This window comes from Salmo salar, chromosome ssa01, assembly GCF_905237065.1.
Source record: "Salmo salar chromosome ssa01, Ssal_v3.1, whole genome shotgun sequence".
NCBI lineage: Eukaryota > Metazoa > Chordata > Actinopteri > Salmoniformes > Salmonidae > Salmo > Salmo salar.
In genome coordinates this window covers 27,720,638-27,791,117 of record NC_059442.1, presented here as the reverse complement: position 1 = coordinate 27,791,117, position 70,480 = coordinate 27,720,638, and the positions used below count along the sequence as shown (strand labels likewise).

The following is a 70,480-nucleotide window of genomic DNA, read 5'->3' as shown; positions in this document are numbered from 1 at the left end:
GCCAGATTTCTGGATTGGGCTGCGCTCAGAGTTTCTTGCCTTGGCAAATCGCGCTGTTAAGACACTGATGCCCTTTGCAACCACGTACCTATCTGAGAGTGGATTCTCGGCCCTCACTAGCATGAGAACTAAATACAGGCACAGACTGTGTGTGGAAACTGATGTAAGACTGAGACTCACTCCAATACAACCCAACACTGCAGAGTTATGTGCATCCTTTCAAGCACACCCTCCTCATTAACCTGTGGTTAGTTATTCACCATTTTTGATGACCAACTAAGGTTTTATATGTAAGATGGCTAAATAAAAAGCAAAATGATTGATTATTATATTATTTGTGCCCTGGTCCTATAAGAGCTCTTTGTCACTTCCCACGAGCCTGCTGGTTACAAAAACTAACACTCATTCTTATGTTTAATAAATGTATTGTATAGTGTCTATGTGGCAGGCTTACAATGATGGCAAAACATTTTGTTTGAAAGTGCGCTGACCCTGGTGCTAGAGGGGGAACGCAGCTGGAGGTTGAATGTTTGAAGGGGTATGGGACTATAAAAAGTTTGAGAACCACTGCGTTAGAGGATAGATAACACTTACACTGGAGTGGATAGACAAGACGGTACCACAAAGTACTATGCTGGGTGCGACTCAGTGAGAGTGAACAGGGTCACAGTCAGTCCAATGAAATGGCCTGTCATTCATGTTTCAAAACATTAGCTAGCTCTCCTCAGTCAGTCAGTCAGACTGGGAAACCGGCAGACAGAGGACGCCACAAGGCAAGATAACATCAGGAGGGTGAGCAATTAATTCATCCAGCACACAAAACACTAACAAATCTAAACATACAGTAGTTACAACACAAACAAACAGAAGAACTGAATCAAGTCTGAATCTGTCTCAATTAAACACAGACTGACTTCAAGTAATGAAAGTTAGACTCCCTTCACTGTAGAGAGACCTGTCTCTCTTGTGGCTGTTTCTTCTGTAGAAAATGAAAACACAGCACAGTGAGGAAGGAGATGACTCCCAATGCTATTTGAGTAGTCTGCATCTTTACCACATGGCTTCGTGCAATGTTAGAGAGAGCCGCCCGCCAACAGCTGCAGTTCTGTCTTCTGTGTCTGCTCAACATTGCTTCCCCTGAGCCCTCACCTCTGAGGCAACCAAAACACAGTCATCTGCACACCCCACGACTGTATTAGCTCATCAAGCTAAAGTCTAAATATTAGCATGGCGAGCCAACACAAGTCTTCAGGTCTCAGACAAGGCCACTCATGGCATGAGCTTATTTCACTGAATTACCTCCAATACACATATGCTTCTGATATGTGATATGAGATGGCTCAACTCCTCTGTAGCTCAGTTGGTAGGGTATGGTGCTTGCAATTTCAGGATAGTGGGTCCAATTCCCGGGACCATCCATATGTAAAATGTATGCATGCATGACTGTAAGTAGCTTTGGATAAAAGTGTGTGCTAAATGGCTTATATTATATTATTATATTACTCCTCGCGGCATTTGAACTGAAGCACTTCACACAGAAGGCAAGGCAATGCAAGGTCTGACCAATGAATAATGGAGCAGCAGAACAGCTGACTAACGACACTACAGTATATAATCCTAGTCATCTCCAGGCCAACCCACACAATGACAACACAGCCACTGGAGCAGTGGACACAGGTCATTCAGTATACGGTCATTCATTGTATGGAGCAAGATGCTGCAGTTTTTCCCCTAGAAGTGAAAGAGGGTCATTCTAAAATTATAATAAAGAATCTTTCCTCAAGAGGTTGGCTGAGTTCCTCCTCGTTGACGTGACTGATTGGAACGATCATAGGGATGTGGGTCTCTGTGTCCATTCAAGTTAACCTGACTCACCATCAAAAATATCTATTTGCGAATCGCAGACTACAGACAACATTCCCTGAAAGACCTTCAAGTCCATCCATTCCCATTCATCCTGAGAGTTATGATGGGTCGCTGAGCAGTAATCATGGGTTTTAAGGGTGGAATAGTGAATGCAGAGTGGAGTTACTGTATTTCACGTTCCACTGTGACTAGCAAGAAATGCACTATATAAACAAAAGTATGTGGACACCCATTCAAATTAGTGGATTCAGCTATTTCAACCACACCCATTGCTGACAGGTGTATAACATCGAGCACACAGCCATGCAATCTCCATAGACAAACATTGATAGTAGAATGGCCTTACTGAAAAGCTCAGTGGCTTTCAACGTGGCACCGTCATAGGATGCAACCTTTCCCACTTGTCAGTTGGTCAAATTTCTGCCCTGCTAGAGCTGCCATGGTCAACTGTGTGCTGTTATTGTGAAGTGGAAACATCTAGGAGCAACAGCGGCTCGGCCGCAATGTGGTAGACCACACAAGCTTACAGAACAGGATCTCCGAGTGCATAAAAATTGTCTGTCCTTGGTCATAACACTCGCTACCAAGTTCCAAACTGCCTCTGGAAGCAACATCAGTACAACAACTGTTCGTAGGGAGCTTCATGAAATAGGTTTCCATGACCAAGCAGCCCAGACACAAGCCTAAGATCACCATGCGCAATGCCAAGCGCCGGCTGGAGTGGTGTAAAGCTCGTCACTATTGGACTCTTAAGCAGTGGAAACGCGTTCTCTGGAGTGATAAATCACGCTTCACCATCTGGCAGTCTGATGGACGAATCCGGGTTTGGCGAATGCCAGGAGAATGCTACCTGCCGGAATGCATAGTGCCAACTGTAAAGTTTGATGGAGGAGGAATAATGGTCTGGGGCTGTTTTTCATGGTTCAGACTAGGCCCCTTAGTTCCAGTGAAGGGAAATCTTAACGCTACAGCATTCAATGACATTCTAGACGATTCTGTGCTTCCGACTTTGTGGCAACAGTTTGGGGAAGACCCTTTCCTATTTTAGCACGACAATGCCGCCATGTAAGAATTTGTTCTTAACTGACTTGCCTAGTTAAATAAAGGTTTAAAAAAACAAAATGCAGAGGTCCATACAGAAATGGTTTGTCGAGATTGGTGTGGAAGAACTTGACTGGCCTGCTCTGAGCCCTGACCTCAACCCCATCGAACACCTTTGGGATGAAATGGAACGCCGCCTGCGAGCCAGGCCTAATCGTCCAACATCAGTGCCCGACCTCGCTAATGCTCTTGTGGCTGAATGGAAGCAAGTCCCCGCAGCAATGTTCCAACATCTAGTCGAAAGCCTTCCCAGAAGAGTGGAGGATGTTATAGCAGCAAAGGAGGAACCAACTCCATATTAATGCCCCTGATTTTTGAATGAGATGTTCGATGAACAGGTGTCCACATACAGCAAATAACTTACCTCAAATGCCATAAGTTATGTAAAATAAATCCAGTTTAGAATCATGAGATAAAATGTCTCACCTCCCCATAGGAGGACCCTTTGAAGAACCCATTTTGGTTCTACAGAGGGTTCTACATGGAACCCAAAAGAGTTCTACCTGGAACCAAAAAGGGTTCTCCTATGGGGACTGCCGCAGAACCCTTTTGGAACCCTTTTTTCTAAGAGTGTATTGTATCAGATATGATACAGTAACTGCATCTTTTCAAAACAAAATTATTACATCATTACTCCCACCCAAGCCTCTACTTTTAATGAAGTTGCTGTCCATCCAGTAGGTGCTGAAAGGCAGTTAGCTCACAAGTTGAGCTCAGTGTGATGTTTTCACAAACTATATCATTTTGACTCGTTGAAACTGTATAGTTATATATTACAACTCATAACCTCGATTCAATATAGACTTGTAGGCAAAGTATCTCCTCGCCAGAAATAGAAACTTGATCAGTTTGGTGTTTTTATTGGTGCCACCTCCTCGTGTTTTATTTTTGTATCTCGGCATATCTGAATGAATGAGTTTATGCAAGTGCGAGTACCTGATTATGTCATCGTTGTGGCCCAAGTAAAATTTTTGCTTGTGTTCCCGTGTGTTATACACTACTCCCACACCGGCGACAAAGTAGACAATTTCCTTGGCAGCTGTGTAGTACAGGTTGTTGCGGCACTGATGTCCCCGATACCCGTAAACCCATTCTAGTCGCAGGTGACAATTCGGAGCGGTCCTGTCAGCCATGTCCGTACTTCTTCTCTGTCTCGAGTATTTGATATTTCTTCATTCACCGAGAATGATTTCATTCAATCCCATATCTCTTAGTTCCACTGGAAATGCATTGTATCCGGTACAAGCGGTTATAGCCGGCATTTGTGTTCCATGTGCATAATAGTCTTACTAAATCTAGTTTTACTTTGAGATAATATGCTTATCTTTAATTCAAAATAGTTAACTATGCAGTTCTGTTCATAGTAAAAAGCAAATATCTACCTCTACTTCAGCCTTTGGCTAGTTGCCCCGCTCGACACAGGTCGAAGCTCTAGTCAAATCCATATAAGATGGAGTTTTCGCGTTTATTTACAAGCACCGCCCCAAAATGTGATCTACATTTGTGATAGATCAACTATCTGTCCAATCACATCCCGAAATATCTATTTATCGTTTGAAGGGATGTTCACGGACCAATGGCAATCATTAGAAAGGGACAAACGTCAGCCCCTAAAGAATGCACTTTAACCAATGGCTCTAACTCTGGCTAACCAATGGTGTGTTGACAATACCAGGATGCTTTTGACAGCTGTCAATCCAAGTAGGCGCCGTTTAATATTTTACCCTTTTGCACATTTCTTTAATATTCTAATAGTAGTTCCTCTATCCATACATAGGCTTTAACCAATAGAAAGAAGGTCTACATACGTGTTTAGGAGACTATAAATGATGTTGTTGTCATAAAAATTGAGATTTAAAAAATGAACTGTATTACATATTCACCAACTGCATGTTTTTGTTCCAGATAACACATGCGTTCAGGTATGTTACTTTTGCTTGCAATCCTCTCAGCTTCTACTTTTTATAAAGTCGCTGTCCACTCTGTGGGTGCTGAAGTGAAGGTCACAGAATGTAGTGCTCTCAGAGCATTTTGTATTATTCTGTGTAAATTCTGCCAAACAAATGTAATATATGTTACGTTTCGTATGGTGTGGATTAATATATGTTACGCTTCGTATGTTATGGATTCATTTCTAGGTGTCCATCGCCCATTTTGTATGATATGTTATGAATTACAATTCGTATTATATGTTGTGAATTTTCAAAACGTACCATATATTACGAATTCGCAAATGAATGATATGTTACGAATTCTAGCTTGGTGGCTGCAAGTTCCCGGACATTTCTGTGGGGAATGGCCCTAGCCCTCCGATCCAACAGGTCCCAGACGTGCTCAATGGGATTGAGATCCAAGCTCTTCACTGGCCATGGCAGAACACTGACATTCCTGTCTTGCAGGAAATCATGCACAGAACGAGCAGTATGGCTGGTGGCATTGTCATGCTGGAGGGTCATGTCAGGATGAGCCTGCAGGAAGGGTACCACATGAGGGAGGAGAATGTCTTCCCTGTAACGCACAGCGTTGAGATTGCCTGCGAATCCGACCATCACCCCGGTGAGACAAACCCGTGACTCGTCAGTGAAGAGCACTTTTTGCCAGTCCTGTCTGGTCCAGCGACGGTGGGTTTGTGGCCATAGGTGACGTTGTTGCCAGTAATGTCTGGTGAGGACCTGCCTTACAACAGGCCTACAAGCCCTCAGTCCAGCCTCTCTCAGCCTATTGCGCACAGTCTGAGCACTGATGGAGGGATTGTGCATTCCTGGTGTAACTCGGGCAGTTATTGTTGCCATCCTGTACCTGTCCCGCATGTGTGATGTTCGGATGTACCGATCCTGTGCAGGTGTTGTTACACGTGGTCTACCACTGCGAGGACGATCAGCTGTCCGTCCTGTCTCCCTGTAGCGCTGTCTTAGGCGTCTCACAGTAAGGACATCGCAATTTATTGCCCTGGCCACATCTGCAGTCCTCATGCCTCCTTGCAGCATGCCTAAGGCACGTTCACGCAGATGAGCAGGGACCCTGGGTATCTTTCTTTTGGTGTTTATCAGAGTCAGTGGAAAGGTCTCTTTAGTGTCCTAAGTTTTCACAACTGTGACCTTCATTGCCTACTGTCTATAAGCTGTTAGGCCTCTGGCCTGCTGGCCCCCCCACCTCTGCGGAAGCACAGTTCCCGCTCAGCCCAGTCAAAACTGTTCGCTGCTCTGGCACCCCAATGGTGGAACAAGCTCCCTCACGACGCCAGGACAGCGGAGTCAATCACCACCTTCCGGAGACACCTGAAACCCCACCTCTTTAAGGAATACCTGGGATAGGATAAAGTAATCCTTCTAACCCCCCCCCAAAAAAAAAATATATAGATGTACTATTGTAAAGTGGTTGTTCCACTGGATATCATAAGGTGAATGTACCAATTTGTAAGTCGCTCTGGATAAGAGCGTCTGCTAAATGACGTAAATGTAAATGTAAATGTTAACGACCGTTCCAGAGGTGCATGTTCATTAATTGTTTATGGTTCATTGAACAAGCATGGGAAACAGTGTTTAAACCCTTTACAATGAAGATCTGTGAAGTTATTTTGATTTTTACGAATTATCTTTGAAAGACAGGGTCGTGAAAAAGGGACGTTTCTTTTTTTGCTGAGTTTAGTTGCAAAGTAGCTAAAAAGTAGTAAATAGTTGAAAAGTTGCTAATTAGCTAAAATGCTAAAGTTGTCCATGATGAGATTTGAACTCACAACCTTCTGTTGTTATACGTCCAACCACCCATCCACCCGACCAACCACCCTGCCTTAAGTAACCATCTGTTTTATATAGCGATACCAACCGTAACATATCATAGTAGTTAAAGCATCCCAGATATACGTTTACTATGTTACATCTAGTCTATGAGACCAAGCTGAGTGCATACCCCTTGAAAACAAAGACAGGCAGTACACAAAAGTTATTGAGTAAACGCACTGATCTTGCTTCACTTCAAATAATAATATTGTTCTCACGGTAAATACCAAATAAATCAATGCAGCATTGGGTGAATGCGACGGGTGGGCAGAGTTCGCATTGTAGAATGGATGGAATGGTAATACAAATTGCAAACGCCCGCCCGGCGTGCCGAGGGGGCTCAATCAAGTGCACCTACAAGAGGACCTTCACTGTCCTACGTTGCGGTGAGTGACAGGACGCTTGCTGCTTAAGCAACAAGCTTAGCGCTGATAGCTAAACGTACCTACCTCTTAAATTATTTTAGCACCACTGACAAAGAAGACGAAATGGAGGTGCCGATGGATCCCTTGTTTCTTGCATGGAGCTACTTTAGAAGACGGAAGTTCCAACCATGTTCAGATATTTGTTCGAAGATATTAGAGGACAGTCCATACGACCAGGTTAGAAATAGCTAAACTAGTATTTTAGCTCTGCTAGCCAACTCCAGGCATGAATCCAATTTAGCTAATGGTAATAGCTATCAGTAGCATGCTTGCAAAGTATTCTTAGACATTTTCTGAATCATTGCCTATTCCTCATTACTGTATTGCCAGAGATACTCTGCCATTGCTTGCTAGCACATTGTTAGCTAGCTAGCTGTTGGTGGCATAAAAAACAATAACTTATTAGCTAGAGGGCTATCGTCATATCTGGCAAGTTTTTTAATGTGACCCACTTTCGATTTGCGCTATCACTATTTAATCTCACCTTTAGTTAATCTAGCTACTCTTAACTCCAATTGTCTTGAAATGTGCTTGCTATAGCCTAGCATAATTTTTGCATCAAATCTGTCTTCACCTCTTTTCTCATAATTTCACTCACTGCTGTCTTAAAAGGAACCTGACTCCTCATCACATATTTCTGAGGTAACCTCTTCCTGCTGTGCTCCTTTTATTCTGTGTCTCTTGACATGCTCCTTCTAAACCTGGCATGTTTCGAACATGTTGAAGTACAAATACAACGGGTAGAGAAATGTATTAAATATCACAGTAGCACATCGGTGTTGGAGTTCCCTACCTTGTAACATCAATATAAACATAATTTTCACATTGTAAAATCAAATCTACTACCTTTGATCTTGGGCAGGCTGCATGGAGTCTGAAGACCCGTGCTCTGACAGAGATGGTGTACATTGATGAGGTGGAGGTGGACCAGGAGGGGATCGCTGAGATGATGCTGGATGAAAGCTCCATTGCCCAGGTTGCTCGTAAGTCTGAACTCTAAACATTCCCAGAGGGACACGAGTTCTTCCTGGGCAGGAAAAACTCCTGAGCATGACTATAGTCATCTGCAGAACAGCCTACTGAGCCTACCAGCTCAGAAAATCAATATCAATAATATATTACTATTCTGAATCTGTTCTGGTAAAATCTCTCCAAAATGTTCTCAGCTCTTTGAGTGTCCTGTAATGAAGCTGTCTTTCAGGCCCTGGTACATCACTGAGGCGTCCTGAAACAAGTCATGGAGGTGGACCTACTCCAGCTATCAGGTATGTGACCTTTTATATTTACAACTATCTTGTATAAGTTAGGTAAGTATTCCAAGCATTTCCCCTACTGGAATTGTGTTATTACTGTAACAATATTTCTGACAATGAGTCGTGAGGAGCATTATGTACCCTGGAAAAGCATCAGGTTAGTTCTGAACTGAGCTTTTTTGTCCTGAATCTAGGCCCATGACCCAATCGGGACGTCCAATTACAGGGTTTGTGAGGCCCAGTACCCAGTCTGGCAGACCAGGGACAATGGAACAGGCCATTAAGACCCCACGCACGGCACACACTGCCCGCCCTGTCACTGGTGCATCTGGGAGATTTGTCCGGCTGGGAACAGCCTCCATGTTAACCAATCCTGAGGGGCCATTTATAAATTTGTCAAGACTCAACTTGGCTAAATATGCCCAGAAGCCCAATTTATCCAAGGTAAGACTGATGTAACTAATGTACTATAAGGAAATGAACAATGTCTCTTAAAACATACGTGTCGTAAATGTATTTATTGTGGTTATTCGCCTTCAATACGTGTTATGACTGCTCTGTTGTTTTTTTCTGCCCCCAGACCTTGTTTGAGTACATCTTCCATCATGAAAATGATGTAAAAAATGTGAGTTATAAATACAGATATACAGTATGGCTTTGGCTTTTCTTGCAGTTTTTGTTTGTAAGTTTCAGTCTAAAGCGATTTATACCTCCCCTGTCATGTTTTGTGAACAGGCTTTAGACCTGGCTGCTCTGGCCACTGAGAATGCTCAGTTCAAAGACTGGTGGTGGAAAGTCCAGCTGGGGAAGTGCTACTACAGGTCAATTTTTAGCTGATTACTTAGATCTCAAACAACTGTTAGTATACAATGCATACTATACTACCACTACAGTTCTACTACATTGTAACTGTTTGTATTAACAGACTTGGTTTACACCGGGAATCAGAAAAACAGTTCCGATCTGCTCTCAATCATCAGGAGGTGGTGGACACATACCTCTATCTGGCCAAGGTAACGACATACAACTTACAATGTCCCTAATACTCTTTTAACACTGTAAATACTGTGTAACTACACTGTATACAGTATAGATTAATCATCACACAAGGCTTCTCTGTAGCAGATAAATCCTGGTGGTGTGTCACTCAATGACGAATTGTTTCTATAAGTTCAACTAGGTTTATGTTTTTTTATATCAACCAAGTGACCTATTTGTCTTCATTACTACACAAATGGCAAAAATACTTATTGTTCTGTTATACCACTAAAACAGGTGTATCAGCGGCTTGATCAACCTATAACTGCACTGAACCTCTTCAAGCAAGGTCTGGACCACTTCCCTGGGGAGGTCACTCTCTTAACGGGAATTGCTCGCATTCATGAGGCACGTAACATAATTCCTTTGTTGTTTGTTTGTAAAGCGTTCTCTTGCTTAAAGAAACCACAGGTTGAAATCATCATGTCAAATGTGTAACCTGAAATGAGCAGCTGATTGCCTAGGAATTTAGAGCCTAATTGTTTTGCAGCTCTAGTAGCTATTGAATTACTCTACTGTAAAATGAGAGAACAGATGCAGGTTGATCAGGAGGTCCAAAATCAGTCTTTATAGTTATCTGTGTCTCTCTCACAGGAGATGAATAACATCACCTCAGCCACAGAGTACTACAAAGACGTGCTGAAGCAGGACAACACTCACGTTGAGGCTATCGCCTGCATAGGCAGCAATCACTTTTACACGGACCAGCCTGAGATCGCCTTGCGCTTTTACCGGTTAGTCACGCGCGCGCGCACACACACACACCACCCCCTTCAAATCCCTCATCTAACTTTGATTAGTATGTGTGTGCCTTAATGTGTGTGATTTAGTATGTGTGTGATTTAATAATTCTGACAATTTCAGTGGATACACATGCCTTGCATGGTTGCATTATTTCAGAGTTGTCTTTTCCCTCTAACCCTCCTTCCCTGTAGACGGCTGCTGCAGATGGGGGTATATAATTGCCAGCTGTACAACAACCTGGGATTGTGCTGCTTTTATGCCCAGCAGTATGATATGACCCTCTCCTCCTTCGAGAGGGCTCTGGCCCTGGTGGCCAATGATGAGGAGCAGGCTGACGTCTGGTACAACATTGGACACGTGGCCGTGGTGGGTTAGTGTTAACTTAGCACACACAGATGTTAGTTACTGCATCAAGTTACTCTACAGCACCCTCTTCTGTATGCCAACTGGTTTCTCTTGGACAGGATCCACATCTGGCTGAATACTTGAACAAATAGCATGCTATCACTTATTCTTTGCATTTCTGTTTATGCTACGTGCATCTTATGTTTCTCTCCACAGGGAATAGGAGACCTGACTCTGGCATACCAGTGTTTTAAACTGGCCTTGGCCTTCAACAACGACCATGCTGAGGCCTATAATAACCTGGCTGTGCTGGAGCTACGCAAGGGACACATTGAGCAGGTGAATGAACTGGGGTTTTTAGATCTTCAAATATATCATTTTGATCAAATGATAGTTCTGATAAGAGTATTGAGTATGAATCTGTTTTAAATGATATGCTTTCTTTCCAACTGGAAGAAACTTCTTCTAAATCAAATCAAAGTTTATTTGTCACGTGCGCCGAATACAACAGGTGTAGACCTTAGAGTGAAATGCTTACTTACAGGCTCTAACCAATAGTGCAAAAAAAGGTGTTAGGTGAACAATGGGTAAGTAAAGAAATAAAACAACAGTAAAAAGACAGGCTATATACAGTAGCGAGGCTATAAAAGTAGCGAGGCTTCATACAGACACCGGTTAGTCAGACTGATTGAGGTAGTATGTACATGTAGATATGGTTAAAGTGACTATGCTTATATGATGAACAGAGAGTAGCAGTAGCGTAAAAGAGGGGTTGGCGGGTGGTGGGTGGCGGGTGGCGGACACAATGCAGATAGCCCGGTTAGCCAATGTGCGGGAGCATTGGTTGGTCAGCCCAATTGAGGTAGTATGTACATGAATGTATAGTTAAAGTGACTATGCATATATGATAAACGGAGAGTAGCAGCAGTGTAAAAAGAGGGTTTGGGGGGGGCACACAATGCAAATAGTCCGGGTAGCCATTTGATTACATGTTCAGGAGTCTTATGTCTTGGGGGTAAAAACTGTTGAGAAGCCTTTTTGTCCTAGACTTGGCACTCCGGTACCGCTTGCCATGCGGTAGTAGAGAGAACAGTCTATGACTGGGGTGGCTGGGGTCTTCGACAATTTTTAGGGCCTTCCTCTGACACCGCCTGGTGTAGAGGTCCTGGATGGCAGGCAGCTTAGCCCCAGTGATGTACTGGGCCGTACGCACTACCCTCTGTAGTGCCTTGCGGTCAGAGGCCGAGCAATTCCCGTACCAGGCCGTGATGCAACCAGTCAGGATGCTCTCGATGTTGCAGCTGTAGAACCTTTTGAGGATCTTAGGACCCATGCCAAATCTTTTTAGTTTCCTGAGGGGGAATAGGCTTTGTCGTGCCCTCTTCACAACTGTCTTGGTGTGTTTGGACCATTCTAGTTTGTTGTTGATGTGGACACCGAGGATCTTGAAGCTCTCAACCTGCTCCACTGCAGCCCTGTCGATGAGAATGGGGGCGTGCTCGGTCCTCCTTTTCCTATAGTCCACAATCATCTCCTTAGTCTTGGATAGGTTGTTATTCTGGCACCACACGGCCAGGTCTCTGACCTCCTCCCTATAGGCTGTCTCGTCGTTGTCTGTGATCAGGCCTACCACTGTTGTGTCGTCTGCAAACTTTATGATGGTGTTGGAGTCGTCCCTGGCCATGCAGTCATGGGTGAACAAGGAGTACAGGAGGGGACTGAGCACGCACCCCTGTGGAGCTCCAGTGTTGAGGATCAGCGTGGCAATGTGTTGCAACCTACCCTCACCACCTGGGGGCGGTCCATCAGGAAGTCCAGGATCCAGTTGCAGAGGGAGGTATTTAGTCCCAGGGTCCTTAGCTTAGTGATGAGCTTTGAGGGTACTATGGTGTTGAACACTGAGCTGTAGTCAATGAATAGCATTCTCACATAAGTGTTCCTTTTGTCCAGGTGGGAAAGGACAGTGTGGAGTGCAATAGAGATTGCATCATCCGTGGATCTGTTTGGGTGGTATACAAATTGGAGTGGGTCTAGGGTTTCTGGGATAATGGTGTTGATGTGAGCCATGACCAACCTTTCAAAGCACTTCACGGCTACGGACGTGAGTGCTACGGGTCTGTAGTCATTTAGGCAGGTTTCCTTTGTGTTCTTGGGCACAGGGACTATGGTGGTCTGCTTGAAACATGTTGGTATTACAGACTAAATCAGGGTCATGTTGAAAATGTCAGTGAAGACGCCTGCCAGTTGGTCAGCACCTTGAAAGCGGCAGCTCTACCCTTTAGCTCAGTGCGAATGTTGCCTGTAATCCATGGCTTCTGGTTGGGGTATGTACGTACAGTCACTGTGGGGACAACGTCCTCGATGCACATATTGATAAAGCCAGTGACTGATGTGGTGTACTCCTCAATGCCATCGGAAGAATCCCGGAACATGTTCCAGTCTGTGATAGCAAAACAGTCCTGTAGTTTAGCATCTGCTTTAATTTTTGCTTGTAAGCAGGAATCAGGAGGATAGAATTGTGGTCGGATTTACAAAATGGAGGGCGAGGGAGAGCTTTGTACGCGTCTCTGTGTGTGGGGTACAGGTGATCTAGATTTTTTTCCCTCTGGTTGCACATTTAACATGTTGATAGAAATTTGGTAGAACTGATTTAAGTTTCCCTGCATTAAAGTCTCCGGCCACTAGGAATGCCGCCTCTGGGTGAGTGGTTTCCTGTTTGCTTATTTCCTTATACAGCTGGCTGAGTGCGGTCTTAGTGCCAGCATCTGTCTGTGGTGGTAAATAAACAGCCACGAAAAGTATAGCTGAAAACTCTCTAGGCAATTAGTGTGGCCTGCAATTTATCACAATATACTCTACTTCAGGCGAGCAAAATCTAGAGTTCCTTAAATTTTGTGCACCAGCTGTTGTTTACAAATATGCACAGACCGCCCCCCCTCGTCTTACCGGAGTGTGCTGTTCTATCTTGCCGGTGCACCGTATATCCCGCTAGCTGAATATCCATGTCGTCATTCAGCCACGATTCCGTGAAACATAGGATATTACAGTTTTTGATGTCCCGTTGGTAGGATATTCGTGATCGTACCTCGTCTAATTTATTGTCCAATGATTGCACGTTGGCGAGTAGTATTGACGGTAACGGCAGCTTTCCCAGTCGCCTTCGCCGGGTCCTGACCAGGCATCCGGCTCTTTGTCCTCTGTACCTGTGTCGCTTCCTCTTGCAAATAATGGGGATGTCGGTCCTGTGGGGTGTTTGGAGAATGTCTTGTGCGTCGTCTTTGTTGTGGAAAAAATCTTTGTCTAATTCGAGGTGAGTGATCGCTGTCCTGATATCCAGAAGCAATTTTTTGCCGTAAGATACGGTGGCAGAAACATTATGTACAAAATAAGTTACAAATAACGTGAAAAAAACACATAGTAGCACAATTGGTTGGGCGCCCGTAAAACTGCTGCCATTTCTTCCGGCTTGCTCTTCTGAAGTATTTTCCACGGTGGTTCTTTTCCATATGATACAACACATTATTTAAAGTCTTTAGTGTACTGCTTATGATGTTTTTGGTATTGAGTCTAATTCAGGTTGTTTTTGTTTTGATGTCCTTTCTTTTTTTTCACAGTCCAAAGCTTTCCTCCAGACCGCTGCATCAATTGCCCCTCACATGTATGAGCCACACTTTAACTACTCCACTCTGTCAGACAAGGTAACCAGGCACTTCATCTGCACTTTTATTTCAATTTCAATAAAAACACATTGCCTGGTATAAAACACTGTTTTTAGTCATGAGTGATTATATGAATTGATATGCTGTTGTCTTTTGCTGTGTCCAGATTGGAGATCTGCAGAGTAGCTACACGGCAGCCCAGAGGTCAGAGGATGCCTTCCCTGAGCATGTAGATACCCAACAGATCCTGAAACACCTGCGCCAGCACTTTGCTGTGCTGTGACCTACTGACCGACACACCTGACTTGACAGTCCAAACTTCCTGTGTGATAATTGACTTAGTTGTCGTAGAGTGCTGCTATTGAACAACAGTGACTGGCCTCCTCATGTTCTGGTTAGACATCATCACAATCTACAGAAAAACATTCTTCTGTTAGATGATGGTATCCAGGCTAAATGATACAAAGGGCAATTTGGCTTGGGCAACTCACTGCACAGCAATTATTATTAAACAGTCATTTACAACTGCCTGGCCTAATGCAGGTCTTATTAGTTGTAATTGAAGTGTTTTATTTGCAGCCAAGATTGTTTCAACTGTTGGTTCACATACATGTGTAATAGTATTTAAGGTACTTTTAAGCACCGATAGTGAATGTACATAATAATGTATGAACATGGAAGAAACACATATTTACTATAGTACATATATTTATACTGCTATATTTTTTATAGTGTATTCAGATGTAAACCTGGGATGTATTTTGGTATTAACATTACTCTTGTCATCATTTGTAGTCTGTCTTGTTTGCAAGGAGTAAACTATAGAAAACATTTTTTTTTAAGATGCAGAACTAATTAAGTTGTGTTTAACTTTACAGTATGACAATTTCTTTTATCAGATAAAATGTTATGTAAAACGTAGTTACATTTGATTCCAATGCTTATTATTTTGAATGTATGTATTTACTTATTCAAATTATCGAAATTTTACTGTAATTTCTAAGCTTTCCTTTGATTTTATTTCACATATCCATTTCAATGGATGTGTACACAGCATCATTCCAGGACTTTATGGGATTTAATTTGGGATGGATGGCCGCACAGTCCTCCATTCCATAGTGGTCATTGGGCTGTTTCATGCCAGTACCTTTTAAACCAAATGAAATGTTACTTCCTCGACATTCTGGTCTTATCCGGAATGATAATGGTACAGTGGAAACATTAACCAAGTACCGCTTGACATGTTGGTCTACACAAATACATAGAAGATCATGCATGATTATACCTGTATCCAGTCCATTGACTTGTGCAGCTCTTACCCCTGAGTCAGCTCACTCCCTTTAACCCATGTCCAGGTGCCCTCTGTATCCTCTTCCTCCTTCAGTCCTATCCATAACCCTTTCATGTGCATGGGTTCGGCGTTAAACTGCACTTTGTGTATCATCTTACTTATGAATGCCTGAGCAAACAAACACAACAAGCCAGGAAAGAAGCTGAATGAATCATTGATAACTACGGCTTTAGGACAATCTTTCTCTTGTACGGTGCTCTCAAACCATTACAATGTAGAGGGGCCTACTCCATGGAGTGGGGTCCTTTACAGCGTTCTACAAAGACACATTGCATAAAACTTATGAAAATGATAGTTCTTCTTGTATGCTGACCTGGTATGTACAGTTGAAGTCGGAAGTTTACATACACCTTAGCCAACTACATTTAAACTCAGTTTTTCACAATTCCTGACACTTAATCCCAGAAAAATTCCCGTTCTAAGGTCAGTTAGAATCACAACTTTATTTTAAGAATATGAAATGTCAGAATAATAGTATAGAGAATTATTTATTTCTGCTTTTATTTCTTTCATCACATTCCCAGTGGGTCAGAAGTTTACATACACTCAATTAGTATTTGGTGCATTGCCTTTAAATTGTTTAACTTGGGTCAAATGTTTCGGGTAGCCTTCCACATGCTTCCCACAATAAATTGGGTGAATTTTGACCCATTCCTCCTGACAGAGCTGGTGTAACTGAGTCAGGTTTGCACGCACAAGTTTTATCGGTTCAGCCCACAAATTTTCTATAGGATTGAGGTCAGGTCTTTGTGATGGCCACTCCAATACCTTGACTTTGTTGTCCTTAAGCCATTTTGCCACAACTTCGGAACTATGCTTGGGGTCATTGCCTATTTGGAAGACCCATTTGCGACCAAGCTTTAACTTCCTGACTGATGTCTTGAGATGTTGCTTCAATATATCCACATAATTTTCCATCCACATGATTTTCCATCCTCATGATGCCATCTATTTTGTGATGTGCACCAGTCCCTCCTAGAGCAAAGCACCCCTACAACATGATGCTGCCACCCCCGTGCTTCACGGTTGGGATGGTGTTTTTCGGCTTGCAAGCGTCCTTTTTTCCTCCAAACATAACGATGGTCATTATGGCCAAACAGTTCTATTTTTGTTTCATCAGACCAGAGGACATTTCTCCAAAATGTATGATCTGAGGTGCTAAATAGAATAAGTACATTCAAGTTACCAGTCTCAGAAATCGGCAATTAACTGCAACCCAGATTGCACCTCACAGAGTTCAAGTAACAGACATATCTCAACATCAACTGTTCAGAGGAGACTGCGTGAATCATGCCTTCATGGTCGAATTGCTGCAAAGAAACTACTACTAAAGGACACAAATAATAAGAAGAGACTTGCTTGGGCCAAGAAACATGAGCAATGAACATTAGACCGGTGGAAATCTGTCCTTTGATCTGATTTTTGGTTCCAACCGCACTTAGTGGGACTATCATTTGTTTTTCAACAGGACAATGACCCAAAACACACCTCCAGGCTGTGTAAGGGCTATTTGACAAAGAAGGAGAGTGATGGAGTGCTGCATCAGATGACCTGGCCTCCACAATCACTTGACCTCAAACCAATTGAGGCAAAGGGTGGCTATGAAGAATCTAAAATATATTTTGATTTGTTTAACACTTTTTTGTTTACTACATGGTTCCATTTGTCAAGAAAATCCCTTGAATAAGTAGGTGTATCCAAACTGTTGACTGGTACTGTACTTAGAGAGAGAGATGCAGAAACAAGCTGTTGAACAAGGTTGGTTAAATTATGAATAATGCCAGTTTGGAACTGTACTCACTTCTACAATGCACAAAATATGACAATAAACGTCACGCTTCCAGATACAGCAACACTTCAACCCCCCACCCCTCAACCTCTCTCTCACGCTCACCTGGTCTTTCACCTCAGTTTTAAATGATGGCCCATGTCTTACCTTCTTCTCCCAGCTAGCTACCAGAACCAGGTGAGCTCCATGACTTAAACAGTCTTTTCTCGCCTCTCCCCAGCTTCTAGGCTCAATGGTGACAGAAATTGCAAAGTAGTAACACATTGAGTTTAGCAGATCCCATCTTGGCAAACATAGGCCAGAGCTTTCCTCTGTGAAGACAATGTTTGTTTACTAGTCAATAGATCAAATCCTAAGTAGGGTGTCTCACACAAAGTTATCTCACCAGGTGAAGATATTTGGGACTGCAGTTGTGTCTTCTCCTTGCGAAGGCTCTTAATCTGCTTCTGAAAGTTATCGTTGCTGGTTGTCTGTTGCTTGAATTCTATCTCTTGTTGGTGAAGGCTATTGAGCACTCTGTGTAACTTTCTCTGGGCCTACTCTTTAGAATGAATCACATTTTGTGCACTGGCAGCACCATTGAGGCCATCTCCATTTTGAAGTAGTCCATTTTCTTCTACTACTACTTTGGTGAGTTGGCAAATAAACTGAAAGGGTGCACACTGCCACCTAGATGATAGACATATTTCCCATTATAGTAATGTGTTGGAGGGGCTTTCAAGTGGATTTTTCCAGTCATATTTGGTAGATACTACCTTCCTACTTGGTTATGAACGCAGCATACATTTTGTGTAATGATGCATTCATAACTGAGTGGAAAGGTGGTATTTATCACATTCAGGGGTTAAAGTAGATTGAATTTCTTACCGGTACTGGACACCCAAGTGCCCGCACGCATTTTTTTTATACTACCAAAAATACAGGGTAGCCTACTCTGTTGACAACAAACAGATCAATAAAAACGATGTTGTCTGATCCATGTATAATTGGCCTACGAAAAGTGGAGACACAAATACAATATGAAGTCCATCACCTGGAAGAGGAAATTATTATTGTGGCATTGACCCAATGACAAAGTGAATATGCACATTCACCGGGGATATGGCCGACGTTCTCCGCTGGTGCCCATACTGTTCCCTCAATTAAATTAATAATTTTGAAAACTAAAAGACAGATTGGAATCTTTTCATTGTCATCTCTTAGTCTTTTTTTGTAAAATTTTAGCCATTTGCTTTCCAAACAGTTTTCCCGCGATTGTGTTTTTAATATTTTGCAATATGCCTTGCTGGGTCTCTTTGCTTTTCACTGACAGTCGCAACTAAACAATCATCTATTATTTGGTATTTGCAGCTATGCGATTTGTAAAAAATCCCGTTTTTTTTTGTTTATGAAGCTAATGATCCTCTGTGGCCAAATCATACTTTCTGGTGCAGTAGCCTATTTTTAAGGATTGTATTTATTTATCTATAGACAGGAGTAAGCCAGTTAGGCTATTATACTTTTGGCAATTTAATTACATTTACTTTAGGGAAAGCTTCCCTTAGCCTTATGGACACGCCGCCTATGCCTTTTAATGTGGCATAAACACAACCAGTCATTATGTTTATATCTGATTGTCAAACAATCACTTAACAAATGCGCTCCTATAGGCCCCCCGCGCAAATTCGTCCACTCACAAAGTAATATCAGCATCCAAACCCCAACAGTGCACTGATGAATGGAAAGACACATCTGTTACAAAAGACCTACGTGTATTGTAATAACATTCTATGATTGTCATTAGGCCTACTCTTGTAGCCTGAATTGATGCATCCTCTGTTGTCCACGCACTCATCTCCGCCTTGTCCGCGAGCGTCTCAGCCAAATATCTCTGCCTTGTCAAAATATAAGTGTGCTCCTCAAACCACAACACAATTTGTTGCGTATACCACCACCTGGTTTCGAGTCAATTCGCACATTTTTAATGGGCCTGAAATGTCGTAATGTGAAATAATGGTGTAGCCTATAGATTTTTGGGCATGTTGTGATAGGCTCGATTTACCGTAACCGCGTACCCCCACTATTTATTTTGCTGGGACGCCATACAGGACCGTCCCGCCTTACTTTCACCCATTACCATATTATGAACGCAGCATAACTAACTTGAGTGTTTCCGGGTACTAGCCTATGTCAAAGAGAACATATCATATTGTCAAGAGAGTCAACTAACCGCTCTGACAATACAAATACATGTTCGCAAAGGCGGACGGCAGGCGGAAGGGGGTTAGCTCAAGCGTGAACATTCTAGCCAATGAGAGGGGAGATACGCACGTGAACGACAGAGACAACACCGATATAAAATATATTTTTATCAAAGTTACTGGATGGCACGTGCGTCCACTTATATCAGTACATTTGTAACAACCTAAACATTACGAAACGTATATTCGATCAAATAAGACTCTCGTAGTAAATTAGCAATTACATTTTTTTTAAATATAAATTCGACACTCTCATAGACTTCCATTCAAAAAATCCCGACTTGGTCTGCTTATCGCTGTATTCTTGTGCGGACAGATTTTGTGCGGAGTTGAGCCTCTCGATTCGCCTCTCCATCTTTGCCTATGCATGGACATGGAAAAGATGGACTCCTTATTGCGCTGTGGCACAGTCTAGTGTGCGGTACTGTCAGCTTCCTAAATGTAAAGTTAGTAAAGTGGGTAAACTGCAGATAGTAGACAACTTAGTAACGAGTATCAGATCAGGAGAGATGGTTATTGAAATACTGCGCATTAACGTTAACGTCCAAAGGTTTCGAAGGAGACTAGGCCAAAAGATTTCCTGGTAACTTGGTAACTGTAGCTAGCAAATCAACAACACTATTGCAACTCTGTTGCACGCTATATTGCTGCAGTTTAATATTCTGTGCAACAGCCTAGCCTATTCCTAGCTGGAATTCTACTCCCCCAAATTTGATTTTAAGGAAATATATTTTACGAGTTTGTTTACGAAATTAATTTGTAGATAGTTGACGAGCTTTACATATACTCAAAATGTCACTTGAAGACTACGAAAGGCATTACGCCTCGCTATATTCAGATTCTGGGAGTGAATCTGTCGCCAGTGGGCGATCAACGTCAGTATACAGCGGCGAGGAAGAAAAGTTACATTACATTCCGATCCGTATCCTTGGAAGAGGGGCATTTGGCGAAGCAACCTTATACAGACGAACAGAGGTAAGCAGGTCAAGATCTATTTCTACAATTCTTGGAGAGATCACAGGAATATGCTAGTGTATGTCACTGCCACACACACACAGTTTTGTTAAGACCAAGAAGGCCTGTTTATTAGTGATCTACAATAGCTTCCCCTGCATGCTGTGTGAATCTCTCACCAAACATGGCCAGTAGCCTCTGAGACAGTCTACTTTAGTTTTCATACCCCAGTGGGAAATGCTTGCATGAGAGCAAGATTTATTACATTTTCAAGCCATTTGACAAAACTCCTATTATCCCCATAACTTTGCACAACTAGAGCAATGTTTAAGTACAAAGCATGGTTTGTATTTATATGAAAACAGCAGGAAATCGACAACCTTTTGTAAAGGTTAAACCTTTTAGTTTACTTGCTGAAATAATAGTTTGTTTGATTAGAGCCTACATCATGTATAGTACATTATTAGGGATATACCCTGTTTTAGCATCTGTTATTATTATCTTATTATTATCCTATTACATTTTCTATTAGCAGTAGCACAATAGAAAAATAAAAGGAATACAGTTCATTTTGTTTAACTTTGAGGAGGCCATTGCAGTAAAGTTGTGCTGCCTGAGGTCTCTCAGAGCGCTGTTTGTTTTAGCCTTCACAGTGAAAGTCTTTCTGATCTCGTACTGACCGTTCTCTGTCTGTTCCCTGTCTATCGATCTACAGGATAACTCTCTGGTGGTGTGGAAGGAGGTGGACTTGAACTGCCTCTCAGATAAAGAGCGTAAGGATGTCACAAACGAGATCAGCATCCTCTCCATCCTACAGCACAACAACATCATAGCCTACTTCAACCATTTCATGGACAAGGACACTCTGCTCATTGAGCTTGAATACTGCAATGGTGAGATATGGCAGCATCTTATCACTTGGAGTTAGTGTATTTGTATGAAATACTTTTGGGATATTAAAGATGTATTATTAAGTGTCTTTATTCAACATAATACTTTGTGTGATAGGACAAGGATATTGATATTGGCTCAACTGAAATATGATTGCTCCAATTGTCTGGCATTTACAGTAACAATAGAAAAAAACAACTGTCTTTTCAATTTCAGGAGGAAATCTTTATGATAAAATCAACCAACAGAAGGGGAAACTCTTCACTGAGGAGGTATGAAAATGAAACCCAACATGTCGTAAGAATGTATTGTACCTAAGGACACATAATGGCTCTGACTTGGCCCTAGTTAGGAACAATGGTGAACATTTAACTCAATCTTTTCCCCACCAGTTTTTAATATCTTAAACATCTTAAATACTCCCAGGTTGTCATATGGTACCTGTACCAAGTCGCTTCTGCAGTGGCTCACATTCATAAGGCTGGTATCCTGCACCGGTAAATACCAGGGTTGGGTCCGGGCTTTACTCGTTTATTGTGCTACAATATGCTTTGATTATGTGTATTGTATGTAAGCTGTGTTGGTTATTAATACAACAGTCCTCATTGTTTGATCTGGTCACTATTTTATTTTCTGACCTATTTTATTCTTCTCCTGAAGGGATATCAAGACGCTGAATATCTTCCTAACTAAAACCAACCTTATTAAGTTGGGTGATTACGGGCTGGCTAAGAAGCTTGACTCACAGTTTGCCATGGCTGAGACTGTAAGTTACATTGAAGTATTAACCTGGAAAGCTGCGCTTTTCTGGTCTGTTTTACGTTGACCAAGCAGATCTCAGTTACATAGAGCTGCAGAAAACGAACTCACAGCCATTATAGTTACTACAGAGTGTATTACAGAGCTATTACAGAGTGTATGCTGATCAAATTCAGTTAACAGATTTGGTGGGCAGACTGAGCACTCAACCAAATCAAGTCCTGAGAGCAGTGTGGTTGTTCTGTCCCTTTGTGGGCATGGTCTACATGTCTCTCCCTGAGTGTACCGAAGCCTGCTGTATCTGTAGACAGCTTCATCCATGGACGTTCACTCTGCCACAGGGACATGACTTCTGTGTGATGGAGGCGGTCGTCAGAATTGGCAGCAGCGAGTGTGCATCTAATTGTCTGTTGTGACCTTGAGCAGTGCCATTATTTTCTGACGACGGCCCATATGGATAGCTGGAGCATGTGTCATAGAGTGTATTATGAGGCTGCGCATGTCTGCTGCTTTGACTATAAATAGCTTTCGTTACAATACCCTTTTAGAATCCATGGGAATGTGAAATATTTTGTCAGAACAATTGAATATGTTTTACTGTGCATATTTTTCATAGCCATAGTTTTGTCATTCTTTGATTAGGACTCACTCAAGCTATTTTTATTTGCAAGTGTTTTGTGCATATTCACATTTAATTTTGTGTAAGGTATAGATAACATCTAAGTTACTTTTTTGTGCATTTTCCTGTATAAATCTAGTGTGTAGGAACACCATACTACATGTCTCCTGAACTGTGTCAAGGCGTGAAGTACAACTTCAAATCAGACATCTGGGCTATGGGCTGTGTCATTTTTGAAGTCTTAACTCTGACCAGAACATTTGATGCTACGGTATGTGCCCTGCTTATCCTTTACCCCCATTGTCTGATACACATTTGCCTGCTATTATCATTTGTTCTAATGTTAAATACATGGCATTGACTGATTATGCTCTGTTGATGTCACTTTAATGCATTTCCGGTTGTCTGTTGCTGCTTGTGTCCATGTAGAATCCGCTGAACCTGTGTGTGAAGATAGTGCAGGGAAACTGGACCATGGAGGTCAACTCTGATGTGTATTCTTCGGCGCTGATCAAGCTGGTGTACGAATGCTTAGATCAGGTGAGGAACCCATCAGCAATGTGTACAGTATACTGTCATTTCAGTCTTTCATGGCTGTCATCGTCAGTGCGATAGAATTTAGCATCAGCCAAAGCATACACTGTATGTAGGGAATCAGTTGATGTAAGATATTACCACACATTTTCTACATGCAGAAAGATGTGTGATGGATGGTAATGTAATGTAAGATACATTGATTTGCAGGATCCAGAAAAGAGACCCACGGCCGAGGAGATTCTGGACCAGCCAATCATCTCCTGCCACAAGCAGTGAGTCTGGTGAACGGGGGAGAGAATGTGGTGGGACGCCTGAAAGATTGAGAAGATGGTGTGATTGTTCAAATAGGTGTAGAGACATCATCAAAACTGCTGTTTTCATTGTGTAAACAACCTCGTTTTGTTTCAGGGAGCTTGAGGACAGAGTTGCCTTGCTGAACTCAGCAATGAAAAAACCAAAGTATGTTGAACACATTCTCACCTAATCATGTAAATGTGGTATTTGTTAGATGATTTTGTTTAATGAAGTTATTTTGTGACTTGTCTATAGGTTGAGCACAGTGACTGAGAGCCCTGTTGCTGTAGTGACAACACGCTCTAGGGAGGTGTATTTCTGGGGAGGGGGAAAGTTCACACCCCAGAAACTGGATGCCTTTAAAGGAGGCAGTGGTGCCCAGCATGTTTGTGCAGGGGAGACCCACTTTGCTGTGGTTACCGTGGAGAAAGAGCTGTACACTTGGGCTGTGAGTACCATGCTGTTCCTTTAAGTCCAAGGCAGAAAATACATTACAAGAACTTTAAAGTTGTTTTTGTTGATGAAACATGTGATCTTTGATGTCCTGCTTCCATTTTAGAGTGTCCAAGGTGGGGCCAAGATGGTGGGCCAGCTGGGCCATGGAGACCAGGCCTCGTACCGGCAGCCACGCAAGGTGGAGAGGCTCCAGGGAAAGGCCATCCGTCAGGTCGCGTGTGGAGCAGATTTCACCGCCTGTGTCACTGGTGAGTTGTGTGTCTGTGTGGAGCACTACTTCTGTGGCAGTAGAATAGGATGTTTACAATGGGAGGGCTCTGTTGTTGTTGTTGTTTTACAACAGAGTCAAACAATTCAGACAGCAATTTGCAACCCTGTGCCATACAATACGATTTGGTCTTGTTTGAGGACATGCTGTTGATGTGTTTGGTTTCAGATGAGGACCAGATGTACATGTTTGGTTCTGACTACTACGGCTGTATTGGAGTGGAGAACGAGCAGGGCATGGAGGTGCTAGAGCCCGTGCTGTTGGACTTCTTTGAGGAGCGACCTGTCAGGCAGGTGTCCTGTGGGGACAACCATGTGGTTGTGCTGACCCACAGTGGAGATATCTACTCCTGGGGCTGTGGAGAGCATGGTATGTACCAGAGCGTTGATACTGAGCGACAAGGTAGTACTGCATGTCTACCACCATGCCTCTCTCAAGCTCCATATCCGTCCCCCCTTATCTTGGCCAGTAGATGGCGCTATGATGATGTGGAACATAATTCATTTCAGTTATTTTCCTCAGGGCGTCTTGGCCTGGACTGTGAGGATGACTTTAACTCACCCATGCAAGTAAGATCCTGCCCTTTCTTTTTCAGCAGAGAGCTTGAACACATATCCTGTAAATATGCTTATGGAGAAAGGGGCAATGACGTCTCAATTTTATTGTCGAGACAAATGAATGGAAATGTGTTTGAGTCCACCATTTAAATCAGTAGGCAGCATAATGTTGTGTATTGTCTGGCATTCACAGGTGGAGATCCCCAAAGGAGCCATTATCTCATCTGTGTCCTGTGGCCTTGACGGAACCTTTTTCCTGACAGAGTCTGGCAAAGTCCTGGCCTGTGGGAACAACGATCTGAACAAGCTGGGTCTGAACCTGGGAGTCTCTGGCCTCAAAAACCTTCCTGGAGAGGTACAGCACCACATTCCTCATCCCAAGATCCACTCACAGGCTCTTCTCATTCCTTTAAAATAAGGAATAACACCAGTAATGGTGGAGAATTTAAGTTTTCCTCCTCTTCCAATGTCAGGCCTACCAGGGGATACCATACACCACCACACTCACTCTGGTCAAGCAGCTGGCCAGGTATAAGATCCAAGTCATTTCAGCTGGGAAGACTCACACTGCTGCCATTGACGGTACAGCGACCAGACTCTCTCCTGTCTCTTTCTTTGAGCCCCCAATTATTATATATATTTTTTTACATTTTAGTCATTTAGCTGACGCTCTTATCCAGAGTGACTTACAGTTAGTGCATTCATCTTCAGATAGCTAGGTGGGAAGAAATTGATTTTTATATCAAAACATGGTTCTGACTGAACTCTGACATTGCAGAACGTGGGCGGCTGATGACCTTTGGGTGCAACAAGTACGGTCAGCTGGGTGTAAAGGACTTCAAGAAGCACCAGGGTGTCCAGCTGCTGTTGGGGTCTTTCGGGGGGAAGGTGGTCAGCAAAGTGTCTTGTGGAGATGGCTTCACCATCGCAGCCACGAAGGGTCAGAAACACAACTAAACTTGAACATTCTCTGTTGCAGCATGTTGTTGTCATATACTGTTCACTGTGTACAGTGCATTGACTTTTTCCACATTTTGTTACTTTACAGCCTTATTCTAAAATGGATCAAATAGTTTTTCCCCTCATCAATCTACACACAATACCCCATAATGACAAAGACATTTTAGCAAATGTATACAAATAATGTAAGTATTCAGACCCTTTACTCTGTACATTGTTGAAGTACCTTTGGCAGCGATTACAGCCTTGAGTCTTCTTGGGTATGACCCTACAAGTTTGGCACACCTGTATTTGGGGAGTTTCTCCCATTCTTCTTTGCATTCTTCTCTTCTCAAGCTCTGTCAGGTTGGCTGGGGAGCGTCGCTGCACAACTATTTTCAGGTCTCCAGAGATTTTGGATCGGGTTCAAGTCCGTGCTCTGGCTGGGCCACTCAAGGACATTGAGAGACATGTCCCGAAGCCACTCCTGCGTTGTCTTGGATGTGTGGTTAGGGTCGTTGTCCTGTTTGAAGGTGAACCTCCGTCCCAGTCTGAGGTTCTGAGCACTCTGGAGCAAGTTTTCATCAAGGATCTCTCTGTACTTTGCTCCGTTCATCTTTCCCTCGATCCTGATTAGTCTCCCAGTTCCTGCAGCTGAAAAACATCCAAACAGCATGATGTTGCCACCACCATGCTTCACCATAGGGATGGTGCCAGAGTTCCATTTAGGTTTCATCAGACCAGAGAATCTTTAGGTGCCTTTTGGCAAACTCCAAGCGGGCTGTCATGTGCCTTTTACTGAGGAGTGGCTTCCGTCTGGCCTCTCTACCATAAAGGCCTCATTGGTAGTGCTGCAGAGATGGTTGTCCTTCTGGAAGGTTCTCCCATCTCCACAGAGGAACTCTAGAGGTCTGTCGGAGTGACCATCGGATTCTTGGTCACCTCCCTGACCAAGGCCCTTCTCCCCCGATTGCTCAGTTTTGCCGGGCTGCCAGCTCTAGGAAGAGTCTTGGTTGTTCCAAACTTCTTCCTTTTAAGAATTATGGAGGCCACTGTGTTCTTGGGACCTTCAATGCTGCAGAATTATTTTGTACCCTTCTCAAGATCTGTGCCTCGACACAATCTTGTCTCGGAGCTCTGCGGACAATTCCTTCGACCTCATGTCTTGGTTTTCGCTCTGACATGCACTGTCAACTGTGGGACCTTATATAGACAGGTGTGTACATTTTCAACTCATGTCCAATCAATTAAATTTACCACAGATGGACTCCAATCAAGTTGTAGAAACATCACAAGGATGATCAATGGGAACAGGATGCACCTGAGCTCAATTTTCGAGTCTCATAGCAAAGGGTCTAAATACTTATGTAAATAAGGTATCTGTTTTTTAGTTTTTTTTAATACATTTGAAAAAATGTCTAAAAACCTGTTTTTGCTTTGTCATTTTGGGGTATTGTGTGTAGATTGATTTGGGAAAAAAATACTTTTATCCATTTTAGAATAAGGCTGTAACAAAATGTGGAAAAAGTCAAGTGGTCTGAATACTTTCCGAATGCACATCATTTTCTTGCTTTATTCTGTTAGCTGGGAGTCCTCTGACCGACATGAGTAGGACTCAAAATGATGGAGAATACTGGTAGCACCTCAGGAACAGGATTCCTGTTTCAGGTGCTGGAAGGATATTGGCAAATTATCTGTGGACCAATAGATTATTTCTCTCTGATCCTTTCAGACAATCAGATCTTTGCCTGGGGAAATGCAGGAAACGGACGCCTGGGAATGCCCGCTGACAAGGGCTTTGGATCGGAGGTTTGCCCTGCTTTACCACGACCCATTTTCGGCTCCCTCCACCATGTGCCAGACCTCTCCTGTCGCGGCTGGCACACCATTCTCATCATGGGTTAGCCACTAGCCACTTACTTCTGTTCTAACACCAGCTAACCATTTGTTGAAAATACTGTTGAGATTGATTGATTCTGTTCTCTGTTTCAGAAAAGGTTCTCAACTCTAAAACTATACGCTCAAACAGCAGTGGACTTTCAATTGGCTGTGGTAAGTAAGATGGCCATGGTCTCTCTGGTTACATTATCATTACATTCACAATCTTAACATGTACAAAGTTTGATACCAGTGTGGTAATGTACTGACCATGTGGTGTGTCCTGGTGTTTGTCGGTGCACACTAAGGGCTAGGCCAAGCCTCTACCACAACTGTGGATCTGGAGAGTGAGCCAGGCTCAGAGACAGGGCTGCGTGAAGGGGGCCTGGGGGGCACTAAGGAGGCCGACACAGACGAGCGACGCATCGAGACCTCCATGATGTCTTTAACCAACCAGACCGGCGACAGCTCCTGCCCCTTCTGGCTGCGCAAGGTTTGGAATCAAAACCACAAAGCATAGTGAAAGCCAAAACAGAGAGGGTTATGGCCACTGAATGTTGTTTAAGTCCCTCCCTGTCCATCCTCCCTAACAGGAGCTACAGGATGCAGAGTTCATCCCGATGCCAGAGGATTTCAGAGGCTCCATGCCTGGCCCAGTGGCTCCTTCTTTCCCCGAGAGCATCACACTGCCTTACGAGGAGCTGCAGGAGCTGAAGGCTGCAGCCGCTGCTGCCGCCACTGAGAAAGAGCTCCCGGTAATGACCACCGCATGTCTGGATCCTCGATACTTGACTACATCCCCATGCCAATGCCTCAACCTAACCAAGTGTTGTTTCTTTAGACTGCTCGTATGGGCTGTGACAGGGTCAACGGGTTTGAGGAGGCAGGAGCCTGTAAGAAAGGGGAGGCGCCAACTTGCTGCAGAGGAAGCAGTGAGGTAGCACAGGTATGTGCAAGATAAGCCCTTACACACATTGTAACAGCACAAGACTGCACCAGACAGTAGTCTGTGAACATATCGCAACAACTACAGAGAAACACAGAACAAACACGAGCAGCTGCGATATGTTCACAGACTACTGTCTGGTGCAGTCTTGTGCTGTTACAGTTGCTATTTTCTTTTACAGTTGCGAGAGACAGTCAATCGTCAAGAGGCAACCATCCAGTTGTTACAGAAGCAGGTAAGCATTACTCACTACAGACTGTCTGTCTAGCACCTGTGAGCAAAGTTGTGTAGTAACACCGAGTCGAGTCCCTTTTCTGTAAAACCGCTCAACTCCATTGCTATGCAGACAGATACGTGTTATCAAGTGTTGTTCTCCATGATAACAGTTCAGTGATCAGCTCAAAGAGAACGAGAGACTCTGGACAGCAATCAACCGTCTGACCCTGCGAGAGGCAGGAACTGAAAATAACTGCAACCACCAATCCGGTCACAGGCCTGTGGAGGGACAGGGAGGAGCCTCCAATCATGACGGGGACAGATCTGATGGGGCAAATCCGTGAGAAAAAAATCCTGAATCTGTGCTATACTATGCAATGAGTGGTGGTGGCTCTGTGCAGTTAAGTCCATCCAAACAGGTCCTGTAGATGGAGTGGCTAGGCCATATTGAGAAGAGGAATATGTTAGCAAGCCAGTTCCATTGGTGAACGGCAGGGAGAAGTAGGTTTAAGAAATTACAAAAGGGATGAATAGTCTGAGAGTCAATTGTGTTCTCCTTAACTAGGAACAGCTAGCTGATTAATGGATGCCCACTGACCTCATCCACTTGCAAGAGAGGTCTCGCTTCTTTTCACATTGCGTTACATCATATTTCTTCGATATAATCCAATCTGCATGATAACGTTGTATAAATATACATGAGAGATACCCTGTATGAACACTTCCATGTTGTAAGCTATAATTAAGTGACGGTGACAGGAAAAGGCCTACAGAAACTGATCTGCAGTGATCTGGACACAGACAGATTGACATCTTGGCTTTATTCAACATTAAGCAACCAACTTCTTGCAGTGTTATGTAGGCTAATGTGAAATATGAGTAAATACTTTGGTAGTAATGATGATGTTGTCACTGACTGACTACTGTCAACTGAGGTCTAGGATTGCGTTTTGTCCCACATTTTAATTGATGATCACAAGTGGGCACAGCTTACTGTAGAGAGAAGATCGTTTTGGTGTTCTTCCATTGTTTTTGATATATATATATATATCCTCCTGTTTTATCTTGCAGTTATTTCTTGTGGTTATTAAAACCAATGTGAATTTAAAGTACTGCTTTTTTGCTCATTCCTCTGGAAAGCCCTGAGCCCTATTTTTGATAACCTACCAATGTTCTTCATATGTGATGCTGTTCTAAACAAAATACTAAATACTAACTAAAAGGCATATCAAATAGAGCCTAAGAAAGCTATACCAGATATAGTATATTTTATATTACATTTACCAAAGATGTGTTTAGTTTTAACATTTAAGTATTTACAATGTTGTGTCTTTCATGAACAGCTTGCTATACTGTATCTGCAAAAATGGCATGTGAAATGTGAGGTTCACTTTTCAAACTACTGATTCATTATATACAATCACTTGTCTTTTTGTTGCCTTAAGATGATAACCTTGAATTTGTTTGAACTAGTATTTAAAGTGGAGGAAATGAACCATCAAATTGCAATCTTCCTTCTGTAATACTTAATGTCATGAGAACAGTTCAAGTCCAAGAATTTGAGAAAAGCTTGTTTTCGTAAACTTCATGGTAATACTGTGTTTTTTTCTATTACATTTTTTTCTGTTTTTGAGTATTCATTTAATCATTATTTTTACACTATTTGTGAAAAGTGTAATATTCAGATTTGGTGTATTTCTTTACTCTGGGTGGTGTGTGTGTACGTTTTTAAGTGTCCTTTACCAACGGCTTATAAGCTTGCAACTCTTTTGGTTAGTGTGCAGTTAATTGATACAGTACAACACTGGTGGAATTTTCTTTGTCCATGCAAGAGAAAAAGATGTCCCTATTCCCTAGTGCTTTTGCATACTCTTTAAACCAAAGATTGTGTTGTGATGAATTGTGCACAAAATATAAAAAAAATGTGCCTTTAGAATAGGATATGCATTTTATACACTTATGCCTATACTGTGTTTATTTTTGCAATCCATTTTTTCAATGGCTTATCTGACCCTATGCAATTGAGTGGGTGTAAGATGTTACAGTTGTCTGACTTTCCACCATTCACAGAGGAACCTTTGTTTTATGCTTCATGTAAAAATAAAACACACAAACCATTTTGGTCTAATGAATTCAATGTTGAACCGAACACTGCAGACAAAGCTAAAAAAAAATGTTTTTATTAATTTAATTTGAACCCTTTTTGCATACTGTCATTAATTTTGTTAGGCAGTATCAGACACTGTATTTCTAGTATTTACAATTAGGCATGACATTTAAATCGTTACAAGTTTACTGTAGTTCCCCCCACTTTCAAAAGCAGTGTGAAAAAGAATGTATGCAAACTAAAAACATGGGGCGCAACTTGGGATGGGGGGGGAAATGTCTTCGTCCCCACATTCTGAAGTTGCATTTTTGTCCCCCCCAGTGTTAGCATTGGAATGTGATACAGGACCATGCGGACGCCTCTGAGCGGTCGGATAGGCTGTTTGGAGTGTTTGTCCGACTGGATAAACAAAATATACATATATATATATATATATATATATATATTGCAGTTATATATATATATATATATATATAATTATGCCCCCCCCACTTCTAAAACGAAAAGTTGCGCCCCTGCTAAAAACTACTCCAAAAGCCAAAATTCTTGATGTTCTTTCAAACAAACATGTTATTTTGCTCTATGAAAATGTATTTAGTTTTGCATGCTTTTTATAAACATCAAAAATATGAAGCATTGCAAATGATTTGGCTTTTGTTAGTGGCAGAGGGCGGTGAGTTGCTTTTGCCAGCTGCGGTGGCGGGAGGTGGAGGGTGGCTCTTGATGTTCTTCTGACACTTGGGGATATGTTGCTCTGCTGGACCTGGGGCAAACTGGCAAGCACAGTGAGGGCAGGTCAAGTGTTCATCATTGTCTTGGATAGGTGGTTGGCCCTGCACAGCACCTGTTGCATGAACATGGACATGGCACAGATTGCGAATTAATGCCTCATTTATGCCTCCAGTTGTTCTTCTTTAGCTGTAAATCAAGGCCAAAACCATATTTACCAGAGGTGCATGAATAAGAAATTAGAAAAATACCATTATTTCTTCAGTAAGATAAACACGTTTTGGGAAAACTCCAGATAGGTAGGCCGGTCGAATCTAGCTTTCTGGTCGGCTGGAACTACCTACCAAGCAGATAGCTAGGTCCAGCTGGCCGGTTAGACAGCTAGGTGCGTCTGGCTGGCCAGCCAGATACCTGGGTCCTAGCTATCTGGGGGGAATTTGGCCCCCATAAGAGTATAGTTGAAAATCCCTGTCATAGCCCTTCTAAGGATAGTCTTTCCACTCCCTATTTAATCTTACTCTTGTGATTGACTGGTTCAAACCAGGTTTGCTGCATGTCACAATAATGTGTTAACCCACTTAGCTAAAAACCTATAGGGATAACACCCTTGGGGGTGCGCCCCACAGTTTGGGAACCACTGATGTAAAGGACGGCATGGTGCTTGCCCGAGTAATGGTTTCCCTTGATTCAGCTCATATGGAGACTCGAACTCAGGACCTCTGCCTCGAAAACATGTGACGGCCCTCCTGAAGTGTTCCAACCCATGTGCTATTATAAAAGGCCTTCTTCAATTGCACAAGGAGCGACACTTCAGGCTGAGGAGTGAGTTTCACAGATCTCCATCTGCTACACTAATACAAGTCTTCCTGATCCAGCAAGGTTACTCATCAAAGGAGTGTGATTATGTGATCCATGCCTATGTGATGAGAACCTTTCCTGAGACCTGAATACATGTTTTAGTTTGTGTTACACATGGCCACGAGTGTGTGTCCATCCATGTGTGTGTGCGTTGACACGCAGGTTTAAATACCAAGTTCAAATGTAAACCGACTGTATAAATTTGGGGGCATGTCAAGCACACATGAAACATTCATGGGCATTTAGCTAGCTTGCTGTTGACTAGTTCGACCTGAGAGATAAACATTTGGTTGTTATTTTACTTTACACGTATATTATCCTTTTTTTTTTATGGATATTTGTATTTTTTGTATTTTGTGTGACCCGGTGTAACGACTGCCATGAGAGAGAGTGGACCAAAACGCAGCGGAGTTAGTGTTCATCATATTTAAACGGAACACTATACAAAACAAACAAGAAAACCGACAGCCAAACAGTCCTGTCAGGTGAAACACAATGACAGAAACAATTACCCACAAAACCCCAACGGAAAAACATGCACTTATGTGTGACTCCCAATCAACAACAACGAACTTCAGCTGTGCCTGACTGGGAGCCACACACGGCCCAAAACAAAGAAATACAAAAACATAGAAAAAGAACATAGAACGCCCACCCAATGTAACACCCTGGCCTAACCAAAATAAAGAACAACAAACCCCTCTCTATGGCCAGGGCGTTACACCCGGAGTCATACACAATTGTGTGTTTCTCTACAATGATTAATCCACAGATAAAATTGGAATCCTAGTTAGTTTTTAGTTCATCTTTGAAAAATCTCTATTTGTTTGTCTTTCAAGCACCCACGTTGGTTTGTATGCTTGTGAAAACCAATGAGCAGATGGGAGAGCCGGGACGTACAGCGCGTCAAATGTCTCAAATAGAACAAAGTTCTATTTCAGCATCCGGCAGCATTGACAAGCACAAGCAGTGTGGATAAAATTATATATATATGAATAAAATGTACACACATGTATTTTGCAATGCTTGTGCATACAACGCGGCCAGTTTGGTTTCCCTGTTAGATGTGTTCGTTTCAAGTCTGCAGCAAGGGTATTCATTATAAGGGTAACGTGACTGACTGGCATAAGACTTTGTTAGCCTGCTTAGCTAAAGCCTAGGTATTGGTCCTGTTACTTGGATGTGTCTCTTCAAGGAGGAGGTCAAATAAGCTAGTGGCAAGGCCTCCAATGTTTTGGAGATACCTCTACCTGAGGTAGAACAAAACACAACCATGTTTTTTCACACCTCTAATATCTCCCATTTATGAAACGGATGCTAGTGTAAAAATGGTTTACTGCAAAAGTGGTAGAATGTATAGATATTGTGAGACACCCCCTAAACTAAAAAATATCTGAATAATGCCTGGCTAAAGGGGGATGGGCCACATAAACTCATGTCACTAGAGCCAGACCCATTTGTTTTCTTGGGTCCATTACCGATTCGGATTTTTTGGGGGGACAAAACTTACAGATACCAAAATATCTGCTGATATACTGTCTTACAGCAGGGAAATGAAAAAGTGTAAATATTGGTTATCTGTTGAATTATCTTCCGATACCGATATAGCAGTAAAAGGCCAATATCAGCCGATAATACATACAGTTGAAGTCGGAAGTACATACACCTTAGCCAAATACATTTAAACTCAGTTTTTCACAATTCCTGACATTTAATCCTTGTAAAAATTCCCTGTCTTAGGTCAGTTAGGATCACCACTTTATTTTAAGAATGTGAAATGTCAGAATAATAGTAGACAGAATGATTTATTTCAGCTTTTATTTTTCATCACATTCCCAGTGGGTCAGAAGTTTACATGCACTCAATTAGTATTTGGTAGCATTGCCTTTAAATGTTTTAACATGGGTCAGACGTTTCGGGTAGCCTTCCACAACCTTTCCACAATAAGTTGGGGGAATTTTGGCCCATTCCTCCTGACAGAGCTGGTGTAACTGAGTCAGGTTTGTAGGCCTCCTTGCTCGCACATGCTTTTTCAGTTCTGCCCACAAATGTTCTATGGGATTGAGGTCAGGGCTTTGTGATGGCCACTCCAATACCTTGACTGTTTTGTCCTTAAGCCATTTTGCCACAACTTTGGAAGTATGCTTGGGGTCATTGTCCATTTGGAAGACCAATTTGCAACCAAGCTTTAACTTCCTGACTGATGTCAATATATCCACATCATTTTCCACCCTCATGATGCCATCTATTTTGTGAAGTGCATCAGTCCCTCCTGCAGCAAAGCACCCCACAACATGATGCTGCCACCCCCATGCTTCACGGTTGGGATGGTGTTATTTGGCTTGCAAGCCTCCCCCTTTTTCCTCCAAACATAACGATGGTCATTATGGCCAAACAGTTCTATTTTTGTTTCATCAGACCAGAGGACATTTCTCCAAAAATTACGACCTTTGTCCCCATGTGCAGTTGCAAACCGTAGTCTGGCTTTTTTATGGTGGTTTTGGAGCAGTGGCTTCTCCTTGCTGAGCGGCCTTTCAGGTTATGTCGATATAGGACTCGTTTTACTGTGGATATAGAGACTTTTGTACCTGTTTCCTCCAGCATCTTCACAAGGTCTTTTGCTGTTGTTCTGGGATTAATTTGCACTTTTCGCACCAAAGTATGTTCATCTCTTGGAGACAGAACGCGTCTCCTTCCTGAGCGGTATGATGGCTGCGTGGTCCCATGGTGTTTATACTTGCGTACTATTGTTTGTACAGATTAACGTAGTACCTTCATGCGTTTGGAAATTGCTCCCAAGGATGAACCAGACTTGTGGAGGTCTACCATTTTTTTCTGAGGTCTTGGCTGATTTCATTTGATTTTCCCATGATGTCAAGCAAAGAGGCACTGAGTTTGAAGGTAGGCCTTGAAATACGTCCACAGGTACACCTCCAGTTGACTCAAATTATGTCAATTATCCTCTCAGAAGCTTCTAAAGCCATGACATCATTTTCTGGAATTTTCCACAGGCACAGTCAACTTATTGTATGTCGACTTCTGACCCACTGGAATTGTGATACAGTGAATTATAAGTGAAATAATCTGTCTGTAAACAATTGTTGGAAAAATGACTTGTGTCATGCACAAGGTATATGTCCTAACCGACTTGCCAAAACTATAGATTGTTAACAAGAAATTTGTGGAGTGGTTGAAAAACAAGTTTTAATGACTCCAACCTAAGTGTATGTAAACTTCAACTGTATAAAACTTTGATCAACTTGTAATGATAGATTGTAAACTTGATACACATACAATGAATGCAATTTTTACCATATTGAAACGGAATATGTAAATATTGAATTTGAATGTCAAATCAAATTTAAATTGAATTTCAAAACTGAATGCTATACTCATTCAATTCAGTTTCAAATCATGAAATACAAGATCAATTAATGTATTCAATTATTCAATTTGTGCATTACAAATTCCAAAATATTTAATTCAATTTCAATATCCTAATACAAATGAAAAAGTATGGAATTTAAATACAATTTCTGTTGGCATGGAAATAGCTCCATTAATTTAGAGTGAGGGTCTATTTTGGCTCATTATTGGTGGTGTCACAGCTTCTCCTCTGTTGACAATGGATTATGGAATGTTCCTTCCTACAGGTTCTGCCAGCTGTTCTTCAGGGGGCCTGGATATGCAGTTCTCGCAGACAGGAGATCCCCAGGTACTGATGGAGAACGTGCCAATGTGTTTCACAGAGAAGGAGAGCAAGGAACTTTGCAATGGGAGGCAGTCCATCATCAAGCCCAAAGTAGAGGTGAGAAGTATACCACCTCTCGTAAGCAAAATTATTGTACCCTTCAATATTTCCTTAATTTAAATTATCAACTCATTCCTATTTATTTCCCACCTTAGTTTTTCTCCTCACGCAACTTCCCACCAGGAGTACCTTCAAGAGCAGATTGAGGTGAGCATGAATAGTCTGTACTCTTGCACTATCTTTAAAAGACAATGGTTTTCCTGTTGCCTTCTTTGAAAGAACAATCAATAGGAAGGATCAATATCGCCAAATAAGTTGTGTATGGATATGAGAGGTAATTCCTCTTGGTCGGTATGTGTTTTATTGATGTTTTTTTTTATTCCCTTCATCTCAGTTATTGCGTTCAACTGGCATGGAGGGACATGGCCTCTTAATGTACTTAAAGTCCTCGCCTCCTTTGCATGTCGTGGTGAGTGTCATTCCTCAATCTCATTTCAATTCATTTTTTATTCAGTAGTCATACTTTCTATAAGTTGCTCATTAGTTCCTTATGGTATAATTAGTGTCATGGTCAAGTATAATTGGTGTTAAGTCGCCAACAGTTGCAAGCAAATTCAGTGACAGCCTCCGTAAGCTCCATCTTCATTCCAGCTGTACTTCCAGTGTGCCCACGGCCACCCATCCATTGCCCAGATGGTAAATGTACATCACTTGAATGACCAAGAGGTACCGCAATAGACATACACTGAATAACAATTAGCTAAACTGTTTAATGATGCTGTCATTGCAGACTTATGTAAAACAGTACTTTGCTCCACTAAATATTCCTCTTAACAAAATACCAATGAGTCTTGCTCCACAATCAGAATTTGCTCTATGCCAAACTTAATTTTACTTGGAAACAATTTTTTCACAGGAACCACCCAAACCAAACTTAAGAAAACCGAAAAGAATGTACAAAGCATGGGAACTATATGTCTACACTGTCAAATAATCAAATAGTAATTTCAATATTATTTCTGCCAAGAGATTTCCCTCATTAAATGAGAAATGTATTGTCATCGCTGATATTTTCCTAATTTTTTTTAATGCCTTTATAGCTACAGAAAAATACAAAATAGACACCCAAAATGGGATCAAAGTGAAAACGTTTTTTAATAAAAAACAACCATGTACCTGACATACTGGGGAAATGTTATTTTCACATAACAATATCTGAATGTTTGAAGGGGAGTTTTTGTGCACTCACTAAACATGTTATGTTTATTTTCATACAGTATTAGTCATTTACTACAACAACAAAAATAGTAACAAGAATATTGCATGAGACAATATCAGACCAATATGTATCGAAGTACATTCGGTTGTATTTCTAATAAAAACAAATAGTGCCAGAGATGAGGTGCTGGTAAAAAAACTGAAGCTGAAAGACAAATTATTTTACATTTAAATTGTAAAGAGAGCCCCCTCCCCACCCCCCCAAAAAAACTGTTGTTTCACAAATTGTACAGCAAACACCATTTCCCAAAAGTCCTCAGCATGATGGTCCTTGTTTCATTGATGGGTTTACTCAATCAGCTTCTTCGCCTTGAAGAAACGCCGCAGGTAGAAGACCTGCCATGTTGCCAGCCCAATTAGACAGCACATAGAGAAGATACTGAAGTACAGGACACGCGTGTTGGTGGATTCTGCAATGTGAGGGAAAATATATTTAACTGAATAACAGGTGTGAGTTCATTTAAACCAAGGTTTTACTCCTTTCACAAGACCAGCCAAAGAAAGATTGTGAATCATATGAAACACTGAACATTTTCTGGTAGAGTGGAAACTTGGACCACAAGTTGGACTTTTCTTTCATACATCACTTACCATTTGTGTCCCTCATTTCCTCTTCACGCTTCTTCATGTAGGCAAAATCATTCACAATGGACTCCGATAAGTCCTCGAGGCGTCTTAGTTCAACTTCTAGGGGCTTCAGCTTCTCAACTTTTGCAATCTGAAAAGAGCACCATACATAATAAACCCATGATTATGCACTGGTTGGTTTGAGCCTTGAATGCTGATTTTTTTTATTTAACCTTTATTTAACCAGCTGATTGGCTGACAGTCGTGGTATATCAGACCCTATACAAAACATATTTACTGCTCTAATTACATTGGTAACCAATTTATAATAGCAATAAGGCACCTCTGGGTTTGTGGTATATGGCCAATCTACCACAGCTAAGGGCTGTATCCAGAATAGCCCTTAGCTGTGGTATATTGGCCATATACCACACCTCTTCGTGCTTTATTGCTTAATTAACCACTGGATAAACTTAATCACATTAATAGGGTTGGACATAGAATTAGTGTATGACATTTGCATTGTGGACTGGATAAAGATCTGTGTGAGCATGCAAGGATTTTCTGCAGCATGTTTAAGTCTTCATAATGCACAGCAGCTACAATGCTTTCAGAAGTTGACAGTTAAGAGAAAGTTAGTCTTTCTTAATTTCCAATACAAACAAGAAATGGAGAAAGCTTAGCCATCTTTTTCACATTGTTTGTATTTTCTAATATTGAGACCTCATGCTGACTCATGGCAAGCCACAACAAATCTGACCCAGATGGACCTGGAGAAAGGCGGATGGGCAGTTGGCACTTACCTCTTCGTAATTCTTTGCCTCCACACCATGCTTCATGTCTAAATTGACTAGCTGGTCTTGGACCCTTCCAGTACCTAGACCACAGAATGAAAATAGTTATTGTACAGGGACCAAACATTCCAGGAAATGCAACCTGCTCTCAGAGCATTTCATAATATGTATGTAAATTCCCCACAATTATTTTTGTATGATATGGTACGATTTACAAATCGTACCATATGCCACAAATTTGCTAAATGTATGTTATGAATTCCAATTTGTTGTTGCTAACGTTAGCTAGGTAACTAAGGCAAACGTTTGCTAGCTTGCTAACGATAGCTAGCTGGCTAAAATGAGTTGGGTTAAGGTTAGGTTAAAGGGTTAGCTAGTAGTTGCAAAGTAGCGAAAAAGTAGTTGCAAAAAGTAGTCTGCGTTATACGCCCTCTCATCCACCATCCCTTCCTCCTTTTGTTCTTGCTTTAAGTTGCCTTCTGTAACCATACCGAACACAGCACATCATACTAACTTCAGTGTTACGTCTAGTCTATGAGACCAGGCTGGGAAATGACTATTTCCCACCTCCAAATCTGGGCCAGTCTGCAAATTTTGTTTAATCATATATACTCCAAGCTTTTAACTTAAACAACCCAGGCCCATTGCTACATTAGACCACATCTGGTTAAAAACACTCACCTAGGGGGGATTTGCTTTCAAAGCAAACCTCAAACATATCATAGTCCTCTGTTGTAAAGGCAAACTTTCCCTTTGAAGCATCCTCCTTGGAGTACAAGGTGTGACCTGATGAATCTGTGATCTGAAATGGAAATAATTAAACATGTGGTAGGTACATTACACATGTTTGACCCATATAGACACATGCATGAATCAAAGTCAACTAGCTAACGCGTTTACATTTTTAAACATTAGGTACATCATGTTTAATACTTGCATCTAGATAGTGATGGCTATTGAAGTCCTTTGCAGTATTCAGTTAAACCAACCTGACAGCATTTTATTTTGCTAGCTAACTAACTACATTAGCCAGTGGCTGTTCTATACTGGTTAGCCGTACCGGTTAGCCGCTAGTAGCTACTTAACCCAGACCTGCCCAGTGAAAATCTAACTATTGGCATTGTTTGATACTAGCTAGGTGGTGTAAGTTACATATTCGAGGCTTCCATGTCAAAAAGTTACGCTAACACTGATTTGATTGCAATGATTTGATACAGTCTAGCTAACGTTAGCAAGCTAGCTAGCGTTCTACGTGTTACCTTGAGATTGGTTTTCGCATTTGGTTGGTCGCTAACTTCGTATTCGCCTGTAACCAGCACGTCTTTGTGGATCTCTTCCCGCAAACATTTTCTAAGATTAACCGGTAAATAGAACGTAATAGAAAAGGTCGAATCAAAAATTACAGAAACAAGTATTAGTAATACACAAAATCTAGACATGCTGTAGCTGGCTCTGTACGCTACAGTCAATCACCACCAAGCTAGCTCGATACTAAATGATACAAAAACGAAAAATAAATGAAGCTCAGTTCCGGGTTACGTCACGTGATCTCCTTCCCCGCAGCCCTTTTTTACAAGCGTAAAGTGCGCACCATCGTCAACATTATCAAAAAACCGTCATACTGTTGCTGCTTTCTATCCATTGTATTTTCAGTTACTTGACTTGCACCGTTTTCTAGTAATAACTACTAAATAAATGCAAATACTAATAATGTTATTTAATGGTTATTTACTGGTAGATCGAGCTGGGGGCGGCACCGGGCGCCTGCACAATTTTGGGGGGAATGGTGACATTTGCGCGATCGGTTTTATATCGCTCATTTGCACGTCACGTCAATGATATCATGTCACGGTGTGGGACTGTGGGTGAATTAACCTTTTCGGAGTGGGCGCCCTGATTCTAGTTTGTGAGCTAGGCAGGCTACTGCCTGGGAAGGTCTCCCACTCAGAAGTAAAAGATGGGGAGGGGATGCCCGAGGTAGGGGAGCGGGGGAAGTTATCAAATAGCGCACCTCTAACTTTGTACAGTACTAATGCAATTAGTAAAAGCAGTCACAATACGATATGCTACCGAATAAACCACAATGTATTCATAATACTGAGAATATATAGTTTCCTCCTGGCTACCCCAACCCTGGTCAACAGCTCCGCACCTCCGCAGCTAACTTCCAAGTCTCCCAGCTTCTCCACCCAAATCCAGATAGCAGATGTTCTGAAAGAGCTGCAAAACCTGGACCCGTACAAATCAGCTGGGCTATAGAATCTGGAACCTCTCTTTCTAAAATTATCCGCCGCCATTGTTGCACCCCTATTATTAGTCTGTTCAACCTCTCTTTCGTGTCGTCCGAGATTCCTAAAGATTGGAAAGCTGCAGCGGTCATCCCCCTCTTCAAAGGTTGGTGACACTCTAGACACAAACTGTTACAGACCTATATCCATCCTGCCCTGTCTTTCTAAGCCAAGTTAACAAACAGATCACTGACCATTTTGAATCTCACCGTACCTTCTCCGCTGTGCAATCCGGTTTCCGAGCTGGTCACGGGTGCACCTTAGCCACGCTCAAGGTACTAAACGATATCATAACCACCATCGATAAAAGACAGTACTGTGCAGCCGTCTTTATCGACCCGGCCAAGGTTTTCGACTCTGTCAATCACCGTATTCTTATCGGCAGACTCAACAACCTTGATTTCTCAAATGACTGCCTCGCCTGGTTCACCAACTACTTCTCAGATAAAGTTCAATGTGTCAAATCGGAGGGCCTGTTGTCCGGACCTCTGGCAGTCTCTATGGGGGTACCACAGGGTTCAATTCTCGGCCGACTCTTTTATCTGTTATATATCAATGATGTCGCTCTTGCTGCAGGTGATTCCTGGATCCATCTCTATGCAGACGACACCATTCTGTATACATCTGGCCCTTCTTTGGACACTGGGTTATCAAACCTCCAAACAATCTTCAATGACATACAACATTCCTTCCGTGGCCTCCAACTGCTCTTAAATGCTAGTAAATCTAAATGCATGCTCTTCAACCGATCGCTGCCCGCATCCGCCCGCCCGACTAGCATCACTACACTGGACGGTTCTGACATAGAATATGTGGACAACTACAAATACCTAGGTGTCTGGCTAGACTATAAACTCCCCTTCTAGACTCACATTAAGCATCTCCAATCCAAAAATAAATCTAGAATCGGCTTCCTATTTCGCAACAAAGCCTCCTTCACTCACGCTGCCAAACATACCCTCGTAAAACTGACCATCCTACCGATCCTCGACTTCGGCGATGTCATTTACAAAATAGCTTCCAACACTCTACTCAGCAAACTAGATGCAGTCTATTACAGTGCCATCCGTTTTGTCACCAAAGCCCCTTATACCGCCCACCACTGCGACCTGTATGCTCTAGTCAGCTGGCCCTCGCTACATATTCGTCGCCAGACTCACTGGCTCCAGGTCATCTATAAGTCTTTGCTAGGTAAAGCTCCGCCTTATCTCAGCTCACTGGTCACCATCACACCCACCCGCAGCACGCGCTCCAGCAGATATATCTCACTGGTCATCCCCAAAGCCAACACCTACTTTGGCCTCCTTTCCTTACAGTTCTCTGCTGCCAGTGACTGGAATGAATTGCAAAAAATCGCTGAAATTGCAGACTTATATCTCCCTCACTAACTTTAAGCATCAGCAATCTGAGCAGTTTACCGATCGCTGCAGCTGTACAGAGCCCATCTGTAAATAGCCCATCCAACTACCTACCTCATCCCCATATTGTTTTTATTTACTTTTTATTTTGCTCTTTTGCACACCAGTATTTCTACTTGCACATCATCATCTGCACATCTATCACTCCACTGTTAATTTGCTAAATTGTAATTACTTCGCTACTATGGCCTATTTATTGCCTTACCTCCCTAATCTTACTACATTTGCACACACTGTGTATATATTTTTCTATTGTGTTATTGACTATAAGTTTGTCTATCTTATGTGTAACTCTGTGTTGTTGTTGTTTTTGTCACACTGCTTTGCTTTATCTTAGCCAGGTCGCAGTTGTAAATGAGAACTTGTTCTCAACTGGCCTACCTGGTTAAATAAAGGTGAAATAAAAAAATAGCCTATGTTGCTTGTAATGCTATTACACATAGGGCGACAATATTCTGTTTTCTGTCAAACTAGCTTACATAACATTGGATATAATTTCACACAGTTTCATCATGATGATGTGTGTAGCCTGCAGCAAAAAGATTACAACCTAACTAGCACATTATTGATTTGGTGACATCATAAAAGTTTTCTTTGATTTTATTGACTAGGTCCTGAGCTCAGTAAGGTGATTTTCCAATGCTGTAGACTAACTTAAAAGACGTCTATATTATGCTGATATTTTGTATCTTTTGTGATATATTGAGTCTTTTGGGGTGTCTTTTGCCTTGAATTAGCCAAACAGGTTGTATGGTTCGTTTGGTTACTATTCTGAAAGTTTGATAAATTGTGCATAATGACAGGTATATTTAATTGTGCAGCAAATGTATTTAGGGTGTCAGACTCATGTACTGTATTTCAATACAAATTCAGGGGAACTTCTGAAATATTTTGGCGCACCCTCTGGCAATGGCCAGGATGAGGAGCCATGTACCTCCTCAGTCAAACAGACCTCTTCAGAAATTATCTCTGATCCTCAGGTTGAGAAGCCATCCACCTCCTCAGCCACACAGGTGTCTTCACAAATGTTGTCTGAGCCTGAGGATGAGGATGAAGACCCATTTGCTTCTTCAGGTGTGTTTGTGCGCACACGTGTGTGTGTGTGTGTGTGTGTGTGTGTGTGTGTGTGTGTGTGTGTGTGTGTGTGTGTGTGTGTGTGTGTGTGTGTGTGTGTGTGTGTATGGGTACACGCACATGTGTTCATGTGTGCATCCCTGCATAACATAAACAAAAAAACGAATTTTCCTTTTGAAAAGTTTTAAGTTTCCATATTGTAGGTAGCAATGATGACTTTATTATTACTGGGTATGTACAGTTGAAGTCGGAAGTTTACATACACCTTAGCCAAATACATTTAAACGTTTTTCACAATTCCTGACATTTAATCCTTGTAAAAATTCCCTGTCTTAGGTCAGTTAGGATCACCACTTTATTTTAAGAATGTGAAATGTCAGAATAATAGTAGACAGAATTATTTATTTCAGCTTTTATTTCTTTCATCACATTCCCATTGGGTCAGAAGTTTACATGCACTCAATTAGTATTTGGTAGCATTGCCTTTAAATTGTTTAATTTGGGTCAAACATTTCGGGTAGCCTTCCACAACCTTCCCACAATAAATTGGGTGAATTTTGTCCCATTCCTCCTGACAGAGCTGGTGTAACTGAGTCAGGTTTGAAGGCCTCCTTGCTCGCAAGCGCTTTTTCAGTTCTGCCCATACATTTTCTATAGGATTGAGGACAGGGATTTGTGATGGCCACTCCAATACCTTGACTTTGTTGTCCTTAAGCCATTTTGCCACAACTTTGTAAGTATGCTTGGGGTCATTGTCCATTTGGAAGACCCATTTGTGAACAAGCTTTAACTTCTTGACTGATGTCTTGAGATGTTACTTCAATATATCCACATCATTTTCCACCCTCATGATGCCATCTATTTTGTGAAGTGCACCAGTCCCTCCTGCAGCACAGCACCCCCACAACATGATGCTGCCACCCCTGTGCTTCACGGTTGGGATGGTGTTCTTCGGCTTGCAAGCCTGCCCCTTTTTCCTCCAAACATAACGATGGTCATTATGGCCAAACAGTTCTATTTTTGTTTCATCAGACCAGAGGACATTTCTCCAAAAATTACGATCTTTGTCCCCATTTGCTGTTGCAAACCATAGTCTGGCTTTTTTATGCCGTTTTTGGAGCAGTGGCTTCTTCCTTGCTGAGCGGCCTTTCAGGTTATGTCGATATAGGACTTGTTTTACTGTGGATATAGAAACCTTTGTGCCTGTTTCCTCCAGCATCTTCACAACGTCCTTTGCTGTTGTTCTGAGATTGATTTCCACTTTTCACACCAAAGTACGTTCATCTCTTGGAGACAGAACGCGTCTCCTTCCTGAGCAGTATGACGGCTGCGTGGTCCCATGGTGTTTATACTTGCGTACTATTGTTTGTACAGATGGACGTGGTACCTTCAGGCGCTTGGAAATTGCTCCCAAGGATGAACCAGACTTGTGGAGGTCTACAATTTTTTTTTCTGAGGTCTTGGCTGATTTCTTTTGATTTTCCCATGATGACAAGCAAAGAGGCACTGAGTTTGAAGGTATGCTTTGAAATACATCCACAGGTACACCTCCAATTGACTCAAATTATGTCAATTAGCCTATCAGAAGCTTCTAAAGCCGACATCATTTTCTGAAATTTTCCAAGCTGTTTAAAGGCACAGTCAACTTAGTGGATGTACACTTCTGACCCACTGGAATTGTGATACAGGGAGTTATAAGTGAAATAATCTGTCTGTAAACAATTGTTGGAAAAAAAAGACTTGTGTCATGCACAATGTAGATGTCCTAACCAACTTGCCAAAACTATAGTTTGTTAACAAGAAATTTGTGGAGTGGTTGAATAACGAGTTTTAATGACTCCAATCTTAGTGTATGTAAACTTCCGACTTCAAATGTACGTGGGACGTTCCACCAATATAAATGCTGTGAATAACGTGTGTAAACTAATGCCCATGTGCTCTCCATTAGAAATTCCTGTAACAGCATCCCCACCAAATCCTGCTGCTGAGGATGAACCACTGTCTTCAGACCCTGCTGACTGGCCTTCAGTTCTGACTAACAGAATTCAGACACAACTAGTTTTCAGAGAACCACGTAAGGTACCACCTAACTTTGTTTTCCCAAGGAATGAGAGTAATGGAAGAAGTTGCCACCACCAGTATTTCAGGATGACCTTGGTGAGTGGTGAAAAAATTCCTAGAACTTGGTTGGTGTATTCTGAAAGAAACAACAGCCTCTTCTGTTTCTGCTACAAAATATTTTCTAAGAATAAAATTAATTTAGAAAACTCAGGACTAACAGACTGGAAACATTTGCTGACTTCACACGACAGCAGTCCAGAACACCAAAACTGCATGACAACATGGAAAGAACTGGCAATGAGGATCTAAAAAGGGGAAACAATTGATAAGCACGAGATGGCACTTATGGAAACTGAGAGGATAAGATGGAGAGAGGTGTTGACACGTCTGACTGCTATTGTGCAGTCTCTGGCAATTAGAAATCTGGCGTTAAGGGGACACACAGAAACACTGTACTCTCCATCAAATGGAAATTTCCTGAAAGAGGTTGAACTGATGGCACAATTTGATCCAGTCATGAAAGCGCACCTTAACCGTGTACAAAAAGGGACCTCGAGACACACTACCAGCTACCTGGGCCACCAGATGCAGAATGAACTCATTGATTTGTTAAGCAGCAAGGTCATTTCAATAATGGTGAGTGACATCAAGCTGGCAAAATTCTTCTCTATCATTCTAGATTGCACCTCAGATGTCAGCCACACTGGACAGTTGTCAGTTGTGATTAGAATTGTGTCACTGAAGGAGAAGTCCCACATAAAGGAACCTTTTATGGGGTTTTTGGAGGCAGAGGAGTCCACGGGCCAACATTTAGCATCCCTGATTTTCAAAAGATTAGAGGAGCTAAAAATTCCTTTTGAGGACTGCAGAGGACAGTCTTATGATAATGGGGCCAACATGAGAGGCAAAAACAAAGGTGTCCAAGCCAGACTCATGGAAATGAATCCAAGAGCTATTTTTGTGCCATGTGGGGCTCACACATTGAACCTAGTTGTGGCTGATGCTGCTAAAAGTTCTGTCGATGCCACAGGTTACTTTGGCATCTTACACAAACTGTACACCTTGTTCTCAGCCGCCTCACAGCGATGGACCATCCTGAAAAAACATGTGGACATGACTTTGAAGATGTGGACTGAGACAAGCTGGGAGAAGCGATGAGCGAGGCACTGATTGAGGTGAAGGATCAAACCAAAGACCTTGTGATAAAGATTGAGGACCAGTCCTTGTCAGAGGAGGTGGGATCATACCGCTTCAGCATCTGTACAGTGGTGTGGTATGACATCCTGAGCCAGATCCAACATGTGAGCAAGCTGATGCAGTCTCCCAGTATGCATGTGGATGTTGCAGTCAGTCTTCTCAGAAAGACAGAGAGAGGTCTCAGCGACTACAGGGCAACAGGCTTTATGACTGCACAAACGTCAGCCAAGGATATTTGCAAGGGTATGAATGTAGAGGCCGTTCTACAATAAAAAAAGGCTGAGGTCTACAAGCGGCACTTTTCATACAAATAATTGAGTGATGCCCTGAAGAAGCTGGAGGTGCCATTTTTCAATGTCGTTGTTGATTCTGCAACCTCAGCCCTTCAGGAAAGATTTTCCACATTGGAAACTGTAGGACAGAAGTTTGGAATGCTGTCAACCTTCCAAAGTCTCTCAAATGAGGAGCTGACAGAACAATGTGAGGCCCTTAGTATGACACTGCACTATAAAGAACACTCAGACTTAGATGGCAGAGAGCTTGCACAGGAACTGAAGAACTTGGCTGACTTGCCATCGAAGACCATGACCCTGCTTGAGCTGCTGATATTTATACATGAAAGGGAGCTCTCAGAAATGTATCCATATTTGTGGACTGCTCTCAGACTTTGTCTTACTCTTCCAGTGACCGTAGCTGAAGCATTGTCACGACTTCCCCCGAAGTCGGTCCCTCTCCTTGTTTCGGGCAGCGTTCGGCGGTCGACGTCACCGGTCTTCTAGCCATTGCAGATCCACTTTTCATTTTCCTTTTGTTTGTCTTTGTTTTACACACCTGGTTTCAATTCCCCAATTACATGTTCATTATTTAACCCTCTGTTTTCCCCATGGTTTTTGTGCGTGTTTTTCGTTGTTTAGTGGTCGAGATTTCTGTGAGCTGGTGTGTTTCTCTGCACGGAATGATTTTGTTGTTTTATTCGAGTAAAGGAAGTTTTTTACTCAGTTTTGTGTCCTGCGCCTGACTCCGTCCTACCCGCTGCACACTGACACTTGACAAGCAGAGAGGAGCTTTTCAGTGCTGAAGCTCATCAAATCCTACCTGAGGTCCACCATGTCACAGGAAAACCTTAGTGGCCTTTCTGTCATCAGTATTAACCATGCAATTGTTGGACAGATTTCTTATGATGATGTAATTGATGACTGTGCATCAAGGAAGGCAAGAAAGGTCAGGGTTAAGATGGCAGTTGTGTAATTTAGTTTGTGTGTTTCTTGTTTGAAGTGCAAAAGTGTAATAATCAGGTTCTCTTCTTTATAAGTATGTTATTCTCTTTGTGTATTTGTGTGATATAGGATTTGTGCAGTTTAGTTTTATTTGTGTGTTTTTTGTTAGCAATAGGGTAAAAGTGTAATAATTTGATTCTCTTTTTTATTCGTATTTATATACTACAATTTGTTTCTATTTGTCTTTGTTACTTCTTTTTGATATTTATGAGTCTTATTTTTGTATATAGAAGCTGTTTAGAAGCCTTTTGGATCTAGACTTGGCGCTCCGTTACCGCTTGCCGTGTGGTAGCAGAGAAAACAGTCTATGACTAGGGTGGCTGGAGTCTGTGACAATTTTAGGGCCTTCCTCTGACACCGCCTGGTATAGAGTTCCTGGATGGCAGGAAGCTTGGCCCCAGTGATGTACTTGGCCATACGCACTACCCTCTGTAATGCCTTGCGGTCGGAGGCCGAGCAGTTGCCATACCAGGCAGTGATGCAACCCGTCAGGAAGCTCTCAATGGTGCAGCTGTAGAACCTTTATAGGATCTGAGGACCCATACCAAATCTTTTCAGTCTCCTGAGGGGGAATAGGTTTTGTCGTGCCCTCATCACGACTGTCTTGGTGTGCTTGGACCATGTTAGTTTGTTGGCGATGTGGACGCCAAGGAACTTGAAGCTCTTAACCTGCTCTGCTACAGCCCCGTCGATGAGAATGGGGTCAGGCTCGGTCCTCCTTTTCCTGTAGTCCACAATCATCTCCTTTGTCTTGATCCCGTTGAGGGAGAGGTTGTTGTCCTTGCACCACACGGTCAGAACTCTGACCCCCTGCCTTAGGCTGCCTCGTCGTTGTCGGTGATCAGGCCTACCACTGTTGTGTCATCGGCAAACTTAGTGATGGTGTTGGAGTCGTGCCTGGTTGTGCAGTCATGAGTGAACAGGGAGTACAGGAGGAGACTGAGCACACACCCCTGAGGGGCCCCCGTATTGAGGATCAGTGTGGCGGATGTGTTGTTACCTACCCTTACCACCTGGGGGCAGCCCGTCAGGAAGTCCAGGATCCAGATGCAGAGGGAGGTGTTTAGTCCCAGGGTCCTTAGCTTAGCGATGAGTTTTGAGGGCACTATGGTGTTGAACGCTGACCTGTAGTCAATGAATAGCATTCTCACATAGGTGTTCCTTTTGTCCAGGTGGGAAAGGGCAGTGTGGAGTACAATAGAGATCGCATCATCTGTGGATCTGTTGGGGCGGTATGCAAATTGAAGTGGGTCTAGGGTTTCTGGGATAATGGTGTTGATGTGAGCCATGACCAGCCTTTCAAAGCACTTCATGGCTACAGACGTGAGTGCTACAGGTCGGTAGTCATTTAGGCAGGGTACCTTAGTGTTCCTGGGCATAGTGGCTATGGTGGTCTGCTTGGAACATGTTGGTATTACAGACTCAGACAGGGAAAGGTTGAAAATGTCATTGAAGACACTTGCCAGTTGGTCAGCGCAGTACATGTCCTGGTAATCTGTCTGGCCCTGTGGCCTTGTGAATGTTGAATATTTTAAAGGTCATACTCACATCGTCTGAGGAGAGCGTGATCACACAGCTTTCCGGAACAGCTGATTCCCTCATGCATGTTTCAGTGTTACTTGCCTCGAAGTGAGCATAGAAGTTATTTAGCTCGTCTTGTAGGCTTGTGTCATTGGGCAGCTCTCGGCTGTGCTTCCCTTTGTAGTCTGTAATAGTTTGCATGCCCTGCCACATCCGACGAGCATCGGAGCTGGTGTAGTACGATTCAATCTTAGTCCTGTATTGATGCTTTGCCAGTTTGATGGTTCGTCGGAGGGCATTGCTGGATTTCTTATAAGCTTCCTGGTTAGAGTCCCGCTCCTTGAAAGCAGCAGCTCTACCCTTTAGCTCAGTGCGGATGTTGCCTGTAATCTTTGGCTTCTGGTTGGAGTATGTATGTACAGTCGTGGCCAAAAGTTTTGAGAATGACACAAATATTAATTTTCACAAAGTCTGCTGCCTCAGTATCTTTAGATATTTTTGTCAGATGTTACTATGGAATACTGAATTATAATTATAAAGGCTTCTATTGACAATTACATGAAGTTGATGCAAAGAGTCAATATTTGCAGTGTTGACCCTTCTTTTTCAAGACCTTTGCAATCTGCCCTGGCATGGTGTCAATTAACTTCTGGGCCACATCCTGACTGATGGCAGCCCATTCTTGCATAATCAATGCTGGGAGTTTGTCAGAATTTGTGGGTTTTTGTTTGTCCACCCGCCTCTTGAGGATTGACCACAAGTTCTCAATGGGATTAAGGTCTGGGGAGTTTCCTGGCCATGGACCCAAAATATCGATGTTTTGTTCCCCAAGCCACTTAGTTATCACTTTTTCCTTATGGCAAGGTGCTCCATCATGCTGGAAAAGGCATTGTTCGTCACCAAACTGTTCCTGGATGGTTGGGAGAAGTTGCTCTCTGAAGATGTGTTGGTAGCATTCTTTACTCATGGCTGTGTTCTTAGGCGAAATTGTGTGAGCTCACTCCCTTGACTGAGAAGTAACCGCACACATGAATGGTCTCAGGATGCTTTACTGTTGGCATGCCACAGGACTGATGGTAGCGTTCACCATGTCTTCTCCCGACAAGCTTTTTTCCGGAAGCCACAAACATTCGGAAAGGGGATTCATCAGAGATAATTACTTTACCCCAGTCCTCAGCAGTCCAATCCATGTAACTTTTGCAGAATATCAGTCTGTCCTTGATGTTTTTCCTGGAGAGAAGTGGCTTCTTTGCTGCCCTTCTTGACACCAGGCCATCCTCCAAAAGTCTTCGCCTCACTGTGCATGCAGATGCACTCACACCTGCCTGCTGCCATTCCTGAGCAAGCTCTGTACTGGTGGTGCCATGATCCCACAGCTGAATCAACTTTAGGAGACGGTTCTGGCGCTTGCTGGACTTTCTTGGGAGCCCTGAAGCCTTCTTCACAACAATAGAACCGCTCTCCTTGAAGTTCTTGATGATCCAATAAATGGTTGATTTAGGTGCAATCTTACTGGCTGCAATATCCTTGCCTGTGAAGCCCTTTCTGTGCAAAGCAATGATGACGGCACGTGTTTCCTTGCAGGTAACCATGGTAGACAGAGGAAGAACAATGATTCCAAGCAGCACCCTCCTTTTGAAGCTTCCAGTCTGTTATTCAAACTCAATCAGCATGACAGAGTGATCTCCAGCCTTGTCCTCGTCAACACTCACACCTGTGTTAACGAGAGAATCACTGACATGATGTCAGCTGGTCCTTTTGTGGCAGGGCTGAAATGCAGTGGAAATGTTTTTTGGGGATTCAGTTCATTTGCATGGCAAAGAGGGACTTTGCAATTAATTCTTAATTCAACATTCTAGTGTATATGCAAATTGCCATCATACAAACTGAGGCAGCAGACTTTGTGAAAATTAATATGTGTGTCATTCTCAAAGCGTTTGGCTACAACTGTACAGTCACTGCGGGGACGACATCATCGATACACTTATTGATGAAGCCAGTGACTGGTATACTCCTCAATAATCCTGGAACATATTCCAATCTGTGCTAGCAAAAAAGTCCTGTAGCTTAGCATCTGCTTCATCTGACCACTTTTTTTGACCGAGTCACTGGTGCTTCCTACTTTAATTATGCTTGTAAGCACGAATCAGGAGGATAGAATTATGGTCAGATTTGCCAAATGGAGGGCGACGGAGAGCTTTGTACACGTCTCTGTGTGTGGTTGCACATTTAACATGCTGGTAGAAATGAGGTAAAACGGATTTAAGTTTCCCTGCATTAAAGTCCCCGGCCACTAGGAGCTACGTATCTGGATGAGCGTTTTCCAGTTTGCTTATGGTCGTATACAGCTCATTGAGTGTGGTCTTAGTGCCAGCATCGGTGTGTGGTGGTAAATAGATAGCCATGACGAATATAGATGAAAACTCTCTTGGCACATAGTGTGGTCTACAGCTTATCATGAGATACTCTATCTCAGGCGAGCAAAACCTTGAGACTTCCTTAGATATAGTGCACCAGCTGTTGTTTACAAATATACATAGACCATTGTCTTACCAGAGGCTGCTGTTCTATCCTGCCAATATCCTTATATGGAATTCCTCCTGTGCGAGATTAAGAAAGCATGAGAACTCTAGTGTAGACTATAACTGTCATTATACTAATGGCGTAGGCTAATATTATACTGCCATGCTGTATGATGTAATTCAAATCATATACAAATCAGCTACAGTTGAAGTCGGAAGTTTACATACACTTAGGTTGGAGTCATTAAAACTCGTTTTTCAACCACTCCACAAATTTCTTGTTAAAAACTATAGTTTTGGCAAGTCGGTTGTGACATCTACTTTGTGCATGACACAAGTCATTTTTCCAACAATTGTTTACAGACAGATTATTTCACTTATAATTCAATGTATAACAATTCCAGTGGGTCAGAAGTTTACATACATTAAGTTGACTGTGCCTTTAAACATCTTGGAAAATTCCAGAAAATTGGAATATCAAAAGAAATCAGCCAAGACCTCAGAAAAAACATTGTAGACCTCCACAAGTCTGGTTCATCCTTGGGAGCAATTTCCAAACGCCTGAAGGTACCACGTTCATCTGTACAAACAATAGTACGCAAGTATAAGCACCATGGGACCACAAAGCCGTCATACTGCTCAGGAAGGAGACGCATTCTGTCTCCTAGAGATGAATGTACTTTGGTGTGAAAAGTGCAAATCAATCCCAGCATCAGCAAAGGACCTTGTGAAGATGCTGGAGGAAACAGGTACAAAAGTATCTATATCCACAGTAAAACGAGTCCTATATCGACATAACCTGAAAGGCCGCTCAGTAAGGAGAAGCCACTGCTCCAAAACCGCCATAAAAAAGCCAGACTACGGTTTACAAATCCACATGGGGACAAAGATCGTACATTTTGGAGAAATGTCCTCTGGTCTGATGAAACCAAAATAGAACTGTTTGGCCATAATGACCATCGTTACATTTGGAGGAAAAAGGGGGAGACTTGCAAGCCAAAGAACACCATCCCAACCATGAAGCACCGGGGTGGCAGCATCATGTTTTGGGGTGCTTTGCTGCAGGAGGGACTGGTGCACTTCACAAAGTAGATGGCATTATGAGGGAAGAAAATTATGTGGATATATTGAAGCAACATCTCAAGACATTAGTCAGGAAGTTAAAGCTTGGTTGCAAATGGGTCTTCCAAATGAACAATGACCCCAAGCATCCTTCCAAAGTTGTGGCAAAATGGCTAAAGTTGTCACGTCCTGACCATTGTAAGAGGTCATTTGCCATAGTGGAGTGGTCAGGGCGTGACAGGTGGTTGTTTTGGGTGGTTTTGGGGTTTTCTGTTTCTAGGTGGGATCGTGCTAGAATTCTATTTCTATGTTTTGTTTTCCATGTTTTGGCCGGGTATGGTTTCCAATCAGAGGCAGGTGTCTTTCGTTGTCTCTGATTGGAAGCCATACTTAGGCAGCCTGTTTTCCTTTGGGGTTTGTGGGTAGTTGTTTCCGTTTAGTCTAGTGTACCTGAAGGGACTGTTGTTGGTCGTTTGTTGTTTTGTTGTTAAAGTGTATTCATTAAAGACAAAGAATGAGCACTATACACGCTGTGCCTTGGTCTCCATTCAACGACCCCTATGACATAAGTACAAAAAAGTCAAGGTATTGGAGTGGCCATCACAAAGCCCTGACCTCAATACTATAGAAAATGTGTGTGCAGAACTGAAAAAGCATCTGTGAGCAAGGAGGCCTACAAACCTGATTCAGTTACACCAGCTCTGTCAGGAGGAATGGGCCAAAATTCACCCAGCTTATTGTGGGAAGGTTGTGGAAGGCTCCCTGAAACGTTTTTTGACCCAAGTTAACAATTTAAAGGCAATGCTACCAAATACTAATTGAGTGTATGCAAACTTCTGACCCACTGGGAATGTGATGAAAGAAGTAAAACCTGAAATAAATCATTCTCTCTGCTATTATTCTGACATTTCACATTCTTAAAATAAAGTGGTGATCCTAATAGACGTAAGACAGGGATTTTTTACTAGGATTAAATGTCAGGAATTGTGAAAAACTGAGTTTGACTTACCAACCAGATTTGTCAGTTCTTAGAATGCTTTAGCAGCCTATAATTATCCTATAATAAAACATATAGACATTTTTTGAAGTAATTCTAAGCAGGAAGCCTATTGTGTAATGATATGCCAAATGTCATGTATACTGAGCTGTAAATCATATGGAGACAACTGCATTATAGGGAAATTGAAGTGTGCTGTTATTTGCACCAAAGAAATAGCACAGTCCGTGTGTCTGAATGTATGAATGGGCATGCTACACATGACACTTTCCTCTGGTATTTGTTGAATAAATACATTTAAAAAAATGCAATATAATTACCTGGGGGTAAATGACAATAATGAGCAACTCGGCGATGATATTGAGTATTTGGCAAATGTTTATCTAAAATATGCTAAATGTGTGTTTCATTGTCCAGTGGCTCCCCTCCATAGAGATGGTACAGCCTCCGTTCATTCATAAAAGTCTGTCAGAATATAAAAGGAGGGGCTTGCACACGAGTCTATCAGTTACCAGGTATAAACCTGGAATAGAAGCTGCTGAAAAAAATCAATTTGACGAGAAGGGTGATTAATCTATTAGCTAAGGATATTTTAAGACATGTTTCTCAACCCTGACTTCGATTCAATGTCTCGCTGTAGCACTGAATCTCCTGTTGGGGACACCCTGACGTACTATCAGAAGAGGCAAGACGACTCTATCTCCAGCTCCTCAGCTTCGCCATCAGAGCGTAATGCACAGGTATGAATCAATCAAGTGGTGATGCCTGTGATGCAATGATGTATAATATTCAGACGCAACGATGTCAGCGATTATTAATTGAAATATGGTTGACTTTCATCATTTATCAGTGTTAATCTCTATTAACATTAATGTGTGTGAAATATTAATAGGAAATCATTGATATTGATGTATTTGTCTAAAATGCTGGGTGGGTAAATGATTCTACCATATTATTCCTATTGATATGATAAATACTCGTCTTCCTATTCCAGAAGAGTGTGATATTGAAAATGCAACACCCCACAGTGAGAGAGGATGAAAATTGTGTATATTATGATTTACACGTCCTCAGACCAAATATGTAGCATGTCGATGCAGCAGTTCATTGAGAAAAATAAATCCATTCAGGAGCCTCCACAACATCTCTGCGTCAGTGTTGACGTCAGTAACAGTGATAAAGTCAAATATCGATTCAGAGGAGACTATTTTTAGATGGCTAGATATATTTTAAGAGAACCCATACGTAGTACATGCCATGACAATACAGCATAGAGTCACAGACATCCCCAATCCGAATGTGGTAATTGCCTTATGTCTCTGTTATTAGAATAAAATGTGTTTAATGACACATTTTGCATTAAAATAATTAAGCTAATTGTGATTTTTTTAAATCATCAGTGGTAAATGAACTTGTATCACTTTGCAGGAGCTCTGCCCAGACATGGATATACCAGCCACTCCATTTGTTCCAACAGTGACTGCAATTTCCACAACCCCGGATTTGCAGTGGATGGTCCAGCCGACCATTATAACGTCTCTCTCCCCATCTCTGAGTAGCAAACAAACCAATGAAGCAAAGAGCTCTCACCAGTCAACACCCAAAGCGGGCGAGAGCAGGGGGAAAAACACTGGCAGAAAGGGGAAAACCGAGCAGGTTAGAGCACTTTTCTGATTGCAAATCAAACAAAAAACATTCACTTGTGTAAACATCTAAATCAACATGAACAGTGCAGCAGCAGCAGCAGTGCATGCTCTCCAAAAGCAGTGTATTTGACTGCGTGCTGAGCTCAGGCAGTCCATTTGTATTCAGGTCACAGTGAGTCTGCAACAATGGTCTATTTTTAGACGCATTGCAGAGAAAGATGCTTTTGCTACACTCCAGAAGGGGATTTGGCAACGGAATGTATGATATTAGGAGATGAAATAGACTGATTCTTCAAGGTGCAAGTGTTTTTCTCTGAACCCCACAGTTATCTCCAGAGGAAGAAGAGAAGAAGAGGGTGAGGAGAGAGAGAAATAAAATGGCTGCAGCCAAGTGTCGCAACAGACGGAGGGAACTCACAGATTCACTGCAAACTGTAAGTTAACCCTTGGAAATCATCTTAATCACAGTACCATAATTTTAAACAGTAATCTATGGTTATGATTTAGATTTCCTGTGTTATTTTTGGGGGATATTTTCGAAGGAGACCGATCAGCTGGAGGAAGACAAAGCAGCTCTGCAGACCGAGATAGCCAACCTCCTCAAAGAGAAAGAGAGGCTGGAATTTGTCCTCGCTACTCATAAACCTGTATGCCAAATTACAGAAGAATTGGATTCCATCTTCCAGGAGCCCAGTAGGTCTCCAGATCTCCCCCCCAGCCCAGAGGGGGGTAAACTCCCTGAGGACAGTGCTCAGGAAGCCCCCTCGCTCCAGGACATGGACATCCTCAATGACACGTCCACAGCCATCTCTGGAAACTCCAACATCCTACTCTGTGCCAGTATTGAAGTGAACATCTGCGACCTTGAGCCCTCTTTGGACATGAAGGAGGGTCTCCTGGACAATCTGCTGCCCAGCATGGAGGAGGAAGTCCCCACAGAGACTGCCCACTCTGTCCCAGATATTGACCTGAGTGGCTCCCTTGGGGTTACGGACTGGGAAACCCTGTACAAATCTGTGTCTAATGACCTAGAGCCCCTGAGCACTCCTGTTGTGACCTCCACCCCAACATGTAGCAGCTACCTGTCCGTTTTCACATTCTCCTGTCCCGATCTCGACTCCCTTGGAGTGGGTTTTGAAGGTCGCAAAAGTGGAGGGGGCAAGGCTGAATCTGTTGATATCCTCAACTCTCCAACCCTGTTGGCCTTATAATGTAAGCAGAGGGAGTTGATTGGTTTATCACTTTAGTTGGTTTTCCTGACTGTGATAGGATATCAGAGACTTGCTGTGGTTTCAGCACTTCAGTTTTATTATTACACTCATGAAATGTTTTTGACTAAGCAAGTATAAACTTCTTCCAGATACAATTGATATAGCTAAGAGCATGGCTATACACTTTACTGATAGGGATTAAGTATGTTCTGGTTTTAAACGCATGCAGAGGAATTCCAAATAATTGTCATATTTCATATATGTTTGATCTGGTACTAGATCTATGCTGTATTGTGGAAATGACTGTAAGGTTTTGTGCTTCAATGGGAATAGTATATCAATAGCTATGAATGTTGTGTTAAAGTATACATCCATGTTAGTAGGTACATACCTCAACGTCATCAACTGTGATTTGACCTCATTGTTACAATGTTTAGAGTTTTCAATGAAAACATCCAGTGCTAAATTTATCAAGATGTAAATTATGATAATTTATTTTTTTACCTTCGATTTTGACTTGTTTGTCAAATTAAAAAAGTAAAATGAGCATCGATTGCTGATTGATACATTTTCAAATTAAATATTAATTCAAAGTGATGTTGGGTGCTTTATTGATTGCTAAATATTAAATCACTCATACCAGCTAGTGTCGCTCCATTGAGTTTTACAATTAATGTATATATTTTTTCAGATAAGAGAAATTGTATGGTCACCAGAAAATCTACTGAACAAAAATATAAACGCAACATGTAAACCGTAGATCCCCATGTTTCATGAGCTGAAATAAAAGATCCCAGACATTTTCCATACGCACAAAATGCTTATTTTTCTAAAATGTTGTGCACAAATTAGTTTGCATCCCTGTTAGTAAGCATTTCTCATTTGCCTTGATAATCCATCCACCTGACAGGTGTGGCATATCAAGAAGCTGATTAAACAGCAAGATCATGACACAGATGCACCTTGTGCTGGGCACAATAAAATGCCACTCAGAAATTAGCAGTTTTGTCAAACAACACAATGCCACCGATGTCTCAAGTTTTGAGGGAGCATGCAATTGGCATGCTGACTGCAGGAATGTCCACAAGAGCTGTTGCCAGATAATTGAATGTTCATTTCTCTACCATAAGCCGCCTCCAACATAGTTTGAGAGAATTTGGCAGTACGTCCAACCAGCCTCACAACCGCAGACCACATGTAACCACGCTCGCCCAGGACATCCACATCTGGCTTCTTCACCTGCTGGATTGTATGAGACCAATACTGAGGAGTATTTCTGTCTGTAATTAAAGCCCTTTCGTGGGGAAAAACTCATTCTGATTGGTTGCCCTCCCAGGCCCACCCATGGCTGAGCCCCTGCCCAGTCATCTGAAATCCATAGACTAGGGCCTAAATAATTTATTTCAATTGACTGATTTCCTTCTATGAACTGTAACTCAGTAAAATCGTTGAAATTGTTGCAAGTTGCGTTTATATTTTTTCATTATGGAAACAACTTGCATTGAATTTGATTTGGATGTTCCTCTTGTTAGTAGGTCCTCTTGTTAATTATTGTAGAAAAGTGGATAAAAGTCTCTCCTCTCTGTGTGTCCTTTTTCTGTGTGTGGAATAGAGAGTGTGAGTGAATTAAACAAGAATGGTGTTTATAAAAGGCAATATTGTCAGGTATTAAGAGCGAATCCCAATTGAGGTATGTGGGCTGACAACATGGTCTATCCTGCTCTGCACTGGGTCAGTGGGGTGGTTTGTTTTCTGGTTTCTAGGGGAGGAGCGGATAGGATTTCCCCACTTCTTCCCCCCACTTTAACGTCTAGTTGGCATAACTGATAATTTCCGCATTCCCAAATCCTCCCAGATAGAGCTAACTATTTAAACGGGCCGATGCAACGATTTCCACTTTTTAAAATCTACTGTCGACCTTCAGCTGACCAGAAGAAAGGACAACTGTTGCACTCGGAATCAAAGTCAGGTAATAGACAGCTTCGTAGTCGAGAAACATTGATTACACTGGGGCTCCACGCTGGATGAGTTGCCAGTGTGAGCAGAGCAGCCCATTAACTTTTCAGTGGATCATTGTGCACAATCCTTGCATTTGTGCAATCCCGTTCTTTCGTTCTCTTTGGTTTGGGCAGCACTGTACTGTAAAAATGTATGGATATTATAAACGTTATTCGTGAGACATAACTTTTACACTCAATGCTTTTCTTTTGTTTAGGATGCACGCTTGCAAGGTTGCAGTCCTACACGTTTATTCAACCCAATAAACAAGTCGTTCTCTACAACTTTATTGGTCCTGAACGAATATGACTTATTAAGAACATCCTTCATAACATGTAGTATAACATTGATCTAGCACTTGTCTTAGATGCATTTGCTCGACTGTCTTCGTTTCATCACTGCAAAAGTCAGTTACGTAACATGCATGCCTTACTGAAGAATAACTTCCGCTTTAAAAATGAGTCATGATGACTCAGAAGTGTATCATTATTAACCGAGGTTCACTTTTCCTGTTTCTTTGTAACTACGGGCTTTCAAGAGTGTTACAATAACGTGATGGAATTTTGACAATGTATCAATGTAGTATTACAATGTTACTGACATTTGATTTCACACTGTTACACAAAATATTTTTCTTACTTCGATTTATCACGTAGCCTAGTCCAAAAAAATGGCTTCTAATAAACAGTTTAATTTAGCAACAATTCAGTGACTTTTAGGTTACTGAATGTACTTTTACCCAGATTTTAGCAGAGATGCAGAGAAGTATGTTTAGTTTTTTTAAAGAACCATCAGTCAGTAGGATACAGTGCCTTCAGAAAGTATTCTTGCCCCTTGACTACAGCATACATTCTAAATGGATTAAATTAAATAGATTTTTTTTTAAATGTTTGCACATTAACTGAAACTTAAATACAGAAATATCTAATTTACTTAAGTATTCACACCCCTGAGTCAATACATGTTAGAATCACTTTTGGCAGTATTTTGGGGTAAGTCTCTAAGAGCTTTGCACACCTGGATTGTACAATATTTACATTACGTTTTGTATTCAGGACAACAAGTTAATTTCTTTGCCTTTTTTTTGTTGCAGTTTTACTTTAGTGTCTTATTGCAAACAGGATGCCTGTTTTGGAATATTTTTTATTCTGTACAGGCTTCCTTCTTTTCACTCTGTCATTTAGGTTAGTATTGTGGAGTAACTACAATGTTGTTGATCCATCCTCAGTTTTCTCCTATCACAGCCATTAAACTCTAACTGTTTTAAAATCACCATTGGCCTCATGGTGAAATCCGAGGTTTCCTTCCTCTCTGGAAACTCAATTAGGAAGGACACCTGTATCTTTGTAGTTACTCAGTGTATTGATACACCATCCAAAATGTAATTAATAACTTCACCATGCCCAAAGGTACACTACCGTTCAAAAGTTTGGGGTCACTTAGAAATGTCCTTGTTTTTGAAAGAAAGCACATTTTTTTGTCCATTAAAATAACATCAAATTGATCAGAAATACAGTGTAGACATTGTTAATGTTGTAAATGACTATTGCTGGAAATGGCAGATTCTTTTATGGAATATCTACATAGGCGTACAGAGGTCCATTATCAGCAACCATCACTCCTGTGTTCCAATGGCACATTGTGTTAGCTAATTCAAGTTTATCATTTTAAAAGGCTAATTGATCATTAGAAAACTCTTTTGCAATTATGTTAGCACAGCTGAAAACTGTTGTCCTGATTAAAGAAGCAATAAAACTGGCCTTCTTTAGACTAGTTGAGTATCTGGAGCATCAGCATTTGTGGGTTCGATTACAGGCTCAAAATGGCCAGAAACAAGTAACTTTCTTCTGAAACTCGTCAATCTATTCTTGTTCTGAGAAATGAAGGCTATTCCATGCGAGAAATTGCCATGAAACTGAAGATCTCGTACAACGCTGTATACTACTCCCTTCACAGAACAGCGCAAACTGGCTCTAACCAGAATAGAAAGAGGAGATGGAGGCCCCGGTGCACAACTGAGCAAGAGGACAAGTACATTGGAGTGTCTAGTTTGAGAAACAGACGCCTCACAAGTCCTCAACTGGCAGCTTCATTAAATAGTACCCGCAAAACACCAGTCTCAACATCATCAGTGAAGAGGCGACTCCGGGATGCTGGCCTTCTAGGCAGAGTTGCAAAGAAAAAGCCATATCTCAGACTGGCCAATAAAAAGAAAAGATTAAGATGGGCAAAAGAACAGACACTGGACAGAGGAAGATTGGAAAAAAGTGTTATGGACAGACGAATCTAAGTTGGGTGAGGTGTTCGGATCACAAAGAAGTATATTTGTGAGACGCAGAAAAAATGAAAACTGCTGGAGGAGTGCTTGACGTCATCTGTCAAGCATGGTGGAGGCAATGTGATGGTCTGGGGGGTGCTTTGGTGGTGGTAAAGTGGGAGATTTGTACAGGGTAAAAGGGATCTTGAAGAAGGAAGGCTATCACTCCATTTTTGCAACGCCATGCCATACCCTGTGGACAGCATGTAATTGGAGCCAATTTCCTCCTACAACAGGACAATGACCCAAAGCACTGCTCCAAACTATGCAATAACTATTTAGGGAAGAAGCAGTCAGCTGGTATTCTGTCTATAATGGAGTGGCCAGCACAGTCACCAGATCTCAACCCTATTGAGCTGTTGTGGGAGCAGCTTGACCGTATGGTACGTAAGAAGTGCACATCAAGCCAATCCAATTTGTGGGAGGTGCTTCAGGAAGCATGGGGTGAAATCTCTTCAGATTACCTCAACAACTTGACAACTAGAATGCCAAAGGTCTGCAAGGCTGTAATTGCTGCAAATGGAGGATTCTTTGACGAAAGCAAAGTTTGAAGGACACAATTATTATTTCAATTAAAAATCATTATTTATAACCTTGTCAATGTCTTGACTATATTTCCTATTCATTTTGCGACTAATTTCATGTATGTTTTCATGGAAAACAAGGAAACTTCTAAGTGACCCCAAACTTTTGAACTGTAGTGTATATTCAATGTCTGCTTTTTTCCCCATCTACCAATAGGTGCCCTTCTTTGTGAACCATTGGAAAACATCCCTAGTCTTAGTGGTTGAATTTGTGCTTGAAATTCACTGCTCAACTGAGGGACCTTACAGATAATTGTATGTGTGGGGGTTGAATGCTTATTGACTCAAGACATTTCTGCTTTTAATTTTTTATTAATTTGTAAACATTTCTGAAAACATAATTACACATTGACAGTATTGTGCATAGATTAGTGACACAAAATCTCAATTTAATATATATTAAATTCAGCCTTCAACACAACAAAATGTAGAAAAAGTCAAGGGGTGTGAGTACTTTCTGAAGGCACTGTATACTGTGCTCTGAAGATATTTGCATATTATTCATTTTACATTTTTTACACAAAGCACATTCTTATGTCTTTGTTTTTTCAGATTCAGAGTGTTTAATAGTCACATGTACAGGGGTTGCAGATGTGATTGCAGGGTACAGTGAAAATCTAAGTCTCCAAGCTCCAACATGCAGGACTAAGTGAAATAAAACCTTCAAGCAACACACTCACCTTAAATGTTACTGCTTTATTAAAAATTAAACAAGTGGATTATTTATCTTTATGGCGGGGTTACCCTACTAACGCCACCACAAAGGTCTTTGTCATCATGTAGCTTCAAAACTAAAGTCATAACAGCACTGTTATCTTATAATAGCAGAGGAGTTCCACATGCTACTTTCATTACATTTTACATTTTAGTCATTTAGCAGACGCTCTTATCCAGAGCGACTTACAGTAGTGAATGCATACATTTCAATTCATTTCATACATTTTTTTCCCCATACTGGCCCCCCGTGGGAATCGAACCCACAACCCTGGCGTTGCAAACACCATGCTCTACCAACTGAGCCACAATACTTTTGTTTGAGGAACTTTGGAACTGTAACTCATTTTACACAGAAACAAAATTATGGATATTTGCTTGTGTTTATAGATTTTAAAAAGGGTTTCAGTCCAGTACAATCAAAATGTGCACCACACAGCAAACATGGAATCACATTTTGCACATAAGGTAAAGCAGCGGTTTTGCTGAGACATACCAATATTTATTATGTTATGTAAACTGAGAGGACCAGATTGGGTTGTATCTGTGCAGTAGTAATGATTTAGGAGTGACTTTGTTGAACATAATTAGCTGCAAAAGGAGGCCAAATGGCAGCTGTTGGTAGATTTAATGCTGCACATTGGAGCAGTTAGGAGGGGGTTGAGGAAGGGGTCAGGTAGATAGGGATGGAGTATTGTGGAGTGAAACAGGCTACACACTTGCATGCAAACATGCAAAAACCTCAAATCACTTGTCTTGGTACCGTGCCCAGAATAAGGTTATTGGCCTACTTTGCTTGGGTCCCATTTGTTGGAACTCAACATTGTACAACTAGACAGCATAGGTCCTGACTGTATAGACATTGAAGGAAACCTTCAGTATTTACATTTTCTGGGGGTAAAGTCAGAGATCAGTGTAGGTGATCCTGTATCAATGTATCCTGGGGTGTAGTTGGTATCTGTATTACACTCTTGCTAGCTTTCAAACAATGGGAACACTGTTTCTGTTCTGTTTATTTTTCCTCATCATTCACTCTGCCTATCCTTCTGGGCCCATAAGTCATTTATTTTTTTGAGATTGTGGAAGAATACTGTGCATTCAGCGCAAATGGGTAAACTATTATGATTCTTTATTAATATTGTATCCCAGTGGTGACCTGGTGGGGTTGTGAGTGAGTATTTATTTGCTCACGTGCCTCTGAATCTAATTCCATCTATAATGTGGTGGGAAATGTGAATGAGTGTGGGCAAATGAAATCAGACAGCCGTCTTGTCTGTAGCGTTCTTTGGCTCGGATATTCTTGGGAGAGTTGATGTAGCTAGCTGTTGTTCCTGGCTACCTCTCTCCAGGCACCTTCTCTTTGATTTTAGCGCTTGCTGATTTTCATGCCAACCTCTGCATTGAATATTTGGCTGATGTAAGCTTATAAATGAGTGAGGCAAAAATGAGTAGAATCAAGAAAAGTGTTCTCAAACAGTTATAGATGTAAAAATGTACAATGCTTCTGTTTAAACAGACTTTTGAGACTCTGTTTAGTGAGCTATGGTGTAATATACGGTATCCGTCATCCTACCAAATGAATTACTTGCTACTCACCTGGGAATAAAGGCAGATGACTTTGCATAATGTATATTACTACAGTTATAAACAAAACAGATTTACAGGGAAGACTCAATGTAGTGTTGATGTAGATATTGTATAGTGTCAGTTTAGTCAGACAAAATAGAAGGAGAAGGGTTTGACGAAGAACCTTTATCAGGGGACCAGGGTTGGCTACATTGTCCTGAGCTCCCGTAGCCACATTCCACTTCCCTGATATGGAGAAAATAACTCATATGGAGGAAACATGGGCAACGGGTGTTTCTTGGCAAGGGCTGGCTGCAGCTCTTCTTGGGATAAAGGGGAATGTGTCTGAGTCTACTTTTGTGCAGGGCTATGTGCTTCTCTCTTGGCCTCCTCGGGAATGAAAAAGAAAAACATAGATCCTTGCCAAGACCTATGTAAATGGGAGTATACATACATTCCAGAAAAAAAGAGATGAAATAATAAAATGTCCTAATGGGAGACAGCCTCGGCCTCCTGCTCTGCAACAGGCCAACAATTCATTAGAGAGGGCTGCCAGGGAGACCAGGTGCACCCTGGGAAATGCCTCCTTCAAGCCTTTTAGCAGACTTAAATGGAAGTAGAGCAATTAATGATCTGTCTTCTAGACCAAAACCACAAGCAGGTTTGAGATGTGAATGCTTGAGGTAAAATGTATTCAGATCTTTAACTCTGGTATAGCTATTGCCTGAAGCCAACGGAAGTTTCTTCTCCACGATGAATCTGTGAACACATTCTGACCATTATGATTGGTCCCAGAAACCGATGGGTTGGGACAGAGCTGGTGTTCATGATGACATTATCAACTTTGATACTCTGGTTAGATTTGTTAGAGACGATCCAATCGCTGATAATTTTATTTTGTACATCGCCCCTCATTTTCAAGTCACACAAACGACTTGTAGGATGGTAGTTTCAGACTGAATGTATGTAGCGATCGATAGAGCAGCGGAATTCAATTCAGAGTGAGTCGTCAGGCATGTGTTGTTTATTTTCTTCTCAATGTATTTTCCTATCCATTTGTCCCTTTCCCTATAAGCTGTGGTCACAGCCGGGTCTAACATGATGCCGGGACCAATCCCAGATCCCCTGGTGACAGCGGGCTCCCTGCCCAGCCTGGGTCCCCTGGCAGGGATCCCCTCCACCACGCTGACTGACCAGCTCAAATACGCCGACCTCCGGGAACTGGGGTCCATGCTCTCTCCACTGCACTTCCTGGGCAAGCTAGGGAAGAGGCCCCTAAACATCAAAACAGAGGTGAGAATGAGTTGTTTTAGTTCTTGAAAATGTTGTGAGAAGTTCAAATTCAGACATCTTTCAGGTCGTTTTACTGTTTAAGACTCACTCTTTTTGATGCTTTGACTTTTCTAACCATCACAGAAATGTGTAGAAAACATAGGCAATGTTATTCCCCAGAGCACAGAGGGACTTCAGTATCTACTTAATGTTGACCAAGGGCATCACCTAGTGGACAGAATTATCATTAAAACAAACAATCTGCTTTTAGATGGTTTCCCACACAAACCATAATTGCTGAGTCCATTTTCCACCTTAAGTTCTATTTTAAAGCATGTTTGCATTTCCCCTCAATGTAGAGAGATGAGGAAGAGGACAGGAGGAAACGAAGGAGAGAGAAAAACAAAGTTGCAGCAGCACGCTGTAGAAACAAAAAGAAGGAGAGGACAGACTATCTACAAAGGGTGAGAGGGAGGTTTTTCTTTAATGAAATGTATAGATCTCCAGTCTTCTAAGAATAAGTAATGATCTTATCCTTCCTTCCTCATGCACCCTATGTCTCAGGAATCAGAGAGACTAGAGGTGATGAACTCTGACCTCAAAGCCCAGATCGAGGAGCTGAAGCATGAGCGGCAACAGCTGATCATCATGTTGAATCACCACCGCCCAACGTGCATCGTAAGAACAGACAGCGTCAAGACCCCTGAAAGCGAAGCCAACCCCTTGCTGGAGCACCTGGAGGGAAAGTGATGTCACAGGGCTCAGAGCAGCAGTGTCACAGTTACAGTTTACAGTGAAGCTCCACTCCGGCCAGCTAGCAGCACTTCAATACCTCTGGGTTCTTTGCTTAGAGGAGAACCAGCTAAGCACTCCTGCCTGGAGCCAGAGAGCCTTTAAACACAAAGGTGACCCAATGTGATTGGACTTTGTGCTGGCAGTTAAATGCATTGTTTAGATTTTTTGTTTTGTTGTTGTTATTAAGGGCCCCATAGTCCCAGCCACTATCACTATAAATAAATGGAATTGAATAAATGGCTAAATGCAGCTTGGTGAGCAATACTCCACCATTCCAAGGCAACATGGCAGATCTCTCAAGCCCCTAGGCACAGTCAGAGCTGTATTTTCTGTTTATACATATGTGTACTGGTTAAGATGAACACGGATGTTTTTTTTGAATATAATTTTTTCTTTGTATTATGCCTTCGATGGCAGACCGGTTGAACCGTTTTCTTTTTTTTGGCGCAGGCGTCATATATGCACATAGCCTACAGTATATATTGACTGTTTACATTGTAGTTGGTCTGTTATTGTTACTTTCAAATATGGTTCTGATTTGTATACTCGCTGTACATTATATGTATCATTTGACATACTGAACAAAAATATAAACACAACATGCAACAATTTCAAATAATTTACAAAGTTACAGCTCAGATGAGGAAATCAGTCAATTGATATAAATTATTTAGGTCCTAATCTATGGATTTCACATGAGTGGAAATACAGATATGCATCTGTTGGTCACAGATACCTTAAAAAAAAATGGGGCCTCACAATGGGCCTCAGGATCTCGTCACGCTATTTCTGTGAATTAAAATTGCCATTGATAAAATCGTGTTCGTTGGCCGTAGCTTATGCCTGCCTGCCCATACCTTAACCCCACCGCCACCATCGGGCACTCTATTCACAACGTTGACATCAGCAAACCGCTCGCCCACACAATGCCATACACGTGGTCTGTGGTTGTGAGGCCAGCTGGACATACTGCCAAATTCTACTACGTTGGAGGCGGCTTATGGAAGAGAAATTAACATTCAATTCTCTGGCAACAACTTTGGTGGACATACCTGCAATCAGCATGCCAATTGCATGCTCCTTCAAAACTTGAGACATCGGTGGCATTCTGTTGTGTGACAAAACAGCACATTTTAGAGTGGACTTTTATTGTCCCCAACACAAGGGGCACCTGTGTAATGTTTAATCAGAGATGTAAACAAATTTGTGCACAACATTTTTGAGAAATAAGTTTTTTGTGCATATGGAACATTTCTGGAAAATTTTATTTCAGCTCAGGACCAACATGTTACATGTTGAGTTTATATTTTTGTTCAGTGGTATAAGCTATCACGAGGTGATACATTTTGTATTTATATTACAAATAAATACAGTTTCTTTTCTCCTTGGCTTTTGTTATGATTTAGAACTGTGAACAGCATTTCAAATGGTAATTTCTTTATTCATCATACTATTTGACCTGTGATATTAATAATGCCATTACAAAAATCCTAGTTGGAAGCGATATCGTACCCTGACATCACAACATTACTATAAGCTAATTTAAATACAACTGAGGATTTGTCTATGAGGTAATTTAAATCAGCTGCTTGATTTGATCACTTGACTCTTTTTCATGAATTTATTAACAGGGTACATTTAGTGTAATAACACTCATCTGGTGGTGAATATTCATACAGGTGCACGTGTCTTGGCATTCAATGGTCCGCCTGATCTGTATGTGTGGTACGCCACAGCAATACTACCCCTTGAACTATTCCAATCCAAAACTTGCATTTCACATACCAACATATTGGACTAGTTATTCAAGGTACTCATTTCTATCCTATTTTAGACCTAATCTAGATTAAAAATGATGTCATATATTTAATATTAAATGCACCATCTCAGACAGTAGAAGTTATGAACCCTTCCTTACCATGTAGATAACATTTAAAGGCTGGTCTTGATAATGCACACAGAAAACAGTGGTACAGATGAAGTTGGAAGTTTACATACACCTCAGCCAAATACATTTAAACTCAGTTTTTCACCATTCCTGACATTTAATCCTAGTAAAATTACCTGTTTTAGGTCAGTTAGAATCACCATTTTATATTAAGAATGTGAAATGTCAGAATAATAGTAGAGAGAATGATTTATTTCAGTTTTTATTTCTTTCATCACATTCCCAGTGGGTCAGAAGTTTACATGCCCTCAATTAGTATTTGGTAGCATTGCCTTTAAATTGTTTAACTTGGGTCAAACGTTTTGGGTAGCCTTCCACAAGCTTCCCACAATAAGTTGTGTGAATTTTGGCCCATTCCTCCTGACAGAGCTGGTGTAACTGAGTCAGGATGTAGGCCTCCTTGCTCGCACACTTTTTCAGTTCTGCCCACAAATTTTCTATAGGATTAAGGTCAGGGCTTTGTGATGGCCTCTCCAATACCTTGACTGTTGTTGTTCTTTAGCCATTTTGCCATAACTTTGGAAGTATTCTTGGGGTCATTGTTCATTTGGAAGACCCATTTGCGACCAAGCTTTAAGTTCCTGACTGATGTCTTGAGATGTTGGTTCAATATATCCACATAATTTTCCTGCTTCATGATGCCATCTATTTTGTGAAGTGCACCAGTCCCTCCTGCAGCAAAGCACCCCACAACATGATGTTGCCACCCCTGTGCTTCACGGTTGGGATGGTATTCTTCGGCTTGCAAGCCTCCCTCTTTTTCCTCCAAACGTAACGATGGTCATTATGGCCAAACTGGTCTAATTTTGTTTCATCAGACCAGAGGACATTTCTCCAAAAAGTACGATCTTTGTCCCCATGTGCAATTGCAAACCGTAGTCTGGCTTTTTTATGGCGGTTTCGGAGCATTTACTTCTTCCTTGCTGAGTGGCCTTTCAGGTTATGTCGATATAGGACTCGTTTTACTGTGGATATAGATACGTTTTTATCTGTTTCCTCCAGCATCTTCACAAGGTCCCTTTGCTGTTCTTCTGGGATTTATTTGCATTTGCATTTTCCCATGATGTCAAGCAAAGAGGCACTGAGTTTGAAGGTATGCCTTAAAATACATTCACAGGTACACCTCCAATTGACTCAAATTATGTCAATTAGCCCATCAGAAGCTTCTAAAGCCATGACAAAAGCTTTTTAAAGGCACAGTCAACTAAGTGTATGTAAACTTCTGGCCCACTGGAATTGTGATACAGTGAATTATAAGTGAAACATCTGTCTGTAAACAATTGTTGGAAAAATTACTTGTGTCATGCACAAAGTAGATGTCCTAACCGACTTGCCAAAACTATAGTTGTTAACAACAATATTTTATTACCTTTTAATTTGGCATGAACACACCAGTGATTGTGTTTTCATCTTATTGTCAAACAAATCAATTAAAAAAGTAGGCTACCTGTTCATGTTTGTCCACTCTAAAATAATACCAGCATCCAAATATTGCACTGTGCACTCGTGCCATTTGATGAATTGAAAGAGACATTTACAAAACACCAAATTGCCTGAATTAATTGATGCATCTTGCTGACAAAATGTTTATTTTTTTAGGAAGAATATGTGGTACACCTGAAAAGGGGCTGAAATACGAGACTGTCCCGGATGACAAATGTAGCCATATGGAAAAAATTGTTCAGTGATTTTTAAAGTCATAGTCAATACTATAATAAAACTATTAGCAAAGGTGTTCATCTTTAATTTATAATCTGTAGAAATTATGAGAATAGAAAGGTTCAGAAATGTTATGAAACATCACAGCACAGTAGAAAAACGTATGGCAGCTAGAAACTGAATGGTCTTCAGAGATAGATGGGAGGGGTTGAGGGTAGCTGAAGACTTGGACTTAAAACATACACAAGATAACTAATGTAAAATATACTGTCCGTGAAATGTATGCAATTGTCACGGTTGTCGTCTGGAATGGAGGACCAAAACGCAGCAGGAATGTGGATGCTCATCTTGTATATTTATTTAAA

General features: G+C 41.8%; 6 protein-coding genes across 10 annotated transcripts in view; 4 read left to right on the top strand and 2 right to left on the bottom strand.

The window, feature by feature from the left end:
• Positions 1–4,403, bottom strand: part of LOC106591625 (echinoderm microtubule-associated protein-like 5) — a 69,017-nt gene extending 64,614 nt beyond the window's left edge. For all 4 annotated transcript variants that reach the window (XR_006769410.1, XR_006769411.1, XM_014182907.2 and 1 more), the window contains exon 1: positions 3,904–4,403. Coding sequence is in view for 2 of the 4 variants with exons in the window: in XM_014182907.2 (XP_014038382.1) it covers positions 3,904–4,100 (197 nt within the window). In the remaining 2 variants the exon portion in view is untranslated. The remainder of the gene's footprint in view (positions 1–3,903) is intronic.
• Positions 4,404–7,107: 2,704 nt separating this feature from the next.
• LOC106591546 (tetratricopeptide repeat protein 8) lies at positions 7,108–15,492 on the top strand. Of its 2 annotated transcripts, XM_014182779.2 has the most exons (14): positions 7,112–7,348; positions 7,784–7,813; positions 8,034–8,154; positions 8,373–8,436; positions 8,619–8,868; positions 9,005–9,049; positions 9,160–9,245; positions 9,350–9,437; positions 9,700–9,810; positions 10,057–10,196; positions 10,398–10,572; positions 10,768–10,890; positions 14,166–14,249; positions 14,377–15,492. In XM_014182779.2, exons 1-14 carry the CDS (start codon positions 7,235–7,237, stop codon positions 14,491–14,493), a joined length of 1,548 nt encoding a protein of 515 aa, XP_014038254.1. In that variant the 5' UTR covers positions 7,112–7,234; the 3' UTR covers positions 14,494–15,492. The 2 variants fall into 2 exon arrangements, with proteins under 2 accessions (XP_014038280.1, XP_014038254.1); XM_014182805.2 differs by lacking the exon at positions 7,784–7,813 and having other exon boundaries at positions 7,108–7,348.
• Positions 15,493–19,935: 4,443 nt separating this feature from the next.
• nek9 (NIMA related kinase 9) lies at positions 19,936–31,022 on the top strand. The gene is made up of 23 exons (XM_014182743.2): positions 19,936–20,565; positions 21,260–21,437; positions 21,652–21,707; positions 21,862–21,932; positions 22,096–22,201; positions 22,953–23,084; positions 23,243–23,353; positions 23,558–23,622; positions 23,759–23,809; positions 23,900–24,092; positions 24,204–24,348; positions 24,537–24,737; positions 24,891–24,937; positions 25,119–25,280; positions 25,399–25,507; positions 25,704–25,865; positions 27,597–27,764; positions 27,857–27,916; positions 28,051–28,235; positions 28,336–28,497; positions 28,584–28,688; positions 28,870–28,923; positions 29,075–31,022. The coding sequence occupies exons 1-23, from the start codon at positions 20,383–20,385 to the stop codon at positions 29,246–29,248; spliced, it is 2,880 nt and encodes a 959-aa protein (XP_014038218.1). The 5' UTR covers positions 19,936–20,382; the 3' UTR covers positions 29,249–31,022.
• A 6,458-nt stretch (positions 31,023–37,480) lies between these two features.
• On the bottom strand, positions 37,481–40,542 carry LOC106591465 (transmembrane emp24 domain-containing protein 10). The gene is made up of 5 exons (XM_014182702.2): positions 40,248–40,542; positions 39,670–39,790; positions 38,998–39,071; positions 38,219–38,345; positions 37,481–38,037 (listed from the first exon to the last, which is right to left on the bottom strand). The coding sequence occupies exons 1-5, from the start codon at positions 40,425–40,427 to the stop codon at positions 37,916–37,918; spliced, it is 624 nt and encodes a 207-aa protein (XP_014038177.1). The 5' UTR covers positions 40,428–40,542; the 3' UTR covers positions 37,481–37,915.
• Positions 40,543–54,905: 14,363 nt separating this feature from the next.
• On the top strand, positions 54,906–57,855 carry LOC106591288 (proto-oncogene c-Fos). Its single transcript, XM_014182519.1, has 4 exons — positions 54,906–55,145; positions 55,834–56,061; positions 56,378–56,485; positions 56,594–57,855. Exons 1-4 carry the CDS (start codon positions 55,005–55,007, stop codon positions 57,260–57,262), a joined length of 1,146 nt encoding a protein of 381 aa, XP_014037994.1. The 5' UTR covers positions 54,906–55,004; the 3' UTR covers positions 57,263–57,855.
• A 1,201-nt stretch (positions 57,856–59,056) lies between these two features.
• On the top strand, positions 59,057–66,750 carry LOC100286734 (activating transcription factor 3). Its single transcript, NM_001146674.1, is given in 4 exon segments — positions 59,057–59,231; positions 65,517–65,734; positions 66,073–66,177; positions 66,278–66,750. Coding segments are annotated over 4 exon segments (597 nt in total). The 5' UTR covers positions 59,057–59,143; the 3' UTR covers positions 66,464–66,750.
• Positions 66,751–70,480: the final 3,730 nt, after the last annotated feature.

What these genes read in the sequence shown, in the direction of transcription:
- LOC106591546 (XM_014182779.2), top strand. Translation starts at nt 7,235, where the DNA reads ATGGAGGTGCCGATGGATCCCTTGTTTCTTGCATGGAGCTACTTTAGA. An exon ending in GGACCTACTCCAGCTATCAG is followed by an intron (nt 8,437 to 8,618) that starts GTATGTGACCTT and finishes TCCTGAATCTAG; the next exon opens with GCCCATGACCCAATCGGGAC. An exon ending in ATCGCCTTGCGCTTTTACCG is followed by an intron (nt 10,197 to 10,397) that starts GTTAGTCACGCG and finishes CCTTCCCTGTAG; the next exon opens with ACGGCTGCTGCAGATGGGGG.
- nek9 (XM_014182743.2), top strand. Translation starts at nt 20,383, where the DNA reads ATGTCACTTGAAGACTACGAAAGGCATTACGCCTCGCTATATTCAGAT. An exon ending in CTGGGGCTGTGGAGAGCATG is followed by an intron (nt 24,738 to 24,890) that starts GTATGTACCAGA and finishes TATTTTCCTCAG; the next exon opens with GGCGTCTTGGCCTGGACTGT. An exon ending in CACCATCGCAGCCACGAAGG is followed by an intron (nt 25,866 to 27,596) that starts GTCAGAAACACA and finishes TGATCCTTTCAG; the next exon opens with ACAATCAGATCTTTGCCTGG.
- LOC106591465 (XM_014182702.2), bottom strand. Translation starts at nt 40,427, where the DNA reads ATGTCTAGATTTTGTGTATTACTAATACTTGTTTCTGTAATTTTTGAT. An exon ending in ATGCGAAAACCAATCTCAAG is followed by an intron (nt 39,791 to 40,247) that starts GTAACACGTAGA and finishes TTTCCATTTCAG; the next exon opens with ATCACAGATTCATCAGGTCA. An exon ending in GGAAATGAGGGACACAAATG is followed by an intron (nt 38,038 to 38,218) that starts GTAAGTGATGTA and finishes CTCACATTGCAG; the next exon opens with AATCCACCAACACGCGTGTC.
- LOC106591288 (XM_014182519.1), top strand. Translation starts at nt 55,005, where the DNA reads ATGTTTCTCAACCCTGACTTCGATTCAATGTCTCGCTGTAGCACTGAA. An exon ending in GAAAGGGGAAAACCGAGCAG is followed by an intron (nt 56,062 to 56,377) that starts GTTAGAGCACTT and finishes TGAACCCCACAG; the next exon opens with TTATCTCCAGAGGAAGAAGA. An exon ending in TCACAGATTCACTGCAAACT is followed by an intron (nt 56,486 to 56,593) that starts GTAAGTTAACCC and finishes ATATTTTCGAAG; the next exon opens with GAGACCGATCAGCTGGAGGA.